This window comes from Rosa chinensis, chromosome 2 (genome assembly GCF_002994745.2).
Source record: "Rosa chinensis cultivar Old Blush chromosome 2, RchiOBHm-V2, whole genome shotgun sequence".
Taxonomy (NCBI): domain Eukaryota; kingdom Viridiplantae; phylum Streptophyta; class Magnoliopsida; order Rosales; family Rosaceae; genus Rosa; species Rosa chinensis.
The window spans coordinates 21,851,415-21,923,503 of NC_037089.1; the positions used below are offsets into that span (position 1 = coordinate 21,851,415).

Below are 72,089 nucleotides of genomic sequence, written 5' to 3' on the forward strand. Positions count from 1 at the left end.
TGAGATTAGTGGTACCTAAGCGAGCCTTGCTCCACCGACATCTCTCTACTCATCTGGTCACATTTATTTTGGAATTACCGAAAGAAGTTAGACGACTACCATTGTTTTGCATTAGCTATCATTTTGGATTAGATTTTGTTTAGTCAAAGAGACAATGATGTAACTCCGTTGGCTTATGAATAACATTTCGAGTTCTTTATGACTCCATTTTGATTCTAAGCATATGACTTTTGTGATTACGATGGCTGAGCCATCAGTATTAATTCAAGGACATGGAATAGCCCAAGTTCCACTTGCCAAATGATACCTTAATTACTGTCACAGAAACTCTCTACGCTTCTAGGGCGAATCACACCTATGAATATATGGCAAAAACACATGTAGAGAACGGAAATGAGTTCCTTTGCAATACCTATAATGATTACGAATAAAGACGCATCTTAGAGCAGTTTATGTGTCTCTCTAGTGGACTTTATGTTACTATTCAAGCTATTAAATCCAATAAAGTTACGAAAGAAGATCTCTTGGATTTAGACACATATTGACTTTTTCACGACAAGATAGGTCATCCTGGTCATGATATTGATGATCCGTCTACTAAAGACTTTACATGGACATCATTTCTTTCGAGCGAAACGAAGCATGAATCAAATGTTGATTTCTGGACTAAGTGTGACGGACGCAGCTGCCTAGGGCACTGCCTCCGTCCACCACCAGCCTAGGGCTGGTGCAATCCCTATCCATAATGCCATGGATAGCGTCCATCATGGTGATGGCGCCCCAGGTGATGCTGCAATCACCAACTTGCTTCAAATAGCATTTTCAGACGCTCAGGCCTAACCAAAATACTCATTGGTTGCTTCTAAAGCCTCTAGCTCGTTTTACAAAGCCCGTTCCTTAGGGAAATTAGGACTAAGACCGTCCTATGCAAAGGAAATGAACATACTCATTCTGTTCTTACGTAGAATCAGTGGGGATTCTGTGGATTGATTCAACCAACTTGCGGACGCTTAAATATTTCATGATGTTGGTTGACACGCAAACACGCTGATCACGTGTTGTGCCATTGTCCACCTATAAATGCTGCTTATGCTACACTCCTAGCACATATCATATGACAACGGGCTCACTCCCTAGATCATCCTATTCAGTCAATTGGATTTGACTATGCTAGAGAGTTTACATCGAAAGACTTTCGATGGATATTGCAATGGGACTGATGTTGGACATCATATTCCCATGTACACACCCAAATGGTCTTGCAGAAACGACTATGATGATAGTCCGGACATTGGTAATATGCACCAATCTCCTTATATCCGCTTTGGGTGATGCAATATTACATGCAACTATGCTAATTCGTCTACGACCCACCGCCACTCAATGTACCTCTGCGTTACAGCTAGTGACTGGGTACAAGTATCGTACTTACGCATATTTGAGTGAGCCATTTATGTGCCAATTGCGCTTCCACAGCCTTCTATGATGGGTCCTTACAGACGGATGGGCAACTACGTTGGATTTGAGACTCCAACAATCGTCTGCCACTTAATGCCCTTGCAATGTGATCTCATTACCGCTAGATTTGCGGGTTGTCACTTTGATGAGACAGTCTTCCCGTCGTTAGGGGGAGATAAGAACACGGATGTTCAGCAGGAATGACAGGAATTGTCGTGGCCTGTCCTCACTATGTCTCATCTCGATCCATGTTAAAGTGACGAGATCACACAAATATACTGCAAACAAGCCTGCAAGGAAAGACGTCCATATGAGAGGACATAGCGTCACCCTACACGGAGGTAGGCATGGCGCCAATGCCAAAGAGAGTGGCACTTTGGTGTTACAGGCCATGGCCCCAGCTAGGATCCGTGGGAGGCCCGTAGGTTCGAATGACACTTTGGCACATTCCAATCCTTTGATCATCAAGACTCAAAATCCATCTCATGAGAATCTTCCGGGTTAGGGTTATCGTTGGGGGACGCCTCAACGTCAGAACCTATTCCCTAGAATATAGAGCTCTATGAAACTTACACTAGTGTACATGAGACGTGGGATATAAACTCCTTCATAATTGATGATGTAGTTGCGCATTTTGTTGTGCATGAGTTTGTTGAGTCAGATGATATTGAACCACGCTCCGTTAATGAATGAATGCCAACGTAGAGAAATTTGGCCTAAATGGAAAGATGCGATCCAGGTTAAGATGGATTCTCTAACGAAAGGAAGGTTTTGGAGCTAGTGATGCCAACACCTCCTAACATAAAACCTGTTGACTAATGGGTCTTTGTTAGAAAGCGTAGTGAGAAAAAGATATGGTAATCTCGCCTTATGGAGCAAGGCTTCTCATAGAACGCCCTGAAATCGACTACGATGATACATATTATCTCGTAATGGATGTCATTGCACTCCACTACCCTGTCAGTTTGGTAGTTTCTGAATAACTGAACATGCAGCTTACAAATGTGGTCACTACGTATCTCTATAGGGATCTAGATATGGAATATACATGAAGGTTCATAGTGAACTTCATTTACCCAAGTCAAGTGGCTCTAGACCACGGAGCGCGTTTACAAAGAAGTTGAAACGCTCGCTAAAATGACTACTTGATTGGGAAAGGATCTGCCCACGCGTTTCCATAACAAGTTTCAGATTCCATCATGGTCATGTTGGATATGATCTTCATTAGAAGCCCTTAAAGAGTTAAGGGAAACCGCTGAACACTTGAAATCCGATTTTGAGATGAAGGATTATGGGAGAACACGATTATGTCTCAGTTTGGAACTTCAGCATCGTGTCGATAGATGCTTAGGCATTTTAATAAGGTCAAACCTTCAAGCACCCCCATGATCGTCTGAAGGATAATGACGAAGATGTGCTAGAGGCAGAAGTGCCTTACTTGAGTACAATAGGCGCATTATTGTACTTAGATCAATGCACAGGACCGGACATCTCGTTTGCAGTGAACTTGTTAGCTAAGGTATAACTCGGCGCCAACGCGACGTCATTTTGATTGGTGTAAAAGATATCTTTCAGTACTTGAGATGTACGATTGATATGGGCTTGTTCTATCCCTACAAAGAGAAGATGGATTCGGACCCATCACACACCAAAAACGCAGCCAAACGCTGGTCTGCGTTCTCTATCCCCATCCCAAAATGATATAAGTGTTTTGGAGGGTTTTGCTGATGCTGGGTACCTCTCTGACCCATACAAAGGTCGCTCCCAAACTGGTTAAGTGTTCACCATGGGAAAAGACCGTGACTTCTTAGAGGTCTACGAAACAGACCGTAGTCACTATATCTTCGAACCATGCAGACATTATTGCTCTTCGCAAAGTGGTTCGTAAATGTTTATGGATTGGATCCATAATCATGCATGTTCGAACAATTGTGGTTTGAAGTCTACCACAAGATGAGCCTACGAGTATTTAGGATAATGTTGTTCGTTTTGAACAAATGAAGCAAGGCTACATCAAAAGCGACAACACCAAGCATAATCAGCAACAACAGACTCTCCTCAAATACCAAAGTGAACTAGGTTCGATCTGAGGATAATGTGGTAGACTTGTTTACTAAGTCATTGCCCAAATCCACGTTCGAGAAACATGTGGCAAGAATTGGCTTGCGGAAATTATCTGAACTCCCATGATCGTAGTCATCAAGGGGAGACGCAGACATCAGGGGGAAATATCTACATGTTCACCTCGAAACGTGAAGGGTGTGTTGTGCTCTTTTTTCCCTTCGACCGAGGTTATTTTTGTCCCACTGGGTTTTTATTAATCGGCAAGGTTTTTAACGAGGCAACGAGAAAAGCACCGAGTTTGGACAATATAAGGGGACTGTTCAAGTAAACCCTAATTTGTGTTTGACCCAAACTCTAGGTTACTTACCTAGTGGTAATAGGGTTAGATTAGAATGATCTAGATTCCTATTCAATGTACGATTACTTTCCTTGTATGATTGAGATTCTATACATTGTAATCTTTTATATAAAGAGACCCCTATTATCAATTAGAACACACAGCAATTTCCTCTCAGTTTCAATTTCTCTACAACAAGATGTAGTTTATCATTATGATGTATTGAAAGAATCTCTCACTCTCTCTCTTATGATTTTCTTTTTTTTCTTTAATTAAATTTGAGATCTCAACCATTATTGAAGGGAGAAATATCATTGGACCAATGATATTTCAATTGTAATATTACTAATTTTTTTTCCTAGGTGACAGTTGCTTATCAAAAACTGGATTGTTGAAGTACATAAAGAAATGGATGAATTATGGTTGAAACTGTCGTTCATCTTGTTGAATTCACACTAGGACTTGACTTTTTGATTGTGGAAATTGTTGTTCATCTTGTCGAATTTACACAAGGACTTGACTTTTTGATTGTGAAATTTATTAAAGCCTGCAAAATGGGTGCCATAGAAATTTGGATGTTGATCACCAAAAAGAAAAGAGACTGACGTGCCAAAAAAAAGGAGGGAGAGAGAGGGAGAGAGAGGGAGAGAGAGAGAGAGAGAGAGAGACTGGGTTAGATACAATATGTACCGATCAAACCTGCACGTGCTGTTTTTGTTTTGTACTATTTTATTTTCACTTGCAGTTTTGTTGAAGACTAGACTAGCTCCACAAGCAAAGTCTTTTCCTAATAAGACCAAAATATTATCATACTCAAGTCGATTCGCTTTAACATATACCATCCCACGCGCTTTAGAACGTGCGGAGAAAAAATAAAAAGAGGGTTAGGGGGTGTATTTATTTAAGGAGTCTACAAGATTTTTTTATATTTTAAAATTTTATAGGTATTTAATAGAAATTTTAAATAATCTTTTAAAATTTTAATGTATTCAATTAAGATTTAAAATTATCCACTCAAATCTGCAGATATTCAAAAATATACGGATTTTTAAAGATTTCATTAAATACTGGATTTTGGAGCATTTTATAGTATTTTTTATACATACCAAAATTCAAAAACAATACAACCACTTCCCAAGATATTTTGATGGATTTTTTCTCACTCAAAAAATGAAGAAGCTCTTCACCAAAAAAAAAAATAGCTATAGGTGACACTCATCCATTTTGTCTTAAACCTATCTTTCCACTATCCTCTTTTGCCTCTGCTCTCATCTAATAATTTTATTTTTATTTTTATCACTATAGATCTAGAAGCCTTAATCCTTCTATCTAATTAAGCTCACATACAATGGTATTGTTAAGATGATACATACACACATATTTCTTTTTTTTTAATCAAACCCGAAGCTGGGTGCCGATATATATATATACATATATTCATCTAAAGTCAGAATAGGCTGTTATATATACACATGTTTCTTTTGTAAATTAGATATGAAATAAATTATGTCATTAATTTACTACTTTATTTTTTGTATAACATTTTGGTTGATTAGTTTTCTCTTATTATTCATATATCATTATAATACACAACATAAAGAATGGTAGATTGCTATATATATATATATATATATACTGTTACCGATATAGCATTATAGTTGGATCCATACAACCATTTGCTTTTAAAGAAGAAGAAGAAGAAGAAAATTAACCTACCAAAAACATCATAAAGACTTGTAAAATCTAAACAAATACCAGTAAATCAATCCATTAGAATCAATTAGAGTTCATATAGAATTTAAACAATCTGTGGATTAAGTAAATCCATGGATTATATAAACTCAAACAAAATCTTTTAAAATCTGAATTGAATACACCCCCCTTAGTCTGTGTTCTCTTCTGGTCGGACACTGCCGGTGCTTCACTATAGTGTTCAGATCCAAGAGAGGATTGTTCTTGGTGCGCGACTGCCAGTTTTAGTTTCAACTGATGCTTCTCTCCTCGGGCTGAGGTAGTATAGGAAGATGGTTGTGCTAGCTTGTTGGTGTTTGTAGTTCAAGCGGTGGGGACAAATGGACTTAAATCCAATTACGGTAGAGGGAATGGGGGCTATTTTGAGGTTTGTATTTCTCGATCCGGTATCCATTGTTCGGATCGGGCAGTTTGGGCGGCCGTCGTATAAATATGAGATCCTTTTCTTTTTGGATCTCAATCTGTGTCGGTGCTTTATCCAATGAGAATGCGTCACGTCATCACCGATATTTTGTAAGTATTTTCTCCTTTAATTTGTTATATCTTGTGGGGATTGGCAACCCCTGATCAATCCTAGTCGCTGGAAAATTTATGATCAACATAATACAATAACAAAAGATAAAGAACAAATAGGTATATGTAAAGCAATATGCAAATAAATACAACTAAGTATATTAGAATTCACTAACTTCATCTTGCGAGAGAGAAGCGCGTATGCAACGCAATGTCTTGAGATAGAAATACGTCCCCACATTGATGATGTGGTTGAATGTAGACGTCTGCCCTGTAGGATACAACTCTCGTTCCAAGGCCTTGCATGGATGCCTTTAAACCTGGCAAACTTCACTTATGTTTCTCTAAAGTGTTTTGAGAAGGAGAGATGTCGAAGAAGATGTTTTGCACTGAACCTTCACGCCATTTTTATAGAGGACGGACAAGAAGATGTAACTGTTCGTTCAAGTTGAATTTGACGTGGATAGTTACAACCGTTTTGGATAAGTTTATCCAAAATTTGTCTTTATCTGAAGTAAAAAAGAAATGTGTTATTGGAATTTTAATTTCGGCCCAAGGCCCAAGAGCCCCATCTATGATATATTAAATATATCAAATGGAATCCAATGGAAAGGGGTTTGCTTCCCATCCAATGGGCCTTCCCTTTGAGTTTGTCCATTTAATATGTTTTTAGTGTAAACATATATAAAGAGAGCAAACTAGAGCCTTGTCTCCCATGTGGGATCATCTCCCACATGTTCCAATAGGTTCTAACATAATTGATGTGATTTCTTCATGGTTTGGGCTTCTCGATCTATCAAGGTCTCCTACTCGGATTTAGACTTCAATATTTTCCTTATTTACGCATCTTTCCTCCATATTGTTTTCTTTTTGTATATTTGCTCCAAAAAACCTAATAAACATAAAATTAAATAAATAAAGAGAAAATATAAGAAACTAACCAAAATTAATATAGGGATAGAAACGCATAAAATGCTCCTATCATTCCAATACATTGTATCCCTACTAGTAACTTTCCTTTGCTGGAATTAACTATATGGACTATGATTTTAATCCAAAAGCAAAGTCTTTTCTGAAGCAACTAGTCTTCCTGCTATTGCTAGCATTTGAAAAGTTGTGTTGGCGGACCTATTACAAGGCCCAACGGGGTCCCCTGCCCCAAAAAAATCTTCCGAACAAAATAAATATTTTAAGAAACTAAAGTTACTTCCTTTGTTTAATTTGATCTTGCAATGAAGTTTGATTGTTATTAAACCAAACATAATTCAGTACTCAGTTTTTTATGGATCATTATTAAGGTATTAAATTTTCCATATTTGTGATAATGTTGTTCTAATTATTAATATTGAATTCATTTCTAAAAAATTTAAAATTGTTGAGCTGAAAATTAGATCTAATTAATTACTTTTTCAAATAATATTTTTTTTTTGAGTTGAATGATGTTAGACTTTATTGATAACTAATAAACAGATTAAGGAATACATTTCTTGGATTCTATTACATCTTGAATGAAGGAAGGAATATTAGACCAAAAGAAAGCTTGATCAAAATCTGCAGCATGAGCTGCCAATTTGTGCGCAGCCATATTTGCCTCTCTTCTAGCATGAATAATTCTAACTTGGTTCACCTCTTTCAAATCTTGTTTGAGGTCCTCATATAACCTTCCAAGAATAGAATAATTTTGCAGCTCCTCCTGACACACTTGTTGCTTCAAAACCAAACAATCAGTCTCTAAAATTACTGGACATAGACCATGTTCCATCACATAACCAAATGCTACCTTACAAGCCAAAAACTTGACATGTTCAGCAGACTGAACTCGAGTAACTACCTTCCCCACTGCTCCCAAAAAAGTCCCTATGCTCAAACTTTTGTCGTGCTTAGGGATAGTTCAAATAAAAAATATTAATTTCACCCATAAAACTCTGTATATATTTATCTCTCGACAATCGACCCCCCAAGCTTCACATTCTGGTTCCGCCCTCATGAACTATGAATAACCAACAACCATAAGTATCATTGTATGTTGCATATATAGCCTCTGTACGTAAGCAATTAAGAAGAGTGCACAAAAGAGTAGTATATATTTTTCGCCTAATTATATAGTTTCTTGTTTCTTATTGACTATATATAACCCCTTAACAGGCGTCAAAACTCAATGAAAATTGCTATAAAAAAATTCTATGTTTTTGGAGAGGAATGATTCCACATGCATTAGAAAAGTGTCAAATAAATATATTATAAATGGGTGACTAACACCAAATTGTAACGATGTGTTTTGAGTTAAAATTTAACACCTAGCGAGTGGTTAAGTGAGACTATATTGGTATAATAGTGGATCGCGAACCGCACTTGTCGCTGTTTAACACATGTGAGAGGTATGCAATTAGAAAATTCCAAGCTATTCAAATTGCATAATAAAAAAAAAGTTGAATCAAACATTAAATGATTTTTTTTTTGGCCAAGTAAAATACTGAGAGGTCGATCTCAAAGTTTGAAATTTCTATTCTTTAATTATTGTGTAGTTTAGGTTTTACAGAGATTTATGATAAAAGATAATACAGTTCTTATCAGATCTTATATTACAAGTGAATAATACAGATAAACTTATTATGTGAATCATACCACATGGTATTACTTAGCCGGCATGCGCGGTGATACATCCAACGGGTTAACTGTCACTTGATAACTAAGTCTTAAAAAATTAATAAAATAAAAATAATAAATAATTAAAAACTAGTTACATAAGCAACTATTTCGTGAAATACAACATTGCACATTGTCACTTCGTATATCCAAAATAAGTAATCGATAATCACTCATTCCACAGGACATAGTATTAAATAAGTTTTAGCTTGGATAACAAATCCATGTGGTTAGGCAACTATAGCAAATGGCAAACTGCAGATGCATATTACAAGAGCTTGTCCTTATAGAATATACTGTACTTAGGGACACAAGTCAAAGCTCAAGCTTGCATGTTGCGAATCCTTGGTTGAATGGCTTTCGAAAATCAACTTCATCCATCCTTCTTCACCATTCACAACTTTACCTTTCATGCTATGCACAAAAGGGGGGCAGTCGTACATTTTTGGATCACATAGCAGACAAACCCAAAAATACCCCAAAGTTAGGAGGCCCAACAGAAGGCCCAAATCAAAAACACTATCGTACTGAAGGGGGAAGGCAGCCGCCACTAGCTTTTGTGGCGAATCTCATTGTCACAAAAGTATGGAAAACTAGCTCCAATCGCCAAAATTGGAGCCATGATCAACAGATTCGCACTAAAGAGCTTCAAAATCACCTAATATGTGCAAAACCGAACACATATTTCAAGTCTCCAACACAAATAAACTGCTTTATGACTTCAGAAAATTACATAGTAGCATATGACCAAAGATGTAAACACAAAAAACCCACTTTCAAAAATATTTATATAAATAAAGACACGAGTCCAGACTCAAAAACCAAATGATGCAAACCTGACTCCCAATTTTTATGAAAAATGACCAAAATACTAGAGTTTCATTACAATTTACAGGCATTGCCACTAACCCAATATCCAATACCCAAAAATCTCACAAATTATGAAATAAACCCAAAAATCTCACAAATTATGAAATAAACTACCTTCAAAATTCAGCTCAGCTTAGACCACTGAAGCTCCAATTGACTCGACTCCGGCCAAAAGCCTCCGATTCCACTTTCCCGTGCTCTTCCAGAGCTCAGAGAACCCGATCCGTGCTCAATGACTTCAGAAATCCTTTTCAAATCTTGCATTAAGATTTGCTAAGAATTTCTTCAGAATGAATCTCAAGCGTAGCTCCGACATGGTCCTTTTCCGCCTTCACTTCTGCAACCGTTTGAATGCAAAATCAATACCAGACAACAATAACGAGCATTTCATCAAACACATTCAAGACACTCCCTGCTTCAAATTGGGATTTAATTCCAGAAATTATTCGGAATGAAAAAGTTGAAGTTTTTGTAGCCTCCGCCGGAATTGAGCTTGGCCTGGACGATCATGGTGGAGATGAAGCTGGAGGACTCGCATGCCTCGCCAAGCAGTCTTTAGATCTCCTCCTCTGATGTCACGCCCCTTTTCTCCTCGAATTTCTGGCGAACCTCTGTCGCCGAGCCCTTGAGCATCACGGTGTCTCCGGCGAAACTGGTGTGGACGGGTCGAACTCGAAGTTTCAGTTAGGGCTGCCAGATTCATCAAAATTGGAATCCATAGCCTTCAGGCTTCGGATCGCCGTCAAGGTCGCCAAAAACATATACACAATTTGAATTCACAGTCTCAGCCAAATCTGGTTCCGCAGCACAATTCGCATCCAAATTCAGCTGTAAGTTCTCTATTCACAATCGGATATTGAGATTTCTGATCACAATGTTAGCACTGAAAATGAAGAAATATTTCCGATTCTGTCCGGTGGAATCTGATTGTTTTTTTTTTTTTTTTGGCTTATTGTTATTTTTGTGTTTCATTTGTTGATGGTTTATGTGAATCCATAGTAGCTGACATTGTTTTTTGAAGTTATGGTGAAACAGATTGCTAGTGTGTGCAGAGATTTACATTGTAGTGCTAGATTTTGAGAAGTTAGAATTGGTTAGAGTGGCAATGAGGGTTGTTAGAGTTAGAAGTTTGGTGGTAATGGTTTATGTGTTTTGAATTGTTTGCTACTATTCAAATTGAATTGATATGCTACACATAAACCATTACATTGTAGTGCTAGATTTTGAGAAGTTAGAATTGGTTAGAGTGGTAATGAGGGTTGTTAGAGTTAGAAGTTTGGTGGTAATGGTTTATGTGTTTTGAATTGTCTGCTACTATTCAAATTGAATTGATATGCTACTATATAGTTTATAGTTTATGTCAATGATATGCTCTGCTACTATTCAGGGATATGATATGCTATTTGGTTAAATGATATGATTGGCTACTGTCAATGATATGATCTGCTACTGTTCAAATTGAATTGATCATTAAGTTTTCTGCTACTGCTCCTGCTACTGTTACTACTACTGCTACTGCTATTGCTCTTGCTACTGCTACTGCTCCTGCTACTGCTTTTGCTTATGCCCCTGCTCCTGATACTACTATTACTACTGCCAATGAAGCTGCTACTGTACTAAGGACACGTTTAGCAATAAACAAGAAAAAGAAGTTTGACGAAGAGCTCTGAGATTTTCTCTCTTAGCAACGTGTAAAAGGAATAGATTTTTTTTTTTTTGCTTATGAGAAGTAACATACAAGAATTATTCTCAGGAAAAAAAAATAATATAAAGAGATTATTCTTAGAAGAAGAAAAAAAGTAACATAAAGGGATTAGAAGTCAAAAGAAGTAGTTAAGGGTAAAAAAGTAAATTAACTCATAACATGTGGTAAGTGGAGAGCAGATTGTCCTTATTTGTAAGATTTAGTCCTTATATGTTTAATTCAATCTTTAAATGATGTATTTGTTAAGTCATCTTTTGTCAATAACTTATATGTAATTTGTTATTATGACTTTGACAAAACTAACTATCAGACTCGAATTAAACGGTTACCATATATAATTTTAATGTTATGAATATTTTGTACAACCACTATGCCAAAAAGTTAATCATACAACACGCATCAGACGACAGAAGCTTAATTTTCTGTCGTTTGAGTTTTTTAGACAACATAAAAATCTAACTCTGTTGTCTGAATACGCACTGAAACACACTTTTTTCATTTTGAATAAAAGGGAGGCATTCAGACAACATATTAACGTTGTTAGCTCAAGATAGAAATATCCCTATAATTTTCATTCATCTAAGCCTAAAAGGTAGTCATATTCAGACAACAGAAATCTGTTCTCTGAATATAGATGGTTGAAATTTTGGAATTCTCCCTCCATGTTCTTTTGACCAGTTCCCTCTCAAAATGGTAAAACCCTAGCTGAGTCAAAACAAGGGTAACATTCAGATAACATATTTAAGAAAATTGTGTTGTCTGAATGTATTGGAGTCAATTTTTCAATTTTTTCTTTTCTTTTACCTTTGAAAGCCCTCAGTCCTTAAGCCCGATACTTTATTCATTCCGTCTAAAACTTTCAAGTCTCGAGCAGTTCACCCTTTCTCCATCACTCTTCCGCTCTCTACCTGTTTCTTTCCCTCACCAGATCTATAAACGAGGAACTAGTGTAGCATTTGGACACTCGAATCCAAAATCCCCAACTGCATTTTATTTCTCTCTACTCTCTAGGTCACCCGTTCGTCCAACCCTAGAATCGTAGAAACTAGAGCAGTTGCAGCAGTTATGGACCCAAAGGTCGTGAAATCGGACCTGGTCCTCATCCTCGACTATGGCTCCCAATACACCCACCTCATCACTTGCCGCATCTGATCCCTTTCTGTCTTCTACCTCACCATCTCCGGCACCAGCCCCCTCAATTCCATCATCGACCTCAAATCCAGTGTCGTCATCCTCTCCATGGGCCCCACTCCGTCCACAGCAACGACTCCCTCAGCTTCCCACCCGGGTTCGCCGAGTGGGTCGAGGCCCATGGCGTCTTCTTCCTCAGAATCTGCTACGGGCTGCAATTGATTATGCAGCAGCTTGGCAGGGTGGTTAGGGTTGGGGAGAAGCAGGAGTATGGCAAGATGGAGATGAGGTCTTTATGGTTATTGTTGGCTGAACCAATGTCTAAACCACTTTCCCATTACCTCTGGAGTCTAAACCACTCTCTGTTGGCTTCAAAGTTCTTCACTTTCCAAATGAGTCTCTAAATTTTCACTTTCCCAATTCATAAAGCCTAGTTCTTTGAGCACCCCTTAATCGATTTCTTGTAAAAATGTGGTCTTCCGCTCGGTTGGACTTTGCTCTGTTCCAACTCACACCCAATCGGACTAGGTAAATCCTTTGCTTTTCTCAAATGGGTGCCATTGCTTATTGTTTGTTGATGAAGATTGGATTTGGGTTTTTTTTCTTGGGTTATGACCTTATGTGCAATGTCTTGGTGGCACCAGATTCTGCCTTTTGTTTTCAGAAATGAACATCTGCTTTGGAAATTTACGGCATTGCTTTGTTGGTCTACAGATAACAGTTGATGGAGAAGTTATTAGAGACTTGAATATGATCCTCAGGTATTGTCTCTATACTATGCCAACTCCTTTGTTGTTATTTTTTGTATGGATACTATTGTCTCTATGCTAGTTCTGCTCCTTGTGCATAAAGGAAGATTCTTATGTGGTGTTTTTTCTTAATGTAATGCATTTGGTTAGGGTTGGTTCACAATTGGTCTATCATAAGCTTCCGTGGAGAGAGCCGGATGCGCCATACTTGCTGGAGGTTCTGTATGAGGATGATGATATGGTAAATGTCTTAAACCAGTTACAGTTTGTTTCTTCATGGTTAAGATAATGTGAAGCAACTTGTGTGATAACAGTTGTAATTGAAAGCACGGAATTTTTGCACTGTAAGAGATTCAGGTGACTGTTATCATTGTGTTTGGTATTGTTTAATAAATGTATTCATGTAAAAATGTCTTTGTTTGACTAAATGCTTCAAATATGTATATATCTCAATGTATTATAGTTGATTTTGGAGAATATCCGAGAACATAACTAAATAGAATTTGATGAAATCTTGCCACTTTGCCATCTGAGGATTGCCTTTGTGCTAAAGGGATGAGGTAGGTTGGTGTAAGGTAGGTCCTCAGTTCAGTTTTATCTCAGCATATCAGATTACTATTTCAAATTGATCTGGTTCCTAAGAGCCAACAACATAAAGGTTCTTGAGATGACTTTTCTTTTCAAAAAGTATATTGGCAACCAAATAAAGCATCATGTGGTTTCTCAGTGATAGAATATATTCAGTATTGTTTGTTTTCATCCATTTTGATGGTGACTGTGCTTGACATATCATTGCTAATATGTGTTCAGATTGCTTTGAATAAGCCAGGCGGGCTACAAGTTTTACCTGGAGGTCTTTTCTAGCAACGGACAGTTCTAACACAGCTCTTATGGCGGCAAACTCAGAAGATCCATCACTTAGCATGCCAAAAATCACATCTTGTTCCTGTTCATCGCCTAGGAAGGGGCACTTCAGGTACCACATAATTTTAAAGCTGTCCAAAACGATGTTATCCCTTACTATTTTGTTTTTTTCTTTTCAAATCAATATGTTTAGCCTTTTTAGGCATGGCTCTGGGCATGAGATAAATTTGAATACATACTCTATCTAGCTATTTGAATCAAGGTTACAACCTATGATTATCAAGAACTTCTGAAATCTTCATAATTAGAGATTTTATGTGCATTGCAACGTAGGGAATAAAAACACATGATTGTTTTATCATTTTGGGTCTCAAAGTTTCATTGTAGTAATTGATATACATGGTATGTCAGTTGGTTTTTCTTTTTTTTTTGTTGCAGATATACATTCGGTGCCAAGTTGTACCGTGTAAAATGAATAGTTTAGTGATATTTACTACATCTCTCATAGAGACATCTAAGAACCACAAGGATCCTTTTATTCAAATACGATCCTCAGTTTCCAGTTTTACTAGTCTAGATAACCTTTCCATTGTTATTTACCGATAATAATCGTTATACTTCTTGATTGTAACTGGTGTAAAATTGTTCTAGGAATACTGCTAGGTGCAAAGATAAATCATGCCAAAAAGCAACTTGCAGCATATTTTGCTGATGGGACATCCCATATTGGAGATGACAGGTTAAAGCAATGACATGTTCAATCTCGCTTGAACCTACTTTTAGTATTTTTATTTTTTATTTTTATTATATTGTTGACAATCATGATGAGATGATATTGGATTGTCTTCGTGGTGTTATTCTATTCCCTTTATTTTCAATGACTAACAAGGAAAATCGACAATGCAGTGACACCAACATGAAGCTTCTTTGATCAATAAGGAAAATCTCAAAGATATATCGGGCCCTAGGGACTGGGATACTTTGTGAGGAGGAGGTAATGCTATCTCATGAGACTCTGAAGTTTGTGAGTGACTATGTCTTCATGTGCAATCTTAATGTTGGTATCTCAAAGACCATTTCTGTCCCATGTTTCTATAGCTTCTTTGATCTAGAAAGTTGCATACTTGGTTTTTAGGCTGTGGTCTTCAAGTAGGACTCAATTGGGAAAAGTTCATCTATGAACCTCATTGTGCAGCGGAAAATGAAACCAAAATTTTGGCAATGTCTAGTCATTTAACCCTAGTTTGGTCAAAGTGCCTTTCCATAGCACACATTTTTCATGAAAAAAGTCATTTTTATGTTTTGCTGAGAACATTTGCATGGAGGCTAAAAACAATGTTATAATGGTATGGGAACCAATCCCATGTGAGCACTGACGTTGGTATAGTGGTATTTTGAGCTATGAACACGAGTGTTGTTTTAGCTGATATACAATAAAGGCAATCTATGTTGTGTAATGTATAGTGGTATTTTGATGCACTTTTGTTAATTGGTCAATGAGGTTAGCTTCTAATATAAGTGAGCTTTTGATTTTCCTTGGCTTTTACTACTGCAGGTTCTACAAGGTCGTAGGAAATAAGATTTTGATCTAGTTTCAGGTTTGCTCAGGTCACACCTTTGTTTTTCAATTGATCTTTCTTATGACCGCAATCATGTTATAATTACAATGCATTTGTTTGTATGAGATATAAGTATAACTTCCTACTCATAAGTAAAAGTGAACGAGATAGTCTGTTGTTTTAGATTACTGCACATGAACCATTGTCCTTTATTATTATAAGGTTAAAAAGAGACTCAAGATACTTTAGACTGTAGAGTGAAGTTCAAACGCTATGACTAGGTCCATCCATTGTTCTTAAGTTGAAGAGAAATTAATGTTTAACTATGGTAGCTTTATACAAGCAGTTATAGGCTTTATTATTTATGGAAACTTGATTCATTATTGACTTTCTCTTTGATTGTCCGGACCAGCTCTGCGATGGAATGATTTTTAATCACAAGCCACCTGGATGTGTTGATTGCTCGGTAGATTTCTCAACTTCCAGTCTTCCATGCTATTACTCTTGTCTATTTTAATAGAGAAGGCAATGATAATGTTGAAATTTTGAAATGCTTGCAATTATTTACTTGGTGGGAATAGTATTTGCTTATATTTTGACCTGTAATGGAGATGTTCATGCTCTCTCTCTCTCTCTCTCTCTCTCTCTCTCACCCCCGAACTAGAGGATGAGTTCTTTATACAATAGTTGCTGCAATGTTTGGTTTTCACTCAAAAACGCATCAAACATACCCATGTTGTTCTTTTGACGATATCATTAGGCTGATAATTGTTTGAGTTTTGCTTTATACCTTGCGGTTTCAGCACATGCAGTGAAAAATTCTATGCAAACTCTGAAGGCAAGTGATTGGCATCTTGAAGGAGCTAGGAGCATTTCATATATTCTACAGCCAAGCCACGACAGGAGAAGAAAAAACAAACGTTCAAGCTCTAGAGTACATTGCAAATTATTTTGCTATTCAGCTCCAATAGTACTACTTAGGTCTCATGGAACAATTAATGACTATTGTAGATGTATTTTAATGACTGTAATGACATTGGATTTCCAGAATGAATGAGAACATTAATGAATGGCAACAGCAAACTTATATGTGTCGTCTGAAATGCAATGCAACAACAAACTTGAAGAACAATATGTTGTTGGAACAACTGAAAAACAATAGAATAGAACCACAAATAACTATCCTCTTATATTGATTAAAACAACAGATAATTGTCGCCCAAAGGTACGTAGAACCACAAATAACTATCCTCCTATATCAGTTAAGATAACAAATAGTTGTCACTGAAAGATACATAGAACCACAGATAACTATTCTCTTTTACCGGTTAAGACAATAGAAAAATGTAATCTTAACTAAAAAACCACGACAAATATCTGTTATATTTAATGGATATAGACAACAGAATAGTTGAGTTATTTATAGTTTTATACACATTCAGACAACATAAAAACGAATCATAAATGTAGCTACAACAACAAATAACTGATGTTTCTTATCTTTTCATATTGCAGTTATATATAATTGAAACATAGTTAAGACCACAATTATATGTAGTTTATAACCATTACAGACAACAAATAAGTTCTCAGCACTTAACACTTCAGTTCATTCACACCACAGAAATATCATGAATACGTCTTTGAAATAGCTATTAAACAATAGAAGATAAAGATTGCTGATGTCTGTTTATATATAAGGTAACACATTTCTGTCGTCTGAAATCTTCATAACACACACTTGTACATTTGAGGAATCATTCAGACAACAGAAGACCAAAAACATGTATGTCGTCTGAGTGCAATCAGACGACAGAGTTTCTATGTCGTCTGATTGCACAAGAGACGGCAGCGCCTTAGACGACAGAAAATCATGCAATCAGACGATAGAGATGATCTGTCGTCTGATTAACTTTTTGGCATAGTGAACAAATAGAATCAATTTTTAAACTTGAATTTAAATGAGTTGTAAACTTCATGTAAAAATATAGATATACCATCAACTATAGGGCATCCAGGTGAAACTTGGACCAAAATACATGCATTGCTTTTCATTTTTCCCTTGAGAAAAATTGAATTACAAAGCCATTTGAAGGGAAAAAAAAAAGTCAATTACTATGCAAATTAAGAAGTTTAGCATCAGCACGCTGCTACATGTACAGTATTTAATTGTATTATAAACGTCCGACCGAATGCACTCTTGACTATTTAGTACTTGACTTTTGGCAACTTTGGAAAATGAGTTTTCATGAGGAATTTGCATGTGCATTAAATTTAGTTTTGATATGATTATAAATTAATACAATTAACATAGACAAAATTAATTCATAATACTTAGGGTTCTTGACCCAAAGCACCAAAATTGGCCAAAATTATCTCACTCACCCCAGTAACAGATTTTTATTCTCACTTACCCAATTGAAAATAAAATGATAATTTTATCTTGTACTTACATAGGCATTTGCAAGCATAATTAGTTATAATGAGCCACGCTCATGCTACCTCCAACGGTACCAAAACCTATCAAAGGGGTGACCTACGGGAACACAGCCAAGCAAGCTACCACCAGAGTCCCGGCGTACCCTTAGATCACAGCTAACGCGCCGCCACGCGCCTCGCCAAGATAGCATCAGAAGCTAGGAACCCTAAACCCTAAAGCTGGGAACTTCAGTCCCACATCGAAAACATGGAGAAGATCAGCTCCCTCCTCACCCATAAAAGGTTATCTCCTCTCTCCTCATTAATTACGCATTTACTACTTACCTATTGTTATTTTGTCAATATAAATACATTGACTAACTTAAGCATCAGAGAAGAGAAGACCGCCTAGCGCGGTCTCCCTCTGACGCCCTCTATATTTTACTTGACAGGTAGCGGAAGCTCTGATTATCACAAGTAGCGGTCCGCCCATCGGATCAGCGTTAACCAAGGTTCAGCTACCGCTAAACTTTAGACATCAACATTGGCGCCGTCTGTGGGAATCTTTGAACAAAAGGCCATCCCACCACATCCACCATGACTAACGGTAGCGGAGTAAACGCTGAAGAGCGGGCCGATCAATCCTCCAACCCCCATCCCACCAACCCAACGATTAATGTTAACCCAACCGTGCGCTATTCAACACACCGGTCAACCCCAGCATGGAACCCCAGATTACTCTCCAGGTCCCGCCAACTCAAACAACAGCTGAGGCTCAGTTGAGTGGCAGCCGCCCACCTGTGCAGGACCTTGCTGCTATGTATGAGCTGGGACTGGCGGACCTTCACAAGGCAAATAAAGAGAACGAGCAGGAGTGCAGAGAAAAAGCCGAGACCCAAAAGCAGGTGGCCACACTGATGTCAAGATTCGACGAGCTAAAAAAGGCACAGGAGGCAAACGCGAACCCAGCACAGAGCGAACAATCGCAGAGCACCAGATGCAGTCGACCCAATATCGGCGGATTGGTACCTGTACTAATCATACAGATGCAGGTACCGTTGAACCCGCCAGAGTTATTGGAAATGGGACCACCTCCCCCGCCCCGACTAATGTTGGAGCAGGAAGCGGAGTCACAGCCACACACCAACCGCTTGGCAATCAGGGCTAGAACTGAGGGAAATCGACTTGCCCCCATGCGGGAATTGGCCCAGCGGAACCTCTAGGCGGGGCCCACTGGTGACGCAACCGTCCTAATCCTAGAAAGGATGCACCAACTAGAGCAAAGGCTAATCCGGGCAGAGGCAGGCGCCCCAACACCAATGCCAAATCCACTCTTTGCGTTCAGGCCAGGACCATTCACCGCCAGGATCCTACATGCCATCCGCCCGGCGCAGGCAAAGACACCAAAGATGTCACATTATGGCGGCATGACTGACCCTTTAGTTCATATGGACACCTTCAAAAAGGTCACTAACAACAAGGGGTTCGATGACGCTACCCTCTGCCACTTATTCAGCTAAACACTGGATAGTGAGGCAATAAGTTGGTTTTTTGAGTGCCCGCCAGGATCAATTGACTCATTCCACACACTATCAAATGCTTTCCTCTCTTGGTTCCTTATTGGCCGCCGGACATCACAACACAAGTCAGTTGTTCAACGACAAATAGGGCGAAGAGGAAACATTGAAGGCATTCGTCACCAGGTGGTGAGCGGCGGCATCTTAGTACCGAGATCTTGATACAACAATGGCGCTGGCAGCCTTCAAGCAAGGACTCCTAAAGGGACCATTCCTCTATCATCTCAATTATAACCATCCAAGTGCAGCATATGACCACGTCATGGGCGAAGCCGTCATCCATGCACAGGTAGAATTTATCACATATGGAGAAACCCCCCACCTCCGCCAACACCGGCAAAGGCCACTCAGCCTTCCTCCAGCCATCAGGAAACCGCTAACAAAGCCCCTGCCACGCCGCCAACTGATAAGAAGAGAGAGTGGTAGTAGGGCAACTACCAGATCAAGTGGTAGAAGGACCAACATTACAACAAGGGCAACCGCTCATCTCATGGGGATAACCGTAATAAACAGACAGAGTCCTCCCAACGGTACGCAGTGTTCATAGTCCTCACAGCCTCGTATGAGGAGATATACGACCAGTGCAAGGACCAGATTCCGCCACCACCCCCAAGAAAATACCCAAGGGTGGGAAAGCCCAGAAACACCGGCAAGTGGTGCAAATACCATGAGGACAGCGGTCATAACACCAACAATTGCAACTCTTTCAAAATGGCTGTGGAGACTTTGTACCGTGATGGCAGGATGGAACAATTCAAAGTACGCCAACCGCCATCCGTGGTTGCCAACATCGAACCCATACGCCGCATCAATACCATTGACGGCGGTGCTCTGATCACCAATATGTCTCACAGGGCAAAAAAGCGCTATGCATGCGCTAACCACCCCAAAGAAGTTTGCAATATCAGCCATGAGCTATCCGCTAAACTCCCAAAGTTTGGGTGGGAACCCATTACCTTCTCAGAGGAGGAGGAGCACGGAGTGCATTTGCCCCATGACGACCCATTCTTGATCGACACCATACTCGGTAAATGGTCAGTGGGAAGGGTCCTTGTAGATAGCGGATCCGTTGTCAATGTCATCTTCAATGGTTGCTATAATCAACTCCAGCAGAACAAAAAATTACTCCAGGATCATGAGCCGCTCCTCAGCTTCTCCGGTTACGTCACGCAACCACTCGGTTTTGACTATATGCGGCTAGTTATCGGTACTAGCCCGTGCACAGCGAAAATACATATAGAGTTTATCGTCGTCGATTGCTTCAGCTCATACAATTCCATCATTGGTCGACCAGCGCTCAATAAACTCAAATGCATCATAGCCGAGTACATGCTTCTCATGAAGTTCCCTACGCCCAACGGGACAGACTGTGTTAGGGAAGTCAACAATTGACACGAGAATGTTATTCAACAACCGTGTCACGGTCGACACGCCGCCATGAAATCCTAACTGTAGGAAACCATACACCAACACCAAATATCTTTGAACATCCTAGGGAAGATGAGAAGAAATATGTCAAAAAGGAGCCTGTCAACCCAGAAACATCCTTAAGGGTTATCAACATCTCCGACGTAGAGGTAGCAACTGAACTCACCCAGTTTCTACGTGACAACGCCGCCGTCTTTACATGGTCCTATGCTGACATGCCAGGCATCTCCCCTGAGATCATCACACACAAGTTGAGTATCAAGCCATCCTTCTATCCTGTCAAGCAGCGGTGAAGGGCCTTTGACGAGGAAAGGTATCGGGCAATAGGGGAAGAGGTCACAAAACTCCAGAACATTGGGTTCATCCGCCAAGTCAATTACCCCCAAGTGGATTTCTAACTTGGTCATGGTCAAGAAACCAAGCGGAAAGTGGCGGATGTGTGTCGACTTTAAAAGCCTCAACAAGGCATGCCCCAAGGATAGCTTCCCGCTACCCCGCATAGACCAACTGGTCAATGCAACCGCTTGACATGAGCTACTCAGCATGATGGACGCCTTCTCCGGCTACAATCAGATCAAGATGCACCCTAGTGACCAAGAGTGCACCGCCTTCACCACTGACAAGGGCCTATACTGTTAGAATTTCATGCCCTTAGGTTTGAAGAACGCCGGTGCAACTTACCAGCGGTTGATGAATGCCATGTTCGCTGAGCATCTGGGAAAAATCATAGAGGTATACGTGGACGACATGTTGGTCAAAAGCATCAAGGCCAGCGAGCACGTGGCCAACCTCCGCATCATATTCGCCATTTTATTGACCTATGACATGCGTCTCAACCTAGAAAAATGTTTCTTTGGCGTCATCGCTAGCAAATTCCTGGGGTATATCGTTAGTGAGAGGGGAATAGAGGCCAACCCTGACAAGGTACAAGCCATCCTTAACTTGAAGGCCCCGGAGTGGAAGGTGCATGTCCAAAGCCTCCAAGGCAAGCTAACCGCCCTCTCTCGGTTTATCTCCAGACTCACTGACAGGTGCCTTCCATTTTTCAAAGTCTTGAAAAAGACCCACAAGAAGGTAATCAACTGGAACCCAGACTGTGAGGCGACGTTCCAGAGTTTGAAAGAATACTTGGCGACAGTCCCGTTTCTTTCCATTCCCATGCAAGGGGAAACACTATATGTATACCTAGCGGTATCACTATCAGCAGTAAGCTGCGCCATTGTCCGACGAAAGGGCCAAGAGGAGCTCCTTATGTTCTATGCCGGCAGAGGCATGAACGGGGCGGAAACAAGATATACACCCCTAGAGCAACTCGCTCTCGCACTCATTGTCTTCGCAAGACGCCTCCGCTAATACTTTCAAGCCCATACCATTCATGTCCTAACAAACCAACCGCTGAAGCAGGTAATGCAGAACCCTGAACATTCGGGGCGCCTCAGCAAGTGGGCCATCGAGCTCAGCAAGTTCGGCATTGACTACAAGCCAAGTACCGCCATGAAAGGCCAGGCGGTGGTAGACTTCATCGCTGAGCTCACCGAGCGTCAGGATGAACCCAACCTAGGGACACAAGCCGCCAGCACTGAAATAATAACCGCTGAGGAACCAGCCCCCACCAGCAGTTGGACTGGAACCTCCACGTTGACGGCTCCGCTTACGCCAAGGCTAGCAGCATTGGAATCATCTTAACAGGGCCAGGGGGACTGAATGTGGAATACGCGTTAAAGTTCAATTTCAAGGCCTCAAACAACATGACTGAGTATGAAGCGCTAATTGTCGGCTTACTCCTCGCCATCGATTCGGGGGCTGACAATGTCAACATATTAAGTGACTCCCAGCTAGTCGTTAACCAGGTCAATGACAGTTTCCAGGACAAGGACCAACAGTTAGCGGCATACTTGGGGTACGTTAGTACGCTTCTAAAAAAATTCAACTTTCACACCATCACACAGATCCCCAGGAAAGAGAAAGTCAAGGTTGATTCACTGGCACGACTAGCAACCGCTCAACCACACCAAAGTCCAGCGGACACAAGGGTAGAGTGCCTTGACAAGCCAAGCATCACAAAAACCCTGGCGAAAATTTTCAACATTGAGGTCCATCCCTACTGGATGGATGAAATCATCGAATACAAGAGTAATGGAACACTGCCCACTGACAATGTCGAAGCACGACAGCTCAAGTGGAGAGCAACCTACAACAACATTCAGAATGGCAAGCTTTACCGCCAGGGGTTCACTCATCCCAACCTCCGGTGTCTGACCCCAGTGGAGGGAAAAGACGTTCTTGTAATGATACACGCTGGGAAATATGAAAACCACTCAGGCGCCAGGTATTTGGCTAATCACACAATGCGACAGAGATACTTTTGGCCCACGCTCGGTGACGACACCAGAAGGGTGTCAAGGTCTTGTCATAAATGTCAGCAATACGCTGACCTCCCCCATACCCCAGCAGAACCTCTGTCAATCATCATTGGTCCATGGATTCACTCCACTTGGGGCTTGGATTTGCTGGGAAAATTCTCAACCTCCAAGGGTTAATTCAAATACATCATTATCGCCATCGACTACAACAGCAAGTGGATCGAAGCAGAACCACTGACAGTAATAACTACCGCCAAGGTAACCCACTTCCTCTGGAAGAACATATACTGCCGATACGGCGTCCCCCACACCATCATCACAGACAATGGCACACCGTTCCGCAACAAAGAACTCATATCTTTCACCGCTAACCTGGGCACCAAGATGAGCTTTGCATCTGTCGCTCACCCTCAAACCGACGGCCAAGTCGAAGCAGCAAACAAGATAATCAAGAAACTGCTTAAAAAGAAACTCGACAACTCCAAGGGTTTATGGGCGGAAAAACTCCCGGAAGTTCTGTAGGCCATCAAGACTACCCTAACTTCCGCCACTGGTGAAACGCCATTCTGTATGATGTACGGTACTGAGGTCGTCCTACCCATCGAGGTCACCTAGCCTACCGCTAGGGTCGAGGGCTATTGCCCGAGACCAACGGCGAGGGCATCCGCCTAACCAAGGACCTCCTCAAGGGAAATGACGTAAGGCCTATTTGCATAACTTGCAAAACAAGCAGCAAGTATCACGTTTCTACAATGCCAGAGTCAAAGCTAGGAACCTCCAACTGGGGACTGGGTAATGAAGGAAGTCATTCCACCGCCAATGGCACTCCACATAACTTGGGAAGGACCATACAAAATTGTGGAAGTCATTAGCCCCGACACCTTCTACTTAATGGACAAGGATGGTGTCACAATGACCCACCCTTGGAATACCGAACACCTTCGGTATTATTACAAATAGTCATGCCGCTACCCAAGAGCATCTTCATTTAGCTAAATTTTTGCTTTATGTTTAGCTAAGGGAAGCTACCCAACAGCTGCAACCCCACTTTTGTAAGCGCTGATCTATCAGCTATCAATGAAACGAGGAATTATTCAAACCATTGTCACCCAGTCAAAGAATTATTCAAACCATTGTCACATGTTAACAGTCTTCGATGGCACTGATCAGGCACATTGACCTCCGCCATTTGGGTATCAAAGATTGGGCTCGCTACCCAACACCCTCTGCTTAGCGTAGCTCCCCTCAACAAACAATACACCAGCCAAACAGAGGTCTATCTTAGCCGGAGAGTGGGGGACTCCCTAGGGGGGCTAGTAGGGGCCCATCCGAAAGGGTATGAAGCGTTTGCTCAGTAAGTCCATGGTTGACAACGCATTGACACTAATTATGCTTTTGCAAGTATAGCAGAAGTAACGCTTCGGATCGCTAGGCAACTCCCCAACCAAGATTGCCCTCCTTGACTGGGGACTTAGGAGACTTGTACTTACATAGGCATTTGCAAGCATAATTAGCTATAATGAGCCACGCTCATGCTACCGCCAATGGTACCAAAACCCGCCAAAGAGGTGACCTACGGGAACACAGCCAAGCAGGCTACCACCTGAGCCCCGGCGTACCCCCAGATCACCGCTAACGCATCACTACGCGCCTCGCCAAGATAGCATCAGAAGTTCTAGAAGCTGGGAACTGAAGCATATCAGTTCCACATCAAAAACATGGAGAAGATCAGCTCCCTCCTCACCCATAAAAGGCTATCTCATCTATCCTCATTAATTACGCATTTACCACTTACCTATTGTTACTTTGTAAACATAAATACATTGACTAATTTAGGCATCAGTGAAGAGAAGACCGCCCATCGCGGTCTCCCTCTGACACCCTCTGTATTTTACTTGACAGGTAGCGGAAGCTCTGATTATCACAAGTAGTGGTCCGCCAATCGGATCAGCATAAACCAAGGTTCAGCTACCACTGAACTTTAGACATCAACATATCCTTCATATGATTAAGAAACTGCATAGATGCCACTCTTTCCTCTCTCACCACGCCACCGGCACCCTCTCTCTCCCCAATCTCCACCTCCGGTTTCTCTCTCTCCCTCTCTCTCTCTCTGATCTCCACCACCGATCCCCGATCTCTCCAGCTCCCTCGCCGACCTCAAGGAGCTTAATATGAGGGTTTGCTCAGAAAATTCGACGAGGAAAGCTTTTCCGACGATCAAGGGCTCTACGACTCGTCTTCGTTACCGCCATGCTCCTACATCGGAGCTAACCCACCTTCGGCAACCTCGTCCGAAACGGTGCCGTCTAACCCCAACTCGTCTCGTCTAACCTTCTCAACCTCTCCAACTCCTTCACTAACCTCCAAGTCCCGAAGCAATATAGTAGCAATTGTGATAGAGAATTGTGTGGCCACTCCTGTTAACACTTGGTTGCCAGAGTCGGTCTGAGTTCTAAATATAGACCTCCGAAGCTAAAGGAGGTTGTGGAGGGTGTCCAGGAAGTTGGTGTTGACGCCATGTTCTTCAGGGGTATCATCAGGTCCATGTTTTACCACACTAACAAAAGCAAAAGCGCAACTGGAAATGTAAAGAGGATTATGGATGAGAGTTGATTTTTGATTTTGGTTTCTAGCTCTGAGGCTTTTGAAGTGGATTGTGATGAGGGTTTATTGGATGGTCTATGAATAGATTTGAAGTGGTGTTAGTGTTTGGATCAACAAGGTTTGCCTTTTGTTGGTATCTGCATGCTTAACATTTGTAAGGGAGGCAACTCAGGAGGTGCAACCTATGCTTATATTTCAATTGTTGTCATTAGTTTAGAAGGACACATAAAGCAAGTACAGGTTCAAAAATTGTACCATTTAACCAAAATGACACAAAGCAAGTACAGGTTCAAATGTATATTCAAAATTTTTTCTCCTTGTATTTTTAAAAATTTCAGCAGCAAGTAGTTGGTAAAGTATGTAAATTTTGTTAGTTTGCTATTAACCCTAAAAGGTTCTATTGGGGGACAATAAATGTTTTGAATTGATGTAATCTCTTCATTTTTTTTTCTTTAATCAAAGTTTTATTTGTCTAGTTTTACAAAAATTAATTCTGATTCCGACCACCGAAAGTTCTATTGGGGGCAATAGACGTCTATTGCCTATCTATTGCCCCCAATAGACATTTGTTACCCCTCTATTGGTGGGCAATAAACTATTGGGGACAATAGACGTCTATTAGGGGGCAAGAGTAGAGGGGCAATAGACGTCTATTGGGGATAATAAACCTTTCTGGCGACCTATGAGATCTCTGACGACCTCTGGTGAGGTTTTCAAAAAAGTGCAGTGGGCGGCTGCCGGTAACCTGATTCTGGAGACTGGTGACCGGTTTTTGAAGGTTGGTGACCTGGCTCCGGCGAAGTCCCCTATGGTTTCTCTCTCTCTCTCTCTCTCTCTCTCTCTTTCTCTCTCTACGTAACAAAGGGGTGAGGGTAAAATAGTCTCAAAAAAAAAAAAAAAAAACTTAATGGGGTATTAAGGAAGATTTCTTTAGAGTGTTTTGGGTAAGGGGGAATTAAAAAAACTTTATGGGGTAAGTGGGAAAAAAAATCCCTTAAAATGGGGTAAATGGACAAAATCCCTAATACTTAAAGAGTTTCAAACCCTAAACTCTTATGTGAAGTTGTATTTTGCATTCAACATTCTCAATAAATTGTTTGTACATTATGCATATACTTTATGACAAATTGAAATTTCTTGGAGGCTTAATTTTTTCTTAAAATATTTACATTGCAAAAGATCTTTTCCTTTTAATTATAATAAAAAATTGTAAATGTGGAATGTTTTACCAACGCTGTGTTTAGATGATATAATAAATAAAAAAAATTATATGCCACTGATAGAATCTCTCTCTCTCTCTCTCTCTCATGATTGGTTTGTACTTTCTTAGGAGCATGACCCACCATTATTGTCCTAACTTAACCACTCGTTGGATGTTGGAGTGTGAGTCATCCACTTATAAGTTATATTTATATTTGTAACTTATCCAATATAGGTTAATTCCTCTCCAACACGCCCACTAACCTAACTCTAGGCCTGTACGTGCAATTGATTAACAAATCAAATTCCAATATTGGAAATTGGGGCACAGAGTCCTAAATAGGAGACTTGGCGAATCAATTAACATTTCAGATTCCCACATTGGAAACTTGGTCAATTAAGTGACAATCTAATCTGAATATTTCGGATGGGTCAATGACAATAGGAGACGTGATTTGAGATGGACCCGCTCTGGTACCATATATGTCAATCAAAAACAAATGTAGCCTATGACCCATCATTGTACAATATTGACCCAACTTCACCACCAGTTAGTTGTTGAGTTTTAACTCAATAGGCCTCGGTACAATTGATTGTGAGCCACCCATAAAGTTATAATTTTATTTGTCACTTTTTCAGTGTGGGATCTTTCCTCTCATATAGATCTCGATTGTAATACATTTCATTTAGTGTTAACCTGCTTAATTAATTCATTACTTAGATGTACTCAACCACATTTTTATTTAAATCAAATGGTCGAGAATAATGAGAAAATAACAACGAGTATATTTGCCTCATCATTCTTCATTATTGTATAGAAATCTAATGACAATTGAGCACAAAAGTAAGAGAAATCAAGTATGTATATACAGATTTGCTCACCTAAGGCCTCTATGTATAGATGACAGTGGTTATAATTTCTTCATTATATATTTCTATAGTTTAAATGTTTCCTCCTCTCACATCATTGCACAAAAAAAAAATTGTAAACATATTTATTGCCAACAGATATGAATTGCAAACCAAAATTAGCAAGGTGGATATACCTAACTCTACCAAGGTACACATTTAGAGTGTGTCATGATATTTTACCTTCAAGAGAGAGACTAGCTTCAAAAAGGGTCGAGTTAGAAACAATGATTTGTCCTCTGTGTTCTATTGTAATGGAATCTACTCTTCATATTTGTTGAGACTATTCCTTCACGAGGCAGCTTCTGCAATCCAATGCTGTGGTGTTTCAGGTTTGCTGCAATCCCCATTTTGCTAACCATAATATGTTGGAGTGGTTGTGTGCTTGTGCAAGTGAACTTTCTTTGCAAAGTTTGGGTGAGTTAGTGTATTTACTATGGGGTGTCTGGAAAGAATGAAACTGTCGAGTTTGGGATGGTCAAATTAGTCAGGTTAATGATGTTTTGATCAAGACGGTTTCTAGGCTATAGATTTCAGGTCTCATGCCTTGAAACCAGGTGGAGTAGTGAGAACTAGGGATATGAGGGTGACTCGTTGGTCAGCACCTCCAATTGGTTGGTTCAAGATTAATGTTGATGGTTCCTATCACCATGTCACTAAGACAGGAAGTGGGGGCTTCGTTGTAAGGGATTGGCAAGGCACTATGCATGCTGGTGGTGGTAATCCACTGTTTGACATGCTTTCTCCAGAGCATGCCGAGGTAGAGGCCTGTAAGCAGGCTGTGAACTTTGCAGTGGAGCAAGCTTTCCTGCCTGCTATTATCGAAATGGACTCACTGTAGCAGCAGTTGGTTAATCAGGATAGAGCTAATACGTCAATCTTGGGATGCATATATGAAGATTTGGGTGTATTGTTGGCTGCTAACCCAAATCTATGAGTTGTTCACACAAAAAGGGATGCAAATAAGGTGGCTCATCTTATGGCAATATCTTGTATCTCAATTCCAAATGAGGTTTTTTACTTTTCTACACCTTTCTTTTTTACAGACTGCATTAGCAGCTGAAACTTGTAATCTGTAAGTTTTCTACATCTCAATAAAGGTTGACCTCCTTTTTTTCAAAAAGAAAAAAAAAACCAAAATTAGCAATATATCAATATACTACCAGATGCAAAAGAAGAAAATCCAACCAGAATTTTTGACCCACTTGAAGGAGTCCAAATTTGCAATATATACATTAGTTACCAAATACAGAAAAATAATATTCAACCTCAATTTTTGACCTAACAGCTGAACCAAAATTAGCAATATATCAATATACTACCAGATGCAGAAGAAGAAAATCCAACTAGAATTTTTGACCCACTCGAAGGAGAAAGTTTTCTATCCTACTGAAGAACCATCTCAGCTTGCTACATGATCTGACAAACCTGTAAAAAATTGCCACGTGGAAGCTTTGATAGCTCAAACCATCCATTAGCTACCATCGTTAACCGATACAAACCTTATTAAAAAAATCCTGAATCTAATTTCATTCTCTCTTGAACTATTCATTGGTTCTACAGTCAAATTTGGGTGAAGACGAAATCTAAACCGAAGTCTCCAAGCTTCCTACTCTCCTTCTTCCTCCGCTTCTCCATTGTTGGGCTTCTTTCCCAAATTATTGTCTTCATATCTTTAACAAACCAGTAGTCATTTTCACTAATTTCATTAGCACAGTATATCTCGCAATCAAAAGACATGTTTCTTATCGGAGACATGGATCTTGTTCTTCGGTGCAGAGACTTGTCTGGAAGCCTCAGATCTCTGCCTCATCGTGGCCCATACTCGAATTGGTCATCTGCATCTTCCTCGTGGAAAGCTGCAAGATCTAACATCAGCATCTGTGGCTTTTCCCGACATGCCTGCATGATTCAAACTCATCAGCCCAATTGCAGTAGATATGTTCGATTGGAATTAAGATTTTATCTGAGAATTTTTCAAGAGATTGCACTTCAATTGGAATTGAGATGAATGATTATGTATAAAAATATAACTACAAGCATGATCGATGTAATCATATGAGAAGATCTTTATTAAAATAACTTCATGTTCTTTTTACCTTGATCAAGATCTTTGACTCCATGTTTATTCATTGTTGGAGAGAGAAACTGTAATCTTTGGAGAATAATGAGAAGACGAATTGGCAGATAACAGTAAAAGGATGAGTAGCTAACGGGGCGGTAACATGAGCTATTAAAAACTTCCACGTGGCAATTTTTTACTGGTGCGTCAGACCATGTGACAAGCTGAGATGGTTCTACTGTAGGATAGAAAAATTTCTCCACTCGAAGGAGTCCAAATTTGCAATATATTCATTAGTTACCAAATACAGAAAAATAATATTCAACCTCAATTGTTAACCTAACAGCTGAATGCGCACACACACACACACACACACACATATATATATACACACACACACACAAATATACATATAGTTCCACCCCTAAGACAACAAATATACAGACAGTCCATTCTTGTGGGTTGCTGCATCTGCTCTTACAGTGTTCAATTTTTATTTGGACAAGGTAACATACAATTTTGGGTTCTTATATGAATTATATTGATCTATTGATTTATTCATTAGTTTCATACTGCAGATTTCCCTGGTACGTAAATTTATGAGCACGTACATTACTGCATATTTTCTTCGTTTTCTATGGATTGATAAAATTTTCTTGCTATTAGATTCATTTGCTTCATTGTTTTGAAGTCTCTGCTTAGCACATATTTAAACCAAAAAACAGAGTGTTATACCCGTTAATGACAACGGTTCTGGGTGAAGGCTGTAATTGTCAAAGTGTCTGAAATCCACAGCACCTGTGGGAATACTGGTAATTACATAGACGACATCCTTAGGTCAAATAAGATTGGATCACGAACCCTACCTGGCATCAAAACCTAATGATGTAAGAACGAAATGTTGAAATCCAAACATAGTTAAACAAGTCAGATTTTGATTTGGCATTTGATACAATCTTACCTTATTTAAAAATATATATGTTAAAATTTAGAGAAGTTTTAAATACACACCCCTAATTACTTAATACACACTCCTTCCTCAATACACCTATCATTTAATTTCTCATTCTAACATTTTACCAAATACACAACCCAAATTACCTAAAATATCCTTAAACTTAAAAACCATGAAATACACTATTATTTAACATTTGATTAGTATATATAATTGACCATATTAATTACTTGTGTTAGTTATTGAGAAATCCATAAGGATTCATTATTATTCCCTTCAAAGTTCAAATAGATTCTTAGAAATAGGTTTTATATTATTTGACTTCTCATCCACTAAACATCCTTTTGATCAAGTATAAAATTTTGAGTCGAACATTCAACCAAAATTGTATCAATAGTTTTTCCACAATGGCGGAACTACGAAGTTGTCATTGGATGGTCAAACACATTAACAATTACAAAGTTTTGTACCTGTGATGTTTTATATTAGATAATAAATTGTCTATTAATCACTTTTAAATAAATAAATAAATGAACTGAAAGTGGGAGTAAAGCGATATATTTTAAAAACATTTAATGCTATTGATTTCGAAATTCTAAATTAATTACATGGTATCTCACCCCATTTAATTACAATTCATTTAAGGAAAATTTAAATTAAATGGTTTCTAACTTTATTCTTGTTTTAAATAAGGATGCCATGTATAGAAATTCATTGTGTTTATAATTATAGAATAATATAAGGAACATAAGATTATTATTATTATTTTTCTTTTAATACATAGATGTCTATTTTGGTCATTTAACCTACCTATAAAATCTGATTTGAAATATAAAATAATAGGGATGTGTATTAAGTAGTTTGGGGTGTGTATTTAAAATTTCTCTAAAATTTAAGATAGAAATGAAATATTTTTTTTTGAAGTATAATGATTTCATTCATAGTAACACATGCCAGAATAGCACAGTACATAGGGAGAATAGGTGTCATTACACTTGAAACAATTCCGCTCATTTTCAGAAGCCTAGCAGAATAACATAATTTTAAACTAAGAATAATAGCAAACAAAGTTTCCGGTGCCAATGCCCGCAATTGTGGTACACCAAAGAACTTTGCACCTAGATGTGTAGAACCAAGGGCGTAGCTAGCCTAGGGCGAGAAGGGTCAATTGACCCTTCTCAATTTTTAGAAAATCCTTAATTAGTGTTAATGCTCTATGAATCTTAATGGAATGAAATAAAATCGACCCTTCTCAATTTTTGAAAAATCCTTAATTAGTCTCAATTTTTAAAATTCAATACAAATTTATCTTAATTAGTTTTAATTATCCTTGAACTTTAATGGAATGAAATAATATTTTACACTATTAATACACTACATATATCTAATTAATACAAATCTTTTCAAGGTTTTCTTACCCTATTGATCGATATGCCCATATGCGCATATTTACGATTCTTTGTTAATATGCTAATTGAATTAACACATACGTTTTTCTATATTTATCATTCATCTTAAAACCCAAAATTTATTCAACATGATTTTAGGATCTTTTAATTTCAGCATTAGTACAAGAAATAATACACCTAAATTTTCTTAATTATACTAATATATATATTTTTGGGCAAAAGATTGTGTTATTTTTAGAGGACGACTAGAAATGAATATAATTTATTAGTTAATAAAGTTTGACCCTCTTAAGAGAGATTTTTGGCTACGCTACTGTAGTAGAACCAACGATCATTCTGTAGGCAAAGTACCCAAGCTATGGTCCCTAAAAACTTGGGAATTATTGAAAGTAAACAAAGCTACTAACATAGAGTTGGGCCTAGGTCAAAAAACCTAGCCCAACATAGCAGACCAAATAGCCCCAAAGCAAGAAGCCCAACACCGGCCCAAACAAAGGATGGATTGACCCCAGCCCAGACCATCCTCAGCGTCAAACTGGTCAATTGCCTCAACCCGAAGCAGATTACCGCTGCCGCAAAAAACCAAACGCCAGCCCCCGCCGCTGCCACCTACAGCAGACCTCTCTGCCTCAATGCCCGGCCCAAATCCCGCTGCCTCACTCCAGCAAAGTCCGAGCAAGCCACATCGAAACCAAAACCAGTCTGATGCAGTCCAATCCATCCACCGTCGCCACCGTTCAGTTCCACCATCACCGTCACCCATCATAGAGGTGCCTCAACGTCGCTCAACCCGCGTTGTACCGCTGCCCAAGACCTTGTTTGGAGCATGTCGCCACAACCATCCAGTTCAAACCCAAGCCGGAACCTCTCTCCAAGAAGCACCCAGGCCTCTAGTATTCTATTTCCCGTCCGGCAGCAGCCACTAGCCAGCGAGGCGAGCCACCACCGCCCATGGGCGCCATCGGACAAGAAGAAAACTTTGCAAACTCAAGACCAAGAAACAGTCCGAGTTTTGTGGAGAAGTATTTCTTGGCTAGCTGATAGAAATGAAATATAATACAAGGGTTAGTTGATTTAAGTCTCCCATTAAATGGGAGGTTCGAATATGATTTATGAATAAACAATTATGGTCTATTCAGAATCAATCTTGTATATATTCTAACAATCGAACCAAACCAATAATTTTGTATTTTTTTTTATCCCTAGCTCTAGGGTTTCGAGAACAATGGCAGCGCTCAAGCCGACGTGTCCGGCGTCGGCCTCGGCCAGGCGTGTTAGGTTGGTATTTCGACTGGGAGACAGGCGAGCAGTGATAGAATCTCGCTTCAATCTCGTTTCGACACTCAATCTCCATTGGGTGCTCGATTTTCTGATTATGGTGAGGTTGATCGGCGCTATTTTCCAGTGGGTTGGTGGAATTGGTGGCTATGGCTTACGATTGGAATCAGAGGACAAGGCTAATCGGTGGGAAGCTGGTGTTGGTACCAATGGTGCAGGGCCCACGCTGGTGGTGGGTCAGGTGCATGCGCGCTATGATGTTGACGACGACGAAGGTTCTGATGGTGATGGCTTTGTCAGCGTTGGAGGTGTGGTGGCCAAGGCGGGCGGTGGTCAACTGCACCTGGGTGCCCAGAGTCAGGTTGTCCAGATAAGGAGGGTGTCCAAAGCAGGGTGTGGACTGGCTTTGGGCCCAAAGTAGAGCCCAGTTTTTGGGCTTGATCTCTCCAATAATTTGGATTTGGGACCCCAGAGGCATTTTGCTGGATACTTTGCTCGATTCAGTTCTTTTTTTGGGCATGTTGTTTCTATGTTAGGGTAGATTGATCATTTCTACATTCTATAAAGAGTCTCAGTGTTATCTCACTGTGAGTACCACAATTGTGTGTCTGGCGAACAGTGTTATTTGTGGGACGAATATAGTTTTGATTGGTTTACCAATCTCTTGCATGCCTGGATTGAAAATTCTGATGGTTTGGTCTCCAAATCTCATGGTCGTGGCAATAGTTTCATTGTTGGTAATTATCTTGAGGAGGCTGGGAACTTACCTTCAGTTTTTTGCTAGTTTCTCTATAAGTGATTCAGAGCAGTATTTTATTGTACATGAACAACCTATTGGTAAAGTACACCTTCTGGTTTGTTCTAGTTTGGCTCTAGTTTCAAGTCGTCTGTGGCTTGTGTTTGCTCCCAAGATTTTTCGGAATGTCATTATAAACTATTGTAATCGTTAAAAGTTTCAATGAATTCACTTTTTCAAAAAAAAAAAAAATTGTATTTTTTTTTGGATCCCTTCAAATGAAATATTATATGCTTGAACCTTTCAAAAAAATTTATATGCTCAAAATGACTAATTACCACTAGTCCATGTCAAGCAAAAGTTAAGCACCCTGTCTTCAGAAGAAAATAAAAGAGAAAATTTTACAAATGGTACCCCAAATAAAAGTCATTCATCACTTTAGTACATCAATTTCAAAAACTATCATATTGGTACCCGAATATTAAAATTCGAACTATTTTTAGTACCTGCCATCTATGACAACGTCAACTCCATTACCATGTAAACTATTTCATGGGCAATTTCATTTTTTCATCTTCTCAGTTTTTCTTTTTCTTTTTTTCTTTGGCAATAAGTTTTTTTTTTCTTTTTTTCTGTTCTTCTCCTCCTGGTCTCGCAAAACACACACACACACACACACACACACACACACACACACACACACTCTCTCTCTCTCTCTAGCTCTGCCGCACTCTACTTCTTTTGCCGGAATCCGCTGCTTCTCTCCTCGTACAGATCATTGAAGTAACATTTGTAGATTGATTTCTTCACATAATAAACACACAGTAGAAACTAAGGCTAGAGTTCCTCAGTTGCTTCTTCTACGACTTCGTTTGGGAGCTCGAAGAAGACGGTGTGGGTTTGGACGGAGAGCAAGCGACGGCCGCCGTGGAGAGAGGCTGGATCACCTTCGTGTTTCAAAGTCAGAAACTCGCAGATGACTGGTCTTCAATTGCATTGATAGATCCTCTTTCTTTCTTTTTTCGATTGGATTGATAGATCCTCTTTTGATCAAAAAAAAAAAAAAATACATTACCTCACTAATTGTGGGAGGTTAAGAAATTAGTTTTTGAGTTGAAGAAAAAAAAATTGAGTTGAAATGTGGAGAGGCGAAATTATCCTTTGAGAAATAGAGGTTTGACGCCGTTATAGACGACGGGTACTAAAAGTGGTTTGAGTTTTAATATTTGGGTACCAATATGATAGTTTTTGAAATTGATGTATTAAAGTGATGAATGACCTTTATTTGAGATACTGTATGTAAAATTTTCTCAAAAGAAAATTACATTTTTCTTCTAGCAGATCCTTGGGCCCTATATTGAGTAACCTTTTCTTTTTCTTTTTTGGTATAATGAGTAACGTTTTCGAAAAGAAAGACCCAACAGGCCAACATTTCAATTTGGTTCATTTTAGCTTCCGACAGCAAAAAAAAAAACATTTTAAATATCTTTTTTTTTTTTTAGAATTTTTTTTTTTATCGAAATATTTTGTTACTAAAAGCACAGTTTTACCCCTGGCCGATTCCCAAACTCCAAATTTAGGGTTCTTGACATTTCCAAGTCCAATATGCTGACATGACAAGTGTAAGACAAATAGTCCATGCATCTTGCATCAGCCTCTTGACACGTTGCACACCTTTAGTTTCACGGACTCGAACTCCCCCATTCCTTCCTCTCTGTGATTGTTTCCTAGGAAAGCTATGTCGTCTACCTTGGTATAAAAATCCTAAAATCCTTCCCTGTCCTCTTCTTGCAGATAGATTCTTGTGCAGCGCATTGGGTTCTCTTAGTTTTCTAATTACTTGAGCAGTGGGTTAGTTAACGAACTCTGCAGCTTTAGTAAAGAAACAGGTTCGACCTTCGAACCACGAAATGATAAAGACAGGGAATAATATTGTTTTAGGATGTCAAAAATTTAATAGTGCTTTTGGGTTTGGTACTTTGGTTTGTGGACTGTTTATGAAACTATTTTGGTGATCTAGAAATGAAGAAGCACTTGGCGTGGGGTTGGAGTTGGGATTGTCTTGTTGTTTAACTAACTATAAAGCGATTTTAGAAAAAAATTAAGAAGGCCTAGAAGAGTCGTAGAAGGTTTAGCATAAACGATATTAGGTGTACTAATATCGTTTCTACTAAGAAACGCCATTAGGTGTACAATGATACAAAATTACAAAGCGATTGTAGAAAGAGTTAAAAGAGCTATCTAGGGTGAGAAGAAATATAGCCAAGACAAGATGAGTTGTTGGTCAAGCTAGGCTGTTAAATCAGGACTATTATAGTAGGTGAGTAGTAAATAATCAATGTTGTTTTAATTAGTGGGAGTTAATTCAAGTAGCAAGGAAGGTGACTGCTGAATCTCTGGTTAATATTATTCACTGTGTTCTAGTCACTTTGCTTGTCTGTTCGTATTCTCTAAATAAAATGATGATAATCTCATAGAAACTGAATTATACAACTTAATTGGACTTACTTTTCGGTTGGTATCACCTGCTGCGAGCCTTGCATGCGTCAATATTCCACCACAGACTACTTGTGACCATCTTCTCATCTGTTTATTCCACCATATACACAAGCAATGATTCAATAAAAATGCTGGGGCTTTAGTTCCATGCTTCCTTGTCTTTCTATCATTTTACGGTACATAGATCTGCATGTCAACTTCGGAAGTGCGATAGTGAACTAGCCCTATGCTTGAGGCCACCCAATTATATCCCACTAGCAAAATAATCTATACTCGCATGCAACAATGCATCCCAATTTATATGGATTTTTTTAACTTTTGTGATCCTAGCTTGTTCCTGGAGGATATTAGAAAATAGAAGACCTTCTAAATGGGGGAGCAATTATGCATGAGAAAGAGGCAAGAAAAAAGTAGTGGTTCAAATAAAAGTTTTTTCAGACATCAAATGTCACGGGAGTGAGGGAGCGAGAAACTCAGGAATGTGTATGTGGCTCCCATGTCCGATGTGGTTTGGAGTCACATGACGAGGGTATAGCTAGCCAGATGGATTCTTTATCTAGATTTGTTCCTCTTGAATATGAGCACTACTAATTCTCCCATTTGGAATTTTTATTCTCCATGACGTGTGGAATATACTAACAACATTTTGGTCCCAAAATAGTGACTTAAGAAGGCGGGTATTGGAGAAAGTCTTGTATAGGGTTACCTTAAATGTCAAATACTTGATAGGGCACACTCTAATTGTAGGGAGTCACATCTATTATCGGTTCTACTATGAAATGAAAAATTTTCTATAAATCACTCTTATTTTCTCACGTTCGGTTTAAAATTTGAGTTAACAATGCTTCCATTTCATGATTGTTATACTTTAAATCTTGTCGTGATGAGAAAGAAAATGAAATTGTCAAAATTTTCTTAAAACTCTTAGTTATCATGTAGTATACTATGGTTAATAATTTTAAATGAAGTTAAAAACATGTTTACTAAGCTGAGGAGGGCACTGCCGTAGATGGTACGTGAAGAATGTAAAAGGGTAACAATTAAAATAGAGGGTAATTAATCACCTATGGTATTCTTCAACCGAGGGAAACGTGAAAGAAGAATTACGAATAAACTAGCTATGAGGTTTGTAAAATCCTAAGATTGAAGGAACTGTTAGGTAGCAGTCTTACATTAGATGAATATGGAGTGTACGTACAAGATATCGCTTTAGCAAGGCAGACTTTCTAGCCTTATATTCCAAAGTATAGTGTAAAATTGAGTCCCTGCTTTTCTAGCTATAGAATCTATATCTGTCCAAGTTGAATTCAAGCCATCTTCGATTAGTTCAATAGTGGGCTTAAAACTGAAAGTAGCGAAAGACATAAACATTGACCAACTCCCCTAATGGTTTAGAGACTCAATTCAAAGATGGGTGAATCCAGTATGTTTGAAAACAGCAAGGGTCATGCAATTTTTGCTTTTGGTGAAACTTCATGTATACATAGAATGATTTAGGAATCAATGAATGTCCACATTGATAATATTTTAGATTGTGTATATGAACGTACTATATAATTAATTTTCTTTTCGTCACTTTTCAAGTCCTTTTAATGATTTGATTTAAATTACCTCATACATTATGGAGGAGGTTTCCTATCTAGGATTTTATGGAGTGGGCAGTTTAGATCAAGAGCATCAAGGTGAATGATGACGTTGTGGTGATCTTTCCTAAAATACATTATACATTTTCTTAATTTTTTTTTTCAAAATTAAAATACTTAGTTCATCCATCTAGTTTTCTCTCTTCGGTTGTACCATCACCACATTTTAATTGTTAACTACTTCGTTATAAAAAGTTAGGCACGCGCCAACCCTCTTGCCATTTTCTTTTTACTAGTTCTACTCTAGAAGTTCAACCTATTGAAGCCCCTTACAATACGTATAATATTTCATTTTCAATTAGTATGCTGGTTCTAAAAAGTTTTGTGAAAATTTGTTGGTTTTTGGTCAAAATTTGGTATAACAGCACAAACCTCTCTGAAAAATTACTCCCAAATCCAAACATTTCAACCCTTTTAGTTTGTTAACTAATTTTTGAAAAATCGTCAAAGTTTGGCCCAAAATTGTCAAAAATTTCAGTTCACCTTCTCCTTCCTCTGCCCATGTCATATTTTCTGCAGGACAAAATTGCCCTCTTCACTTATTACATAACACAAAATTCAAGCAGGTGGTTACAGGGATTTCAGAAACAGTATATAAAATTTATTTTTCAACAAGAATGTAACACCATAAAGGAAGCAGAGAACTGAGGCTGCAGTTATATATATAACGTTCATATTTATATATGTCTGCACGTTTCAGAAGCCTTACGGATCCAAAAAGGAATTTATTGATGATCGAAAAAAGTACACATTCTAATAATATTAACTCTGTTTCTTTGTCCCCCTCTTTAAGCTTTCTTTTGCCTCCAAAAATTCAAGACCCTTTACGGGGAAACTTAAGGTATATTAGCCATTTTCTTTGGGAGCTTTGGCTGCTGAGATTTCAATGAAGTAATCCATACACCATGCTTAGTTATCTTGTTCTATTAAATACATGTTCTTTCTGTATATTTATTTATATGAACATTAAGGAGCTTTTGTTCTGAATTTGCAGGGTGGACGAAAATGGAGAAGATGAGGAAATGGGGTTGGCTTCTGGGGTCATTAGCAGCAATGCTTCTTCTGGTTTTGTTCTTGGCTGGTCATGGAACTTACGACGAGACGACGAGCCGAGTAAGGTTGGTCATCTGCTCTCCTTCTTCTCTTGCATTCTTCCTCTGTTTCCTATGTTTCTGTCTTTCTTTTATCTCATGGTGATTGGTGAGGTAAAGCATGAGAAGAAAGAGAGAGATGGAGATAGAGAGAGAGAGGGCATTGTGTCTTTAATGGTGAAGGTGAAAATCTATGTTACTTTAGCCTGGAGTAATAATCCTGAGTTCTTTAACTGCTCGAAGAAGCAGAGTGTTAATGAGCAGAGTCCCTCTCAAACATATTTTCTTTTTCTAGAATTGGAAAGTATTATTCCAATCTTACATGGGAAGTTAGGAACATCAATTAATTACATTTACCGGTGTTTTTTTTTTTATAGATATTTGATTTTCCATGATCTTGATAACTGAGAATATAGATGCGTGCTCTGAATTTCACATATAATTTCTGGGGTGCTTTTAATTTTTACTAGGTCTTCAGGTCTTCATCAACTTATTCTGGTTCTTATTCAAGCTATCATTGCACCTATCTTTCTTGTTTTTTTCTGTCTCGTGAACCATAACTTTTAAGAGTTTGTAACTCTCTCTCTCTCTCTCTCTCTCTCTCTCTCTCTCTCTCTCTCTCTCTCTCTCTCTCTCATGTTGTGTTATTACTCCAATATTTGCATCACATAGGTTTGCTTTTGCCTTCTACTTTCATGACTCTTCCCAGAGGTCACGGTTAGTACTAACAATTCACATGACTACAGATGAATAATTGGGGGAAAAAAAAACTACAAGAAAACATGTGCTCATGAAGACATGGATGAGGGGACATTCATGCTTCTATGGTTAAGTTGATTTATAATTTAGATTGAACAATCTACAAATAACATGATATAAACGAAATTTTTCGATGTATGCAACATGCTGAATTGACTGGCTTAACTAATTATGTACTATTTTTGATTGCAGACGATCACTGAGGAGCATAACTCCTCGGCGACAACAGGGGGTCAATTTACTAACAAGGGACCCCAAGAGGGTAAACTATTATCCTGGTTTTAGTAATTTCCTTCTTCTTCTTTTTTCCAATATTAAAAAGAGCTGTCTAACTAATAAGTTAGAGCTATGTAAAAGACAGTTTTGAGTAGCATTTATGTGTTGGAATAGAACCATGAGTATTGATTAGCTATATAATTTGTGGGCTTCACTTTTTAGGTTGTTTTGGATAATGGCATTGTCAAAGTCATTTTCTCTAATCCGGGCGGATACGTTGTTGGTATACAGTACAGAGGCCTTGGCATACTTGAAATGGGGAATGAAGAAAATAATAGAGGGTAAGCCAACTACTTCCATGGTTATGGACCTTGTCCTTGACAATTGCGGATATTTGTTTGATGAAATGCTCCAAAGAGTTGAGCAAGGCAACATGAGGGTTTTTTTTTTCCCCAAGACTATTTGAAAGCATATAATGCACATCTCGTTCCAATTATTAAGAAATCCAAGTTTTTCTTTGACATATATAAAAACTTTCTGCAGGTACTGGGATGTGGTCTGGAAAAAGAATATAACTGACAAGTAAGCAATCAATTAATCCTTTTACTTCTCCACCTGAAATTAATTAAAACAATGTATTTACTTAGTTTTAGCAACAAAATTATTTACATGGTTCAAGTGCAGACTAGAAGCAACAAAATTTAGGGTTATTACCGCGAGGTCAGACCAAGCAGAAATTTCCTTCCTAAGAACATATGATGTTTCCCTTGGTAACGGCACGAACACAATTCCCTTGACAGTAGACAAAAGGTGTGGTCTCAACACTTCTGAATCTAATTGGCAACAAAATCTGTAGTGTACAGTTAATCTTAACTATACTTTTTGGTTCCAGGTACATACTGCAGCGGGGTAGTTCTGGTTTCTATGCATATGGAATATTCGAGCGCCTTGATGGGTGGCCAGCGGTACAGGATATGGATCAAATTAGAATGGTTTACAAGCTTGAACAAGCCAAGTAAGTAGAAAAAGCAAACATTATTAAGTACCCGACAATTGCTTGTGAAATGAAACTCAATCACTTGTGTTTTACATTTCTTATTATCAATGGTCAGATTTCATTATATGGCGTTATCAGACACCAGGCAAAGAAGCATGCCAACAGCAGCAGACCGTGGTCGTGGTCAGAAACTTGCGTATAAAGAAGCTTGTCTTTTGACTAATCCAAGCAATCCTGACTTTAGAGGAGAGGTAGATGACAAGTACCAGTACTCAATCGAGGACAAAGATAACAAAGTTCATGGTTGGATTAGTACTGATGAATCTGTGGGATTCTGGATGATCACACCCAGCGACGAATTTCGTACAGGAGGCCCCTTTAAGCAGGACCTCACCTCCCATGTTGGTCCAACCACCCTCTCCGTAAGTACCGAGTACACCGGTCTAGCTAGTTTCTTTCATCATGTTCCTTTGTGATTCTTATCCAAATCAGTTGCTAAATCTTAGATTTTTCTCATATGCACATTGATACAGATGTTTGTTAGTACTCATTATGCTGGGAAGGAACTTCAGATCAAATTTGAAGAAGGTGAGGCATGGAAAAAGGTTTTGGGCCTGTCTTTGTGTATCTTAATTCGGCTCCAAGCTCAAAGAATTCCATCCGTATACTCTGGAATGATGCTAAAAAGCAGGTAATAATAACAATCTTAGAGCATCTCGTTCATGTTTAATTTATCATTATGTTGAAGTTCGACTAAATTGTCCAGTATCATTTGATTTGGTGATATTAGTCTCTTCTCTATAAGTAGAAGGTTTTGAGTTCAACGTACAGACTAAATGTTTTGTACCGTCAGTTAAATCATAATAAAAAAAAAATTTGAATAGACAACTGACCCTACCCTAAAAATTCCTATTAGATGCTTAAAGAAGTCAAGAACTGGCCGTATAATTTCACTCAATCCGAGGACTTTCCTTCTTCCCATCAACGGGGATCAGTTTTGGGCCAATTACTAATACATGATCGGTATGTAACTCTAATGCTATAGACATAGTGCATTTACGCTCATATCCAAGTTCAATTTCTCAATCAAATTTATTTGATTAACACGTAAAGTAAATCTACAAATACGATAACGTTTTTTTTTTTAGATACATCAATGAGAGTTTTTTCCCAGCAAGTTCTGCTTATGTGGGATTGGCTGCACCCGGAGAAGTGGGATCATGGCAAAGGGAAAACAAGGTAATTTCTTACACCAGAATCCATTTGATAATTAATGTGCATTTTGGTTATTTGATCTTGTTTGATCATATCTAAAAGTATCAAAAGAAAAGAAGAATGAAATTCACACTCTCAAATTTGGAATCCATACTCATATTTTCCTCTTTTAGAAAGAAATTTACTCTCTCAAATATTTGTCTTCACAAAAAGACAAAATTTAAGATATTAGGTAAGAAAATATGGAGTATGAACTGTAAAATAGAATGTGGATTTCACTCCCCAAAGGAAAGGAAAAAAGTAGATTATAGTAAGCATCAAGATGGAATATATTATAAATTTTTTCTTTATTTGCTACATTGAATTTTCAGGGTTATCAATTTTGGAATCAAGCTGACGAAGAAGGTAGATTCATTATAAAAAATGTGCGACCCGGAAACTACAGTTTTTATGCATGGGTTCCTGGCATTGTTGGGGATTACAAATATGAGATTGATATTACAATTACTCCAGGTAATTACGCGATCTTTTTGACTTAACACTTTTTTTTAAGAATAAAAGAAACAAGATAGTCCTGCTACCCAAAAAACTAATTAGTAATAAACATCTGTACTTACTCCAGGGTCTAATATCAAATTGGACAATCTTACTTACGAACCTCCAAGAAATGGTCCTACTTTGTGGGAAATTGGCATCCCTGATCGCACTGCTGCCGAATTCTACGTACCAGATCCTTATCCAACTCTTTTGAACAATTTATACACCCAGAATCACACAGAAAAGTACGTTCTCATATACCTAACAATCGGTGCACTAAACTGTTTTAGTGTCAATCTATGAGCTATATTTCTCATTCTGCTACAACTAATTGCTTACTGTAAATGGACTATCACAAATAGTTTTAGGCAATACGGGTTGTGGGCACGTTATGGAGAGCGACACCCTCATAATGATCTTGTGTACAACGTAGCTATCAACAATTACCATGATGATTGGTTCTATGCTCAAGTGACCAGGTACTTGCTTTACCTATAATCTTGCAACATTGCCTTTACATCATTAGTTATGTATTATCAAGTTAGTGTAATTTACTAATATGTATCCCGCAGAAATACTGGAAATGAAACCTATGTAGGAACGACGTGGCAAATTCTATTTGAACTTCATAATGTCACAAATCCAGGAAATTATACACTCCAATTGGCATTGGCCTCAGCAAACAATGCAGAATTGCAGGTAATGTATACTTGTATTAACCAAGTATTCGATATTTAAACGTATTATATAAGTCTGACCAAATGTACTCTTTGCAATTAATACTAAAATTTCCAACTAATTATTGACATCGACTTCTAATTAGGTTCGAATTAACAACAAGAGCGATGAGCAACCTCATTTTTCATCAAAGTTAATCGGAGGGGACAATGCGATAGCAAGACATGGAATTCATGGTTTGTACTGGTTGTTTAGTGTTGAGATACCCAGCTCGCTACTAAAAGAAGGAATCAACACCGTCTATCTTACTCAAGCGAGAGGTGGTGAAACTTTCCAAGGAGTCATGTATGACTACATCAGACTAGAAGCACCTTCATCACACACTGATTCACAAGTAGTGATATAGTGATATAGATGTTTCTTACACAGAATTCGATGTACAACTCCATTATACAGTAGTTAGTCATATACAAATTAACCATATATTTCTTATATAATAAAACTGGAACCAAGAAAGAAAATATGTTCCTCGTAGTGTACTCATTTATGATCGATAAATATACAATTGTTGAAGGAATTAAAATTCTTCTTCAAAACATGATATTGTACGAGTTTTTCTATTAGAACCTCCAAATTTACTTACTTGACCTCCTATACTTTTTACACCTCCTATTAAATTTACAAATATGTTAAAGTAAAATGACAATTGGAATTGGTCTACTCATTTCATTTCATAGCCCCTTTATATAGGGAGTGAATTACAACGGAAAGATCAATTACAATAATGATATTAACTACTGATTGGTCCGTAATCCATGCTGATTGATGGTGATTTCTAATTACTTGATTCCCTCTCCGTCAATCACTTTGACGAATGCACATAATGTGTTTTTCCTTTAACACTCCCCCTTGTGCCAAGTCAAAGATGAAATGGTGCATGAGTTGTTGCCTCACTAAAAACCTTGTCAAGTAACAATAAAAACCCTGTGGGACAAAAAATACACCTTGGTCGAAGGAAAAGAGCACAACGCACCTTTTACATTTGAGGATGACATATGTGTGTTAGACCCCCCTGATGTCTACACCTCCCCCTGATCCTTACATTAATCAAGGGAGCTTGGAAAGTCTTCACATTCCTATGCTTTTCACATGTTTCTCAAATATGGCCTTAGGCAATGATTTGGTGAACAAATCTGCCACATTCTCCTCAGACCTACTTGATTCACTTGAATCTTGAGGAGAGCCTGTTGTTGTTGATTGTAGAACAACTTTGGCGATATGTGTTTTGTATTATCACCCTTAATATAACCTAGCTTCATCTGTTCGATGCAAGCTGCATTGTGTTCATAAATGCAAGCAGGCTCTTCAGTGGTAGAACTCAAACCACTAGTCCCTCGAATATGTGTAATGATAGTTCTCAACTATACACATATAGTTCTTACTCATGTAGAGCAATGATCTCTGAGTGGTTCGAGGAGGTAGCCACATGGGTTTGCTTGGTTGATCTCCAAGATATCGTTGTGTTCCCAATGGTAGATACATAACTAGTTTGGGAACGATCTTTATGTGGGTTAGAGAGGTACCCAACATCAGCAAAACCAACCAAAACGTTATTTGGTGTTTCGGTGTTGTGAGAGGCGCTTTCGCCATCAACATTTCCTTTAGGGATTGCAGTTCCATATACGGTCCCTCTTGTCTCTCTGTAGGGAAAGAACAGTCCCAAGTCAATGGTTCCTTTTAGGTATCGAAAATGTTCTTGATACCATTCCAGTGACGATGCGTTGGCGCTGAGCTAAATCTAACAAGTTCATTGAGAATGCAATGTCTGGTCGAGTACATTGGGCTAAGTACAATAATGCGCCTATTGCACTTAGATAGCGAATTTTAGCTCCCAACATCTCTTCGTCATCTTCCTTTGGACGAAATGGATGTTTCCTTGCATCTAAACTTTGACCAATCATGGGAGTGCTAGCAGGATGCGCTTTGTCCATGTTAAATTGCCTGACTTTTGGACATATGCAGACTGGTGGATTAGTATTCCACAAACTCGATGTTCGAGTTCAAGGCCTAGACAGAATCGAGTTTTCCCAAGATCCTTCATCTCAAATTCAAATTTCAAGTAGCTCGCGGTTTCTCTTATTTCATCAAGAGTACCTATTATGTTCATATCATCGACATATACAGCTACAATTGCAAATCAGGAACTTGTTTTCTTTATGAATACGCAGGGGCATACTTCATCGTTCTTATATCCTTTCCCAATCAAGTAGTCACTTAGACAGGTATACCACATCCGGCCGGATTGTTTCAATCCGTAAAGTGAGCGTTTCAACCTAATTGCAAACGCACTCCGTGGTTTAGAGCCACTTGACTTGGGTAATGTAAGGCCATCAGGCACTTTCATATATATCTCTGAATCTAGATCCCCATAGAGATACGCAGTAACCACATCTATGAGCTGCATTTCCAGTCCTTCGGAAATTACTAAGCTAACTAAGTAGCGGAACGTTATAACGTCCATTACGAGAGAGTATGTCTCCTCGTAGTTAATTCCAGGGCATTGTGAGAAACTTTGCGCCACAAGGCGAGCCTTGTACCTCAGGACTTCATTCTTCTCATTACGCTTTCTGACAAAGACTCATTTATGTCCTACTGGCTTTACACTTAATGGGGTTAGCACTACCGGACCAAATACCTGTCTCTTTGTCAGAGAATCTAATTCTGTCTTGATTGCTTCTTTCCATTTAGGCCAATCTACTCTTTGTTGACATTTTGCAACAGAGCGTGGTTCGATATCATCGTGCTCTATGATTCCTTGAGCAACAGTATATATCATCAATGTGTATGGAAGATCTTTCTATCAACTCATACGCACTCTCATAATCATCTGAGATTTCTTTGTTCTCTGGAATCATTTTTAACATCAGAGCATCCTCCAGTATTGATTCATGGACATAACTATAATCAGAGACAATCTTATGAGAGGGATTCTATACATGGGTAAAATCTTTATATGGTACCTGATATATCACGAAATGCACTTTTTGGTACCTATAAATTCTTGGGGAGTCTAGTGGTACCTGTATTATCCCTCCGTTAGCCATTTTAGTATTTCCGTCAATTATTCCGTTAAAGTATGGGTAAAATCGTAAAACACCTATTTTTCATATTTCTTTTACAAATTTTTTATTAAACTAAATTAAAATAAATTAGACTAGGTTAAAAGAAAGACCTAGAATTGAATTTAGTGAATATCTAGATTTACCTACCATCTCTATTGATTAATCCCATTAATTGTTCAAGAAAAGAGTTATCTCCAAATTAGTATATATTAACTTTTCATAAAATAAAATAAAAAACTAAACAAAAATAAAAGTACTTAAATTAATTGATCCAAGTATCCCGATAACAATGAAGAATAAATTGGGTATTATTTATCTTTTTTTTATGTGTCAAAATGTTTTTTAATTATAAATATTCAATATATTAAATTCTATAATTCTAATTATGAATGAAAAGACTATTTTACCCTTATTATTTTACTCACATGAGTGTCACATGACTGCCACGTAAGCATTTTTAACGGAATATTGGATGGAGGTACTATAAGGGCTAACGGAGGGATAATACAGGTACCACTGGACTCCCTAAAAATTTGTAGGTACCAAAAAGTGCATTTCATGATAGTTCGGGTATTATATGAGGATTTTACCCTTCTATACATTGATGATTGGTTTGTGCCTTATTCGCCCTTTTCTTCCTTGGGTGAGTGTCAATCGAACCAAGTGGCCTCCCCCTCTTCCTTGGGGAGCCACAGCCTCAACCACACCTCCACTAAGTGCGGTTGCAATGCCTCTATCTGCGGCACCGTGCCCCTTGTTGGGGACTTCTAACCTTGCAGGCACATTTGCAGCTAGTATATGTGATCTCGTCACTTTTGCGATATCAATAAACGCATCAGGCATCGAATCTGCTATGTTCTGAAGATCGATTATTCTTTTCACTTCACTTTCACTTTGTGAAGTGCGGGGATCAAAATGAGACAGAGTGGGGACAAACCACGACAATTCCTGTCGTTCCCTTGGAAAATCCTTTTTCCTATCTCCCCCTAACGACGGGAAGACTGTCTCATCAAAGTGACAGTCCGCAAATTTAGCGGTAAAGAGATAGCCTATCACGGTTTCCAAATAGCGGATAATTGTTGGGGATTCGTATCCAACATAAATACTTAATCGTCTCTGAGGACCCATTTTGGTGCGCTGTGGGGCGCAATAGGCACATATACTGCTCAACCAAATATGCGTAAATGTGAAATGTCAGGCTCATATCCAGTTACCAACTGGTACGCAGAAAATGGTTGGCTAGCTGTGGGTCTGAAATGAATAAGTAAAGCTGCGTGCAATATTGCATAACCCCAGGTAGATATAGGCAGGTTGGTGCGCATAACCAATGCCCTAGCCACCATCTGTAGCCTTTTGATGGTGGCTTCTGCGAGACCGTTTTGTGTATGCACATGGGGTACTGAATGCTCTACATCGATCCCAATAGGCATGCAATATTCATCAAATGCTTTTGATGTAAACTCTCTAGCGTTATCAAGCCTTATAGACTTGATAGGATTATCAGGGTGGTGAGCCCTTAAACGTATAATCTGTGCTAGGAGTTTGCAGCATTTCTTGTGGACAATAAAGCGACATGTGACCAGTGTGTCGAAGTATCCACCAGAACCATAAAGTACTTAAAATGGTCCACATTCTGGATGGATAGGTCCACAGATATCTCCTTGTATCCTTTGTAAGAATGGAATGTTTTATTTTATATCTTTAGCATAGGAAGGTCTCGATCCTGCTTTTGCTAAAGAGCAGGCTTTGCAAAACGAGTGATGTGCTTTTGAAATAGTCAATGAGGCATAATGGGAGTGTTAGTGCTACTGGTACTTCAGAAGGCAATGACTGCATTTGAGCAGTACTAGAACCGACACCGTGCTGTGTGAAGGATTTTTGTCCCATTTTATTTTTCACTCGAAAGAAGGGATGTCCATATGAGTTCGTTAAAATATGGATCATCATGTCATGACCGTGGTGCCCTAGGCGGTCATGCCAAAGCCTGTATGAGTCAGTGTCCCACATTTCACTGTTGGTGACAGTATAAGATTCAATGATCCGAATAGTAGTGAGGTACAGTCCACTAGATTGACTCATAAGTTTCTCTAAAATGCATTTCCTTCCACATTCATTAGAGGTAATATAAATGTATTCAGTTCCATTCTCACAATGTGTTTTTACATGATAACCGTTGGCACGAATATCTTTGAAACTTAACAAGGTTCGAATAGCTCTTGGTGCATACAGAGCGTCTTTGACTTTTAATATATCTCAGATTCTTTAGAGTATTTCTATTTTAGTAGAATGATAATCTTTTCATTCTAATAATAATTTTTTCTCTAGATGTATTGCTTTACATCTTTATATTGCAATTTCAAACCATGTAAATATGTGTAGTAAATAAATTTGAATAAATTCAGTGCTTGAGAATAAAATTCAAAATTTATTAATGAGCCAACGATAATCAAATCAAGGTCTTGTTCTAATTCATCAAACCATTATTGAAATAAACTTTAAGACCAAGTAATAGTCTAATTAAAAAAGAGGCATTATGCCTTCACAACTGTTTTTGGAAAATAGAGTAAATAAAGCAGATCAGTCAAAATCTGGGGCATCGGTTGACTGAGCAAGTTTCTTGTTGTCATTAAAGTTTGCAATTGTGAGGTTGACGTATGGGTCATGGCCTCCTTCTTCCATATAGTGAGCCTCTTGTTCTTTACACTCCCTATGCCTCTTGTAATTGGCTGCTACTCTGTTGCTTGCTTGGCAGTTCTTGTACCAATGCCCAATGACTCCACACCTATAGCATGGTTCATTGCCAACTCTATTCTGTTTGACTGAAGGGTTCTTAGGTGCCCTTTGCACCTTGTTTCCATGACCACTAGGGCCAGCACCACCATCTCTACGCCATACATTGGGAGGGCCTCCACGGCCCATATCACTACCCCCCCTTGCCACGTGGTGCATTGTTGCCACGTGGGTAGGGATCAGCACGTCTAACCCCCTTTGCATTGGGGTTCGTTCCACCTTTCACTTTGCCATAATTAGCCTCAGGAATTTTCTTTGTCCCAACAGGCCTGGCATTGTTAATCAAAAGAACCTCATTATGCCTCTCAGCCACTTGCAGTAGGTTGATCAGCTTGTTGAAGGTTATGATTCTTTTGTTATCATACTCCAGCCTATACTGGTTCGCTAGTATAATTGCTGAAGTAGGAAAAGTGGAAAGAGTCTTCTGGATCATTTCATCTTCTGTGAGTTCCTTTCCATAGAAATTTAGACATGCTTTTAGGCGCAACATATCCTTGTTGAAGTCCTTTTATAGTCAAGCAGGTGGATTTCATTCCACTGAACGGTCAGTTCTGGGAGCAATGTGTCATGAATGTTCCCAAAACTACCCTTAAGGGCATCCCACAGTTCTTTGGGTGTCTTCAACTGAAGGTATTCCCAGCGGAGGCTAGGATCAATATGTCGCCTCAGAAACATTAAGGTATTTGCTTTCACCTTGTCAGACGGTCCATTGTCTTTGGGGTCGGTAATGATGGCAGTGTAATCTCTTGCCACAAAGGAAATTTCTACATCGGAAACCCAACGGTGGTACTCAAGTCCGTCTAAGTCCAAAATGTCAAATTTAGGTCGAGTTGGATCAACCATCTACATAAACAAGAGAGAAGAAATAAATTACACAGTCATAAAAACATCCACGTGAATTATTTTCCAAACGTATGAATTAGATTTCAAGACCAAGATTCGTAATGGTCACATTTTTTTTTCGATGCTATGTGAAAATATTTTATCACAGTAAGTGTGTGTATAATGCGCATGAATTTTCATTATCATGGCAAAACACAATTTATTTATTGTATTCTAACAATAACAATAGCATATTTAATAATAAATAAAACATAGCATATAAAATAAACTACATGGCATGCTCAAATGTCACAAATATATAACAAATTATATACTACACATAATAATAGTAAGAATATATCATGCATAAAATAAAATGTAAACAATAGCATAATACGAAGCATGCGTAGGCATAATTTATATATGAGTAAAAAGAAAAACATGCTCAAAATTTCATAATAAACCATAAACAATAAATATAAAGCATGTTTAAACATAATTATATAAATAACAAGACATGCTTAAAATGATCAAAATTATCTTAACTAAACATGCTTAATAACCAAATATAATAAAGCATGAATAATGAAGTATAAAGCATGCTTAAAAATAGAAAACATAAATAAAATTCACATGCTTGATTAAAAGCATAAAAACAAAATAAAGAAAACATACTTGATTGCGAGAAAACAAAATGATCCTAGAGCACGTGCGTGTTGATGCAGGCGTGAGTAGCAATGTTTTTTTTTTTTTTTTTTTTTTTTCAGTCTAGGCCGGGTCTGCTCTTTGGGCTGGCCCCTTTACTTTGGGCCGAGTTTTTTTTTCCCTTTCTGTTTTTGTTTTTTTTTTCTGGGCCTTCTGTTCTTTGGGCCTTCTGTTTTTTTTTCTCTAGGCCGCAGGCCTTGTTTCTTCTTTTTTTTTTTTCTTCTTTGGGCCGGGTATGTTCTTTGGGTCCGGTCACAACTTTTCTTTTTTTTTTTTCTTTTTTTTTCTGTTTTTTTTTTTCCGCGTTTCTTCCTTCTTTCTTCTTCCTCGGCCTGTTCTTTTTCTTCTGATTCTCTCTCTTCTGTTTCTTAGAGATTGGGCCGAGGTTGCGCAGGGATTGAGGCTGAGACTGCTGCAAGGCTCGGTCTGGCCGGCTGCTGCAGACCGGTAGCTGTTGCTCGTGGAATCGCCTGATCGGTGCTGGGCAGGGATCGCCGGATCGGTGCTGGGCCCGGGTCTGTAGCGAGGTCTGCGTGGGCTGCTGGAGGCCGGTCTAACCTGCGAGAACGTGCGCTGTATGCCGGTAGGGAGCAGCACTGTTGTAGGCGGGGCTGGGACCACACTGGGGGTGCTACAACTGGGCTCGGTGGTGGTGGGATCTGCAGCAGTATCAGAGCAGCAGCGCTGGTGTAGGTGAGCGAATGCTGGGCAGGGCGAGGGGCTGTCGGTGCTGTGTTGGAAGTTGCAGCGCGCGGCCTGGTGGGTTGGGAAGGGTCGCCGGGGAAGAAGAGCTTTTTTTTTTTGGTTGTTGGTGGCGGCAGAAAAAGAAGAAAATAAATTAGGATTTTTTTCTTTTCGATAGAAAGAAAACTAGAAAACTAGGATTTTTTTCTATTGGCTATTTGCTCTGAGCGTGCTGATAACGTGTTAAAGTAAAATGACAATTGGAATTGGTCTACTCATTTTATTTCATAGCCCCTTTATATAGGGAGATAATTACAACGGAAAGATCAATTACAATAATGATATTAACTACTGATTGGTCCGTAATCCATGCTGATTGATGGTGATTGCTAATTACTTGATTCCCTCTCCGTCAATCACTTTGACGAAGGCACATAATGTGTTTTTCCTTTAACACAGAATTCGAAAGAGTCATGTATGACTACATCAGACTAGAAGCACCTTCATCACACACTGATTCACAAGTAGTGATATAGTGATATAGATGTTTCTTACACAGAATTCGATGTACAACTCCATTATACAGTAGTTAGTCATATAAAAATTAACCATATATTTCTTATATAATAAAACTAGAACCAAGAAAGAAAATATGTTCCTCGTAGTGTACTCATTTATGATCGATAAATACACAATTGTTGAAGGAATTAAAATTCTTCTTCAAAACATGATATTGTACGAGTTTTTCTATTAGAACCTCCAAATTTACTTACTTGACCTCCTATACTTTTTACACCTCCTATCAAATTTACAAATACTAAATTTACTCACTAAACCTCACTAAAATTCCTCAAATAACTTCACTCATATAATTTGCAAACAAACTATTATTTTTAAAATAAAAATCTTACTCATTTCTTATTTTAATTACTCTATAAATCTTAATTACATATTCATTCCTTATTCAGACAACATAAATCTCTTTTTCAATAAATAAAATTAAACACAATGTAATGAGTTTTAAAAATTAATTTTTAATCAACAAGAAAATAACATGAACTATTATGTGGTTTTTTTTTTTGAGAATATTTTTTTTCTGTTTTAGATGTGAAAAAAAAATGAAGATTAATCATTTTTTCTTTATGTTTATTTTCTTTTCTATACCTCATGATTAGTTAATTAAATATTTGTAATTTTTTTTAATTGCTAGCTCATTTTTTATTTTTTGCAAATATAATGGATAGACTTAGATTTAGGTCATAATATGATTTGTTTTGTTTTCCCTCACCAATATGCGTTCAACATTTATATCATACATTTTTATGTCACATGATCTTAATCATAGTTTTTTTTTTATGCCACTTACAAATGGGAGACTTATGCCACTAGACCAAATAGTTTTAATTCTTATTAAATATATATGAATGCTTTAATGAGTATGTAGTGAAATTGGAAAATCACTACACCAAAAATCGCATCAGACAACGGCAAAAAACCGATGTGGGATTTGGAGTCCCACCGTTGTAGAGTGAGCCGTTGTCTGATTTTTCATCAGACAACGGTGGAACACAATTGTGTGAGAAACACACAGACAACAGGTTTGTGTTATAACTGTTGTGTGATAGCTCGGCAGATGGCTCAGCAGATGCGAAGCGCAGCAGCGAATCAGTTGAGGCGCTGTCTTCGGACAACAGTGCCATTTTTAAGCTGTTGTATGTTAATCGTATCAGACAACATTTTTTAATTTTTTCTGTTGTCTGATTGAGCTTCACACTTCAGTTCTTGGACTATATCTATTGTGTGATTAACTTTGGGACAACAGAGTTCAATTAATTCTGTTGTCTGAGTATAAATCAGAAGACACTGATTCGTTAAAAACCGATGTGTGATATGATTGATTACAATGTGTTTTTGTCCCATTTTTGGTCATTCAGATAACAGGCAGTGATCATTATATCTAAACTGTTGTGTGATCATTTGAACATCCCATTCCTGAATTAGATTGTGCATTCATTTGGTCCATTTACCAAATGAACAGTACTTTATCAAATACAAACATTGCAAACTATCAAATGATTCATATAACCATCAAATGAGTAATCAAATCCATTCTATATGCCTAAAATGTTAAAATAGAGCATTTCCCAATCATTCAACATTAAAACATGAAAAGCATTCTAATACATATATGCCCTATCTACTTGAACATCAAAGGCCGATACACATATTGTTCCAAAGCATTCTGTCTTCCAATGTTGTTTGCAAAATATATAGGAAGTGCTATTGTTAGTGACAAATCAATTGATCCTGGAGTAAACAAAAGCCAACCATTAGCAATAAGATTGCATGACATCACTATCGAAATACAATGCCACGTCACTTTTACTTCAAAACATACGAAAAAGAGTTCCAAACTGAAACTCACTTGCAGAATCTCTTTCATATATCTGATGTTAGATAAGCTCGAACTTTAACTTGACATCCTATGATATAACAACATGGTGGAACACTTTGCATATCCATATCCTTCTGAATTAGTTATGTCTTGTAATTAAAATCACAAATGACTTGACAAAAAGTTGATTTGGAAAATCTTAACCTCCAAAACTATGCAACTTATCCAATACGTAGGACATTAAGAAGCATAGAGCATAAAAGGGTCATTGAGATAGCACAAGCTGCATAGTGTACTCCAAAGCAAAGCCAAATAGAAACATGATGCTGGATTTTCATTATACAATAACATAAAAGAAACCACTGAAGATGCCAAATCACTTAGGACTTTGACACCAGACCAAAGTAGGGAAAACTCACTCTTAAATCCCTTTCAATATTATGGAACTATTATGTTTCAAAGCAAGGAAAAACCTCACAGAAATCCATAATTTTTTATTGTTATTTTGCAACTAGGAAAGCTTAACCAAACATAATATAAATCAGCCATATGACCAACTTTTGGCAATGCAAGTGATCATACAGTGCAAAGGAACCCGGTGCCATGCCATCCTTCAAAGTAATTAATGTACACTATTAAAATACTTTACAAAGTGGATAGGACATAATTTCAGTAAGGAAGAATCACTGAACACCATCAAGCATAAAAACTCGATGTGTGGATGCGAACCAAGCCACATCAGCTTGCCACAAATGTCACTGCACCAGCAGGAGCAGCTTTGACCGTTGATGGGACTATTCCCTTATAAAGACCAGCCCAGCCTTCTTTCTTGCTGTAGGCACCGTGCTCTACTCGAGCCCCATATCTTGGGTGCCTCTGTAGTCCTTCAATCTACAACAACCCAAAAAAAATGAAGTTTTATATATCTATTTTCATTGCATTATCATTCACATATAAAGCATATTAAATCAAATCTTCTTCCCTTATACTCTTAGCGAAAAATCTCTGTACAGCACTAATTCCAGATGAATGATAGTAGTACAGAGTTCAGGATGTCAAAAGATCTACCTGGAATCTTTTCTTGACCACATCAAATGGATGACAGACAAAATTGGCACATGTCCCAGCAGCAAGACCACAGAGGAAAAGCTGAAAGCTTGTGAGACTATTATCTGTACTGTATAAGTCTGCACTAGACGATCTAAACTGGTTCAACATCTACAATGAACACAAAGAATATTATGAGGTCTGATTTGACTTCCTCTTGTCAAATTGTTTGTACAAAACACAAGAAACAACATATTGCAACATAATCTCCTCAATCTAAGAAAACCCGCTTCACAAAACAAAGAGGACTCTTGTTTTACAATTCACTAATAAAGTATTTTCATTCACAGGTCAAACATAGTGGGTTGGTGTTACAACTAGACACTAAGTATTTCCATGCAAACAGCTATTTATTGAGCTCAATTATAAACCTTCAACAGCAAAAAAAAAAATAATAATAAAAGAGAGAATAAAAGAAAAGGAAAAAAACAACAGATTCCTCAATTGAAATGACTTGTCACATCAAAGGATGGTGCGATACAAAAAGCAAAATTATGATAATCTTACCATGGTCCAGCGCTTAAATGTGTCATAGGTACCAAATTGCAAGCCTGCATAAGGAACAATCTCAACCAGTGTTGGTGACAATCCAGCATACAATCCTCTAAATCCACGAGTTTTAACTATATCGACAAATGCAGACCTCATAGTTGGATACACCTATTGAAGGAAAATATCAGTAAGGCCCCCTATTGTGTCAAAGAACTCATGAAAAAATTGGTGCTTTATAGATGCAAATTATGAAGACGACAATAGCCTTAAAAAAAGTGATATGAATTTACATATATACTTTATTGGCTTGACCATTTTAAATGTATACGTTACATATCCAATTGTTAATTTGCAATTGCAATTATACAATCTATTCCCAATCTTATTTATTTCAAAAATAATACCACACACAAACTCCCAAAGGAACCTCAAAAGAAAACTAGAAAAGGACCAGCTAAAGACTGGTAACTAAGCGTGTGCTACCCAAGCCCTGAAAGACATCACATGTCTGCCAGAGGCTCACCTTTTATTGTAAGAAGTGTGCCGAAGGTCTCGGTCAACCATTTCTTTACGCAATCAAAATAAAGTCATGCACCAGAATCTGATTTCAGGCTGACTCCAACTAACCAAAGTTGTGCACAGCACTCTCATGAGCTTGCCATGCCAAAGAACTCAAGTATAATTTGCAACCTTGGATCATTTGACAATATTACCACCGTATACAAGAGCAATAAACAATGCTCAATCTTAAGCAATCCCTAAACCCTAAAGTAAATCTCATTTCAGGTGACATGCATAACGTCACATTATTAAGACTTGCAGGACATAGCAATATATAGTGATGAAAACAATAAAATGAAAAAATTAATGCATGTTACTAATATTCTATTTGTTAGGTTAACCATGTAAAGCTAATACGATTGTTAGGACAATGCATGTACTAAGTTCTATACCTTAGGTTCCCCCTGTGAAGCTAGCAAGGTTCTTAGAAGATCAAACGGGTATGATCCGACAGTAGCCGCACAACCTGCTAATGCTCCACTGATGTAGGACAAGTAAGGACTTAAATGAACATGATCCTCTGCACCACAAAATAAAGATCAGTAACTATAAGAAAAGGGGAAACATAGAACACAACCATATTCACATTAAGTGATAATAGCTTTCAAAGCTCCAAAGCACATATGCGAACTAGAACCAGACATAGAGGAATCTCTAGCAGTAAAATTATCAGTACAAATGCAGATAAACATAACAAACAACCAACATTTTTTATCTACTCAAGCATTACATCCTGACATCTAGCTTACAACCCAACTTGCCTAAGTACAAAAACATGACTGCAGACCAATTTAAAAGAAAAATCTTGAAAATAAACAGTGTAAAAACCAAATCTTTTCAATCTTTTCAATCACAACTTTATCAGAGCAAACTACAAAGAAAAAACTGGGGTGTTTTTTTTTTATTGCAATTAATAATGTAATAAGAAAATTTATCAAACCCTTGGATCTAGCATATAGGACGAGAACCAAAGCACCTATGTCCAGCTACTCTTGACTGGGACATCCAAAACTGATTAAACATGAGAGTTAACAAAGTCATATTTGTACTTCTTCCAGAATAGAAGTGACACATATATATACAATAAATTATTTTCATTTGAGGCTTGCCAATGGAATCCTGGTTGAAACAGAAACGTAGCACATATGCATAAACAAATCTGAAAAAATGAAGGTTGAACAGAAAAAGCATATGAAATTTAATGACAGATTGAAAGAAGTGGAAAGAGCATTGTTGTAGGGTCTTACCAGATTTTCCTTCTGATAAATAATGGTTTCAGTAGCAAGCATCTCAGAGTAGAGCTAGGCATGCTTGGATATGAAGCGGGCCAAAGTCCTGTAATGAACATCAGACCATTCCATCATAGGAGCCACACTGCAGACCAAAACATCATATCAAACTTCCATAATACAAGTAGACACAGAGAGATCGAATTGGAACCTGAACCAAGGAGGAAGAGAGATATGAAGCATTGACCATACCTAAATCACCAATATTCGATGTTTACAGGTGACAACTTCCCAATTTTGGGCACCTAGCTCCTGTAAGGCAATTATAAGAAACCCTAACATGTAATCATGAATCATAATTAAATTAAACACTAAACGATTCCTAAAAACTAAGTGTAAAATCAGAACCCTAACTCAGACATATCCTCCAAGGCAAAGAGAGAAATAGAACTATACCACATCATTCGTCCTCCTCAGCAATGAACTCCCAATCCGCATCACTCATATTGATCGAATCAAAGACCCGAGTGGTATCTCAAACCAGAAACGGCATGCCGTATGGGAAATTCAAGAGGCAAATCTCAGTCTTCTGGAATTGAAACCCGACGAGGCAAGGGGACTGCGATCAAGCTCTCGTCCATGAGAAGGAGACGATTTCTAACTACTTCCTCCCATTCATCTTCCTCTCTTCACTAACTACTTCTTCGGTTATTTGTAGAGGCTAAACCTACAAATTAGGAATTGTGTTGGAGTGCAGTGGAGGACGAGGGGGTCGCAAATAAGTTGGAGAGTTCCGATGGTTGAAGAAATTCTGGGGTCGAGAGTTGAGGGGTTGATGATTAGGGATCAGGGATGCAGGTTTCAGTAGAGAGATCGATGGTGAAATCCACTGGGCACTTCGATTGGATGCCCGATTTGTATTTGAGTCTGACACGGAGGTTGGTTGTGGATGAAGATGATGGTACTTGTCTTTCGGGGAGAGAAGAAGACTGATGAAATTGTGCTTTGGTGTTGGGAATAAATGAAGTGGGAGACAAACGCACCTATTGTTGACTATTTTTATTTTGTATTCATGTATCAGACAACACATAACATTCATTATATTGTCTGATTTCGCACACATTAAATTTGAGTTGTGCCAGCAAGGAGGGAAAGTTCCTGCCATGTGTAAGCAACGTTCAATTTGGGAGCGGGGGAATGAGTGGCATATGGAGACACATTGAAACCTCTAATATATCTTCCTTGATCATACAACACAAGAATAAAAACTATTGTATGACAATTTGCAAGCTACTCTCATACAACAGATATAACTATACTGTTGTATGATGTAGTACCAATTTGGAGCCAAATTTGAGTCAATCTAGGAGGGAAATCTGCCGCTATTTTTTTTATGATTCACACAACGGATTATTCTTGTAACCGTTGTGCAATGACCTTCTAAAAAAAATTTCAGAATTTTAACCACCTTATACAACGTTAGTTTAGTAAACATGTTGTGTGATTAACTTTTCTTCATCACACAAAGCATTTTTATTTTTCGTTGTGCAAAAAGTGTTGTGTGTTAACATTTTTGGTGTAGTGAATGAAAATAATAAAGAATGCAATCTAATATTATTGAATTGGAAAGTGTAGAGAAAAATCAGTATAATATTTTTCGGGTTGTCCTTGATAGTTTATGGTAGACTATCAAGGTTCTAAAAATCGCTAGGCGCTAGTCGGGTGGTGGCCAAGGTACTAGCGCCCAGGCCCTTAGGTGGACGCCTAGTCGGCGCCTAGGCGGTTTTAATTTTTTTTAAATAAAATTATATTATACAAATAAGAATATGAAAAGTAATAAAATTAATTGAGGTTTCATGGTATTGGTAATGATATTCTCAACAACAAAAAATGATCTTGGTAATGAGAATTTGAGACCTGGTCAAAAGCTATTAAATATTCAATCGTAACCTTTGATTAATGGTCATAAGAAACAAAAGAGGAGACATATTGACCGTAGAATTGGGAACAACTAGGCCAAGACCTTTTCACTGACACCATAAACAAAAAATATTCTCATTGATTCCCTCTCTCTCATCTATCTTCTTCTTCAATCGATGGCCCGTACTGCTCTCAAAACCACTGGAGGCAATATTACAAGAAAGCAACTAGCGACGCCTGGAAGTTGGTGCCGACCACCAGAGGAGTGAAGAAGATGGAGCGGTCGATTTTGGGGATCAAACGTCGTTGTCGAAGTAGATGTCAGATGAGGAGGAGAGAGAGAAGGAGTAGAGTTCGGATTGAGTGAGGAGGTGGAGTTCGACGACGGGACGGAGTCGAGGTGGAGGTGGTGGTGGTTGACGGTGGCCATGGCATTGAAATAAGAGTGATTTGGGAGAAACAGATCGATTAGGCGCCTACTCCGCCCAGAAGATTAGGCCGACTAATCACCGTCCAGGCCAACTAATCGACTGCCCAAATCCCAACCCGCCTATCTCATCAAGTTAGTGTTAATTCGGGCGGTCAGCCGCCGCCCAACATCTTAGCGCCGCCTAAGCGGCCGAGTTTTAGAACATTGTAGACTATATATGTCATTTAATAATTCAGAATAGAGTGACGTCAAGTGAGTAAATTTGGAGGTCCCAATAGAAACACTCATATTGTACAAGATTCTCCATTCTAACAAAGTGGGATTCAAAAAAGCTCCTTAGTCCCTTAGAGATTTCAATAAGTAGAACACTGTATTAACTTCAATGTTCTTAAAATCGCTATTGATAGGCAAGCGGTGATAAGAAACCAAGCGCTTATGTGGATGTTTTATTTTATTTAAATTTTATTATACAACATAAATAAGTGAAACTAAAACCTAAAACTAATATCATTTTCCTTTTCTTTGAATCTATTACGTAGTTCTTTAATTTCACTTTTGTATTTTTAGTGATTATACAAGTTTTTTTTTTTTTTTTGAACAAACCCAAATAGGGTCATTACAAGCCAAAAAGGGGTTATTACATATCCTCCCTTTACTATATGGGGTAGATAAAGAGTTTGTGGTAGTAGCACAGTGATACATAGATTAGGCCCAATCATTTGACGGTTCCATGCTCAGAAAGGGAACCTATAGACTATTGCTACTACATAGTAAATAGGCAGAGTAAACTAGACTTGATGACGCTACTAAAACCTAGAAGCATAGCTCCCTAACAAAGTAGGGAATTATTTTAATCAAAAGACTAAAACTGAAAAGCTAAAAGCCCAAACCCCTAGCCCAAATGAAAAGCCCACTAGGTAGCTCAAAGAAGAAAGTCCAAACCCTAAGGCCCAAACTTCATCTCACTCATGCATCCATGTGCAGTGCCGTTCGCTCCCATCACTGGTCCGCCATAACTTGCCTCTCTGACCATGCGTAAATAAGCCGCTCCGGCCCGACCCAGCAAACACCACCCACCGCTTGGCCCCGTCACACACCCTTTCAGATCCCAAGCTGCTTGGATGCCTGGATCCTCCAGATCTCACCATCGCACAGTTCCACAGAACTTCGCCGCCGCTCAAAACCATCAGACCCACGCCGCCGCCAGAATCTGGGGAGCCCACGCCGGACTGTCCATCCCTGCACAACACGAACACACCCGAGATGTCATCTGGAACCTCACCCAGTCCCACCCACCACCTTGAGCCCGACACCTCTCCCTCTGACCTCCCAAGAAAATAGCGTTCAACACCTGTCTGACAGCAGCCTAATAGAGGCGAGGCAATCCCTTACCTGCCCTGAGAGCTGCCGGATGAGCAGAAGTTCTCAAAACTAGACCAAGGGATTCTGGGTTTGTTGGAGCACCCAACAATTCTAATTAAATAGTGATTATACAAGTATAGAACGGCTTATATATGTAAAAATCGGAGTTCATGTGGACTCTCTCTCCGACTCTGTCATGAAAGAATTTTCACTCGCGACTATCTAAAGATAATGACAGCGCTATACCTACGACTAGAAAGGAAGGATCTTCCTTCTCCTCTGATCGTCTTTAGGGTGACGGTGGTGGTTTTCGTCTTCGTTGTTCTGTTTTGCCTTCTGGTGTGGATTGGAGGCGATCTTTTTCCATGGTACAGTGATGGTTCTTCTGTACCCGATCTGAGTTTGGATCGGTCTTGGCTTGTTGGGGTTCCAGATCGGCTTCGAGGTTCAGCCTCGGACGATGATCTTGGAAGCTAGAGGAGGGTGGAGGTGGAGCTGTGGGAGTGTCGGGCCGTAGTGGTGGTGGTCTTGCCTCTGTGGGTCGGTCGTGGGCTCCTACTCCTGGCGGCGACAATAATGATGAAGGCTGGCCTGGTTTGCTGCAGATTCTGATGAGTGGAGTGCAATCTGTTGGCTTTAGCGGCGGTGGAGGGGGTGCTGTTTAGACATCTTCTTTGTCTAAGTTGGGCTTCTTGGCTTCAGTTACTCTGTCCTGGGCTTTTGAGCTAGGTTTGTTCTGGGCTTTTTGGGCTTGGGTCTTTAAGGCTCTTATCTTTCTATTAATTGTAATCTTTGTCAAAATTTCATTTTGTTGAAAGGAATTATGACTTTTTTCTTTTTTTAGAGAATAGGGCGCAAAGAAACCAGAATCTTTGTTATCAATTTTTTAAGTCCTCTTCGGGGCTTCTAGGTTTCTTTGTCTGGCTAATCTAAAAAAGTGGGTGTACCTGTGCTGAGTAGAGTACTCTACATAATGGCTCTTGTGACTGCCCATTAAGGGCGGGTCATTATTATACTGCTTGATGAACTATTAAAGATTGACCTCATGCAACCAAAAAAAAAAAAAAAATCTAAAACTATAGTTACTGTTTTAGGAAAACTGAAATTATGAGTGAATTGAGTCATGCTTTCATTGATAATAATGGCCTCTTTATATAGGATTACAAGCATAGAATAAGAGTTGTACATAGAAAGGTAATTATACAATGATTGGATATCTACAAATATCTCCAAGAATATCTCTACTGTAAACCCTATTACAACTTGCACAAGTAACTTAGAGTTTGGGCCAGACACATATTCTGGACTTACTTGAACACTCCCCCTTGTGTCGCCCAAACACGGTGCTCCTCTCGTTGACTCGTCAAAAACCTTGTCGATTAACAAAAACCCAGTGGGACAAAAATAACTTATGTTGAAGGAGAAAAAGAGTACAACACACCCTTCACGTTTCGAGACCATACATGTAGACATCTCCTCCTAATGTCTGCATCTCCCCTTAATGACTATGGTCATGGGAGTTCGGATAACTTCCACAAATGATGCTACCAACATGTTTCTTGAAAGTGAAATTAGGCGATGACTTAGTAACAAGTCTGCCATACTGTAGATCGAACCTAATTCACTTTGATCTTGAGGAGAGTCTGTTGTTGATGATTATGCTTGGTGTCATCGCTTTTGATGTAACCTTGTTTCATTTGTTCAATGCAAGCGGCATTATCCTCATAAATGCTCGTAGACTCATATGTGGTAGACTTCAAACCACAATTGTTTCGAACATGCATAATTATGGATTCAATGTACATACATTCATGAAATACTTCATGAAGAGTAATAAACTTTGCATGGATCGAAGATATAGCGACTAGGGTCTGTTTAATAGACCTCCAAGATATCGTGGTCTTAACCATAGTGAACACATAACCAGTTTGGGAACGACCTTTGTGTGAGTTAGAGAGATACCTAATATCAGCAAAACCTTCCAAAACACTTATGTTGTTTTGGGATGGGGAGAGAGAATGCAAACCACTGTTGGTGGTGTTCTTGACATATGATGGGTCCGAATCCATTGTCTCTTTTTAGGGATAGAACAAGCTCATATCAATCGTATCACTTAGGTATCGAAAGATATCTTTAACACTAGTCCAATGACATTGTGTTGGCGCAGAGCTATGTCTAGCTAACAAGTTCACGGCAAATGAGATGTTCGGTCTTGTTCATTGAGGTAAGTACAATAATGCGCCTATTGTACTTAAGTAGGGCACTTCTGCCTTTAGCATATCTTCGTCATCATCCTTTGGACGAAGAGGATCTTTTATAGGATAAAACTACGGACGATCATAGGTGTGTTTGAAGGTTTAACCTTGTCAAAATGCCTAAGCATTCATCAACACGTTGCTCAAGTTTTAAACCGAGACATAATAGTGTTCTCCCAAGATTCTTCATCTCAAACTCAGATTTCAAGTGTTCAGCGGTTTCCCTTAACTCTTTAAGGTTTCTAATGAAGATCGTGTCACTAATATGAACCACGATAGAATCCAGAACTTGTTATGAAAACACGCGGGCATTTACATATTCCTTTCCCAATCAAGTAGTCACTTAGTGAGCATTTCAACGTTATTGCAAATGCTCTCCATGGTCCAGAGTCACTTGACTTGGGTAAATGAAGTTCACCATGAAACTTCATGTATATTCCATATCTGGATCCCCATAAAGATACGTAGTGACCACATTCGTAAGTTACATGTTTAGTTATTCGAAAATTACCAAACTGATAGGGTAGTGGAGTGTAATGACATCAATTACGAGAGAATATATCTCACCATAGTCGATTTCATGGTGTTTTGTGAGAAGTCTTGCGCCATAAGGCGAGATTACCGGCCATCTCCTTTTCTCATCACTTTTTCTACAAGGGAAAATCGTCCGTACAGTACCTGACTTTTTCCCCATTCTAAACTTCAGTACCTCACGTTCAGAAAATATCAAAACGGTACCTGAGGTTCTAACCCCGACAGAAGAATGGTACCTGGAGTCGTTAGCTCTGTTACAGAAACTATTAGTTGGAGGATATTTTCGTCTTTTCATGTCTTAATACATTATTTTATATGTAAACATTTTTTTTCTAATTTTTTTCTCTCTCCTACAGCTCTCTCTCTCTCTCTCTCTCTCGTCCTTATTCAAACCCAGCAAATCCAGAAATATGCCATCAACAATTTGGTGGAGGAAACATGCCATCAACAATCGCCTCCAACCTAGAAATCTCGTCGGACCCAACTTCGACACCCACTAGTTGCATCTTTATATCATTGATTGGTTTTCCATCAAGTAAAAGAGGGGATTTGTTTGCTCCATCTTTGAATCAGAAAGCACATGGCAATGACCTCCATGGCATCCAATCCCTTTTTGTTATCCAAATCTCGCCTTGCTCTTGTACTAATTACAACAAGAAGGGATTCCCACTTAGTACTTTAGCTGTTACTTCAATCCCATTTCAACAACCCATCAACGGGGACTACCTGGAACAAGAGTTCAGTGGCCATGGAGTCATATTCAAAGGCATTGGTGTCGATTGCATTGCCAAGATGAGTCTTGATAACGGCAGCAAAGCCATCTTGATGTTGCCAAGTGGCCTAATCACATCCTACAAAGCCTCCATGTCGCATGGTGGCACTGTTGAAGTTTCCAATTTTCAGTCTCCCAAGAAGAAAAATAGCATTTGAGGAGGGGTGTTTATGGCTTTGGAATGTCTCAGTCTCAGTCTCGATCAAGAGCAAGTTTCATGGTCTCTGAATTCTTAATAAAGTTCGACTCTCAGGTCCGAATTCTAAGTTTGTTTCGGAATCGGAGCTTTTCATTACGGAGGAAGATTTTGATGCCAAGTTAAAGATTCAGGGGAATTCTTCCTCGAATGGTGGTGGTGGTGCCAATAGTAATGTTTAGAGAGCCAAGAACTTTGCTTGCAGGGCTCCCTAAGAAATTTCACCATCCAAGACTTTGAATTCGGCGCTGGTTCATATTTGAAGGTTGTGAGAGCAAAGAAGAAGGATTCAGGAATTGTCTACACATTAAAGATCATGGACAAAAAAAAAAGAGGAAGAGAAAGAAGAGGCAGGGGTCTACGACACTGAGCTTCTTGAGGTAGAGGAAGAAGAGGAAGTGGTCTACGACGGTACGGCACCGACTGGGGGCGCCGGAGGAGAAGCAAGTCTGGCATTCCAGTAAATTTTTGTTTTTGTTTTAAATTATATGAAGAAAACTAAGGAAAATAACAAATAAAGGGTAAATTGGTCATTTAATGATCAAAATATGACAGCTGTCAGTTTCCGTAACGGAGCTAACGGCTCCAGGTACCATTCTTCGGTCGGGGTCAAAACCTCAGGTATTGTTTTGATATTTTCTGAACGTGAGGTACTGAAGTTTAGAATGGGGAAAAAGTCAGGTACTATACGAACGATTTTCCCTTCTAATAAAGACCCATTAGTCAACATGTTTTATGTAGGAGGTGTTAGCATCAGTGGCTCGAAAAGCCTTCCTCTTCGTTAGAGAATCTAACTAAACCTGGATCACATTTTCCATTTAGGCAAAATTTCTATATGTTGGCATTCATTCATCAACGGAACGTGGTTTGATATCATCAGACTCAATAAACTCATGCATGACTACATCACCAATCATGATGGAGTTTCTATTCAATGTCTCATGTACACTAGTGTAATTATCAGAGAGTTCTATATTCTCAATAATAGGTTCTGACGTTGAGGCGTCTCCTAACGATAACCATAATCTAGAAGGTTCTCATGAGATGGATTTTGAGTGTCGATGATCAAATGATTGAGTTATGCCAAAGTATCCTTCAAATCCACGGGCTTCCCACGCATCCTAGATGGGGCCATGGCATGTAACGCCAGAGTGCCACTCTCTATGGTGTTGGCGCCGTGCCTACCTCCATGTAGGGTGGCGCTACGTCCTCGCTTAGGGACGTCCAACCTTGCAGGCATATTTGCAGCAGCTATGTGTGATCTCGTCACTTTAGCAGGAATTGAGATGAGACATAGTGGGGACACACCACGACAATTCCTGTTGTTCTTGTTGAATATCTGTGTTCTTATCTCCCCCTAATGACCGGAAAACTGTCTTATAAAAGTGACAATCCACAAGACATGCTGTAAAGAGATCGCCTAGCAAGGGTATTAAGTGGTGGATGATTATTGGATCTCATATCCAACGCATTTACCCATTCGTCTATGAGGACCCATCATAGTGAGCTGTGGCGGCGCAATTGGCACATAAATGACACTCAAATATGCTTAAGTATGAGATACTTATACCCAGTCACTAGCTGTAACGCAGAGATTGTTTGAGTGGCGATGAGTTGAAGACGAATTAGCATATCTGCATGCGATATTGTATCACCCCAAGCAAATATAGGGAGATTGGTGCGCACTACCAATGTCCGGGCTACCATCGTAGTCATTTTCGGAAGACTATTTGGGTGTGTACATGAGAATATAATATCCAATTTCAGTCCCAGTGACATGCAATAATCATCGAAAGTCTTTGATGTAAACTCTTTAGCATTGTCAAGTCCGATTGACTGAATGGGATGATCCATTGAGTGCGCCCGTTGTCATATGATATGTGCTAGGAGTGTAGTATAAGCAACATGACAAGTGGACAATGGCACAACATGTGACCAACATGTTTGCTTATCAACCAACGTCATGAAATATTTAAACGTCTGCAAGTTGGTTGAATTAGTCATTAGAATCCCCTCGGATTCTTTGTAAGAACAGAATGAGTATTTTTGTATCCTTTGCATAGGACGGTCTAGGTCCTAATTTCCATAAGGAACAGGCTTTGCAAAATGAGCGAGGGGCCATGGAAGCAACCAATGAGGATTTTGGTAGGGCCTCAGCGTCTGAAGTGCTATTCGAAGTAAATTTTGTGACTACATCACCCATCATGGCTTCATAACCATGGGAAGTGGCATCCATGATGTCATAGCCATGGGAATTGGCATCCATAGCGTCATGGCCATGGGTGGTGCCTACTATGGCGTCGTTAAGGGGGACGGTGGCTGCCTTAGGCCTGCGGTGGACGGCAGTGGCAGCTGTCACACTTAGTCCTGGAATCAATTTTTGATTCTTGCTTCATTTCACGTGAAAGAATGGATGCCCGTGTGAAGTGTTTAGTAGACAAATCATCATATCATGAGTCGGATGACCTTTCCTGTCATGACAAAGCCAATATGTGTCTAAATCCAAGAGATCTTCTCTCATAACTTTATTGGATTTAATAACTCTAATAGTGGTGACATAAAATCCACTAGAGAGACACGTACATTTCTCTAAGATGCGTATTTATTAGTAATGATTAGAGGTAGTGCAAAGGAACTTTTTTCATTTTCTTCATGCATTTTGCATGGAATCCGTTGACTTGAATAGCTCAATAAGGTTCGATTTTCCCTATGAGCGTAAAGAGTTTATGTGACAGTAATCAAGGTGCCATTTGGTAAGCAGAATTTGGGCTATTCCATGTCCTTCAAATAATCCTAATGGCCCAGCCATCGAAGTCACAAAGTAATATACTCATAATCAAAATGGAGTCATAATAAAAAGAACTCGAAATTTTATTCATAAGCCAATGGAGTACATCATTATTCTTAACCATTAAGAGAGTCTAATCCAAGTACTAGCTAATACAAAACAATGGCAGTCGTTTAACTTCTTTCGGTAACTCCAACATAAATATGACCAACTGAGTAGAGAGATGTTGGAGGAGCAAAGCTCGCTTAAAGTACCACTTATCTCAAAAATTTAGTAGACATCATACGTACTTTGGATGAGCCTAGTTAGAAGAGAAACTAAACCAATGGCATTTAGTACAAAATATAAGGCAATTGCCCATTACATCTCTTGAAAAAATTAAGACTTAAACAGAATTGACGATCTATTGATCCCAACCAGATTTGAAGTCTTTAACCTTTCACTCTAGATCACCTTCTTGATCAACTTGTTCCATATAGTGAGCTTCTCTTGCTTCACAGTATGCATTATAGGCAGTGACAACATCTTCACGAGCTCTACAAATGTGTGCCCAATGACCGAATAATCCACATCGAGAATATACATCTCTATACTTAGACTCCATTGATTGGGACACTTTGAAAGTGTTATTTGGATGGCTCTTAGTGTTAGTGGCACCACCAACTTGGCTAGAGGCGTTGCCTTCCTCTCTCTTTCCACATTGATCTCTTCAGTTTCATGTTCACCTATTTTGGCTGTTACCTTCCTTATTAGAGCTAGAATATGGACCAAAACGTCTAAATATGTCCCTAGATTTAGGGTTTCGCTCTCGGCGCCCACCCTTAGGGGCGCGACTATAATTGGACTCCGGAATATGTTATGTTCCCACGGGCCTTGAATTAAAGTTCTTCACAAGGATGTTGTCATACTTTTTAGCAACATTCATAGCTCTAATGAGCTCATGAAATCTTGTGATCCGTCATGCAGTAATATCAATTCGATAATTCTTAGCAACCATCAAAGCGGAGACGGGGAAGGTAGAGAGAGTCTTTTCGATCAACATCGCATCTTTGAGAACTTTTCCACAAAATTCCATCAAGGATTTAATGCGAAGTGCTTCCCAGTTGTAGTCAAGAACAGTCTTGAAATCACAGAAGTGGAGGCTATGCCATCTTAGTTCTAGTTCAGGAAGAAGGATTCAAGGAAGTTGCCAAATCTTTTTTCAAGTGAGACCCACAGTCTTCTGGGGTCTTCTTCATTCATATATATACTGGTACTAGAGCGAATCATGCATATGAAGAGCCATTAGGATGATGGCTTTGGCCTTATTTGCCTCTATTTGCTTCCAAAACTTGAGCAAGCTCAACAGTTAGCACATCTTGGCTAGGCCCAAGAATTGTATCCAAGATTCCTTCGGCCTTGAGATGCTGGCGGACATCACAAACCCACTTGTGATATCCAGAGCCAGTTGTTCCCAATGGAGCAAAGTCCAGTTTGTTCAGGTTACTCATCCAGAAAAGAGAACAAGAAAAAAAGAGGTCAGTTTCGGAGCAGAAAAAGCTACCACAAAAACAATAGAAATTTCTTAGCGTAATCGCTTCCAAGAAATTAGGAATTTCTGAGCATAATCACTTCCAAGAAATTCGATTCCAAGAGGTATTGGATTAAATTGAAACAATGACGTAAATGGTCGATCATAAGTTCTCTACAAACTCTAAGTTTGGAGATCTAAACAAACTTCAAGCTTGGAGATAGCACGAACCCCCATAGTTCGGCTTAATTAGGTCTCCCCTATGAAGAAGAAAACGGGGTAGAAGAAGGGAGGTTGAAAGTCACCGAAGAAAAAGAAGAGAAAAGGAACAAAAACTCTAAAAACTGGAACTTTAAAACGTACCTCCAATTAGAGTTTCCAGTGTGGCAGCGGTGTGGCAATGGTGTAGCGCGGTGTGGTGCATTGTGGCAGTGGTGTGGAGCTCTGTGGCAGCTATGTGGTGCAGTGTGGCAGCGGTTTGGCACAGTGTGGCAACAACATGGCAATGAGCAATGGGGCATGGGATGGTGGCGCGATAGTGGGACGCGGCGACGCACAGCGAGAAGAAGTCTAGCGCGGGTTTAGGGCATCGTGCTGATAATGTGTTTTAGGAAAACTAAAATTTGGAGAGAATTGAGTTGTGCTTTCATTGATAATAAATGTCTCTTTATATAGAGGATTACAAGTATAGAATCAGAGTTGTACATAGAAAGGTAATCGTACAATAATTGGATATCTATTCATATCTCCGAGAATATCTCTAACATAAACCCTATTACAACTTGCACAAGTAACCTAGAGTTTGAGTCAGACACATATTATAGATTTACTTGAACAGTTACTAGCCTAATTAATCGAAAACATAGAAAAAATTAAGTATATAATGAGTATTTATTATTAATTAAAAAGTCATTTTTAAGTATTTAACCAAATAAGAAAGATTTTTTTAAACGCTTTTTAAAACCCAACTCGCTTAGGAGTTGTTGAGAAATTCTTCATTAGTCTTGTCAATCCACATGGCAATCTGACATGGTTTGATGTTGCAATTAAATATTGACACGTGGATTTGCTAAAATTAATTAAAGGGTTATTATCACAAATGGTGCCTGAACTTATCCTCTATTTTATCGATGGTACCTGAACTTCAATTTTGATCACAACCAGTACCTGAACTTTTCGATTTCATTTTAAATGGTACCTAAGGCCACCTTCAATCACTATTCTGGCCAAAAAAGACAAATCTAAAAAAACAAAAAACAAAAAAACAAGTTCAAGGCAAGTCTATTACCAAAAATTCATCACTATATATGATCGCAACCCTCGAAATCATCAAAAATCATCACTATGATCGCCTCCCATGCCGTTTTTAGTCAGAATAGTGATCGGAGGTGGCTCTAGGTACCATTTAAAATGAAATCAAAAATTTCAGGTACTGATTGTGATCAAAATTGAAGTTCAGGTACCATCGATAAGATTGAGGTATAGTTCAGGTACCATTTATGATAATAACCCTTGATTAAAACATAAACTCAACTTTTCCATTTTTTTGTGAAGTAACCTTTATGGGTCTTCTTTGCCATGAGAAGCTGTTTGGGACCCCTCTCTCTCTCTCTTCCCGTATATAAGACCAACTTTTTTTATTAGTATTATTTTTTATTATCATATATGGGCATCTAGATCATTCAGTTTTAGGTCTACATAAGTAGATTTATGCAAATTTTAAGCCAAATTGATTATTGTTAAGACATTCAAAACTGTGATTTACAATTATAAACATGAACGGTTCAGGTTGGACAGATTTTGTTCATCCATTGATTTGATCTAGTTCGGTACCTTAACGATTATCAATTTGGCTGAAAATTTGAGATGTGATCTATACATGGAGTTTTAAGAACTGAATGGTCAAGATCTCAATATATATAACATATTTATATGACACACACCCACACACCAAAATGCATGAGATTCTTCATATTCAGGGAGGCCAATGCGTCAACCAGATTGGAGCCAAGGTCTGAGAGGTTGTCTAAGCCAAGCTTGACATCGACCGTACTGAACATAACACCAATGACTCCAGCTCCAACTTCAGAGAGTCAACGTCTACTACAACAAAGCCAACGGCGGAAGGTATGGTCCACATGTCGTCATCTTGGATATAGAGCTAGGAACCAGGGACAACGTTTGATCATG

At 38.7% G+C, this 72,089-nt stretch overlaps 1 protein-coding gene and 1 pseudogene across 1 annotated transcript; one reads left to right on the forward strand and one right to left on the reverse strand.

The window, feature by feature from the left end:
- The first annotated feature begins 39,351 nt into the window (after positions 1-39,351).
- On the forward strand, positions 39,352-53,074 carry LOC112189486 (annotated as a pseudogene).
- Positions 53,075-55,580: 2,506 nt separating this feature from the next.
- Positions 55,581-57,442, reverse strand: LOC112189065 (mitochondrial thiamine diphosphate carrier 1; the record flags this gene model as incomplete). Its single annotated transcript, XM_024328334.2, has 3 exons — positions 55,581-55,961; positions 56,358-56,510; positions 57,296-57,442. Coding segments are annotated over 3 exons (471 nt in total), but the record flags the coding sequence as incomplete, so codon positions are not given.
- Positions 57,443-72,089: the final 14,647 nt, after the last annotated feature.